General features: G+C 52.6%; 5 protein-coding genes and 1 pseudogene across 5 annotated transcripts; 3 read left to right on the top strand and 3 right to left on the bottom strand.

The window, feature by feature from the left end:
- Positions 1–182: 182 nt before the first annotated feature.
- LOC127594483 (uncharacterized) lies at positions 183–770 on the top strand (the record flags this gene model as incomplete). The annotated part of the gene is made up of 1 exon (XM_052056344.1): positions 183–770. A coding segment is annotated over one exon (588 nt), but the record flags the coding sequence as incomplete, so codon positions are not given.
- A 243-nt stretch (positions 771–1013) lies between these two features.
- On the top strand, positions 1014–7150 carry LOC127594482 (aspartate--tRNA ligase, cytoplasmic-like; annotated as a pseudogene).
- A 6012-nt stretch (positions 7151–13162) lies between these two features.
- Positions 13163–14398, bottom strand: LOC127594481 (uncharacterized). Its single transcript, XM_052056343.1, has one exon. The coding sequence runs from the start codon at positions 14396–14398 to the stop codon at positions 13163–13165; it is 1236 nt and encodes a 411-aa protein (XP_051912303.1).
- Positions 14399–21638: 7240 nt separating this feature from the next.
- On the bottom strand, positions 21639–22838 carry LOC127594480 (type-1 histone deacetylase 1-like). Its single transcript, XM_052056342.1, is given in 1 exon segment — positions 21639–22838. A coding segment is annotated over 1 exon segment (1200 nt).
- Positions 22839–38751: 15913 nt separating this feature from the next.
- LOC127594479 (dual specificity protein phosphatase CDC14A-like) lies at positions 38752–39961 on the bottom strand. The gene is given in 2 exon segments (XM_052056341.1): positions 38752–39363; positions 39365–39961. Coding segments are annotated over 2 exon segments (1209 nt in total).
- A 12247-nt stretch (positions 39962–52208) lies between these two features.
- LOC127594478 (putative pre-mRNA-splicing factor ATP-dependent RNA helicase DHX16) lies at positions 52209–54389 on the top strand. The gene is given in 10 exon segments (XM_052056340.1): positions 52209–52236; positions 53053–53202; positions 53205–53555; positions 53558–53922; positions 53925–53979; positions 53982–54034; positions 54036–54113; positions 54116–54179; positions 54182–54262; positions 54265–54389. Coding segments are annotated over 10 exon segments (1350 nt in total).
- Positions 54390–60266: the final 5877 nt, after the last annotated feature.

Here is a 60266-nt window from a genome sequence, read left to right as displayed (position 1 = left end):
CCCAACCCCAACCCCAACCCCAACCCCAACCCAACCCCAACCCCCAACCCCAACCCCAACCCCAACCCCAACCCCAACCCCAACCCCAACCCCCAACCCCAACCCCAACCCCGGCTATCAGCTGATAATCCGAATCCCAATTATAATAGTTATATAACGATCAATGGTGGAATGCTGACTAGCCAGTCAACCCGAAAGTCCTGGGCGTGGTTTCGAAGCAGCTTGCGGAGCTGGCTGGCAAGGCGCCGGATGGGGTCTGTCCGGTTGTCAACTTTGCAGATGTGCTGGACATTCAGGCCGACATACTGGGGCCTGTTGACACGCCCTACCACCGGGGAGTGTTTCGGGTCAAGCTCGTTCTGGAAGACGACTTCCCCTACACCGCCCCGAAGGGCTACTTCATGACCAAGATCTTCCACCCGAACGTCAGCGAGAAAGGCGAGATCTGTGTCAACTCCCTCAAGAAAGACTGGAACCCTGCCGCCTGGTCCCTCTACAACATCTTTGAAGTAGTGAAGTGTCTACTGATAGTTCCGTTCCCCGAGTCCGCGCTCAACGAAGAAGCCGGCAAACTGTTCATGGAAGATTACGAATCCTACTTTAAACACGCGCAGATCCTGACCTCCGTCCACGCCATGGAAAAAGACCGCAAAGCCCTGCTTTCGGGCAACGACAACAAAATGGACATCGAGCAGCCCGACCCCAGCAAAGAGTTCAAGCCGGCCCCCAAGAAGGAAAACGACAAGAAGAAATGGCTGAAAAGACTTTGATGATTGATTCGTAAAAGAAATGACGTCAGAAATGATATCCCGGCGATTATTAAGGGCTCGGGGGCTGTTGGCCTGTGCTAGATCTTATTTCAACTTTATGGAAAAGGACGGGAGAAGGTGCTCGAGGACAAGGGGGAGGTGGGTGCCCAGGACCAGCCTGAGAAGAAGGACAAGAAGGACAAGAAGGAAAAGAAGGACAAGAAAGAGCCCAAGAAGGAGGAGCCTGTTGCCGTCCCGATCGTGATGATCAAGGACCCCGCCACCCAACAATACGGTGACCTTGAGATAGTCCGCCTCCGCTTTCAGACCGACCGCGTCTGGAGCGGCTATCCGATATCAACTAAAGCCTGGTGGGCAAACAAATCCTCACACGTGTCAGGATCCACAACTCCAGGGTGAAGGGCAACTGCGCCTTCCTCAAACTCCGTGACAGCTTCACGACTGCCCAGGCAGCCGCCTCAAAGGCGAGGACACCCCTAAAGAAATGATCAAGTATATCGCTGGAGTGCCGAACGAAAGTATCGTTGACATCGAGGGGGAGGTGGTCAAGACCAAGGAGCCTGTGGAGTCCTGCACCGTGAGGGATTTCGAGCTGTTGGTCAAGAAGTTTGTGGTGATCAACCGTGCGATCCCGAAGCTGCCGCTGTTGATCGAAGATGCCTCCAGGAAGGTGACGGGCAAGGAGGAGGATGAGGAGGAGACTAAGGAGGAAGAGGCGAAGAAGGAGAGGTGATCGCGGTCAAGCTAAGACTCGCCTGGACAACCGCATCCTCGATTTGAGGACTACCGCCAAGCAAGGCATCTTTCGGCTGCAGGCTGCAGTCTGCAAGCATTTCCGTGATTTTCTTGGGCAGCCAGGGCTTCGTCTAAATCCACACACCAAAACTGATCGGCGGCACTTCCGAAGGCGGGGCGAATGTCTTCAAGCTGTCCTACTTCGACAAGCCTGCCTGCCTGGCACAGTCCCCGCAACTCTACAAGCAAATGTGCGTGATGAGTGATTTCGACAGGGTGTTCTAGATCGCGCCTGTCTTCCGTGCCGAAAACTCATTCTCCCACGCCATGCCACCGAGTTCGTCGGCCTCGATCTCGAGATGACCATCAAGGAGCACTACATGGAGGTGCTGGATATTGGTCGGTGAACTGTTCGCGTACATGTTCAAGGAGATCGAAAGCAAGCACCAGAAGGAGCTGGCTGCGATAGCCGAGCAGTACCCTTTTGCGCCTTTCAGGTATAGGTATCCGGTGGTCAAGCTGACCTTTTTGAGGGGGCCGCGATGCTGAAGGAGGCGGGGTTGGAGATTGACGTGCATGACGACCTTACGACTGAAGCCGAGAGGAAGCTGGGGCAGCTGGTCCGTGACAAGTACGACACCGACTTCTACATCTTGCACCAGTACCCGATCAAAGCCCGTCCTTTCTACACCATGCTCAGCCCCGAACAACCCGGCTACACCAACTCCTACGACATCTTCATGCGGGGAGAGGAAATCTCCTCAGGCGCGCAGCGGATCCACGACCAGAGATGCTGCGGACAAGGGCCGAGGAATGCGGGCTCGCAGTGTAGACGATAACCGACTACAATCGAATCCTTCAAGTACGGAGCCTTCCCGCACGGGGGTCAGGGTTCGGCTCGAGCGGATTGTGATGCTGTACTGCGGCCTCGGCAATATCCGCAATACAGCCCTGTTCCCAAGAGACCCTCGAGGATCAAGCCATGATTGCCCGGATTCATCAGGATCGTCTGTATACGTGGTTGGAGAGCCTTTTGGATGGCTGCTGTGTATGGGCTTCGTCTTTGGAGGACTGGTCGGGGTCGATCCTGGGACGGGTGCGTTAGAGGGGGGCTGGCTGTGCGAGGCATTCTGCGAGGCTGTGGTAGTTAGAGCTGAGATGCTGCAGCTGCGCGAGACAGGACTATTCTTCTTTCAGGAGGGCCTATCTTTGCTGGAGGTAGTCGTTGAAAGGATTTGTTTTTGTTAGGATTTAGTAGAAGGTTTAGGTTTTTATAAAGATGTTTATTTGGTCTGGCTTTTATTTTTGGGAGTGCAGGGAGTTTTTAAAGATGTTTTGGATTATTTTGGGGGTGGGTTGGAACGGCAGGATGGGTTGGGTGGGGCTTGGTGATGCTGCGGTCTTCAGAGCCCGCCTTCCCATCCCAGCCAGTCTGCACCCCCCGCCTCACACCTCTCATACCCCTCCAACACCCCCTCAATCTCCTCCCTAGACCTAGACTCCTCCCCCTCCCCGAACATCACCTCCGAGCAATACACAAGTTCGCATGTCTGACATCCCTGCTACATCCTCTAGCGGAGATGGGTGATACTGGTCGATAGCTATTTCGTGACAGTGAGATGTCGGATGCGGGGGGAGAGGGATAGTTGGAGGATGGACTGGTGGGTGTATGGAGTTAATGGATGGATTTGTTATCTGAGGAGGCAGGCCTGGCAGGGCGGCTTGGAAGGGGCTGCGAACTCGTCATTAATCGACAATAGTTTAACAAACTTTTTTCTCGCAAACGTGTAGTCTGACACCCCCCATTCCTCCTCGACTCCCCTCTCCCCCTCAAACTCACAGACATCACTACCTCCCTCTTCAACTCCTTCACTTATCTCCCACCTCCATCAGTCTGTGCCCACCCTTGTCTCACCCTCACACAGCACTATACAGCTTTGCTTGATACCTAACATCGGTCGGTTTGGACTGACTGGACTGAATGTTACAAGATTGTTTGGGTGGGGTTGGATTCTTGGGTGGGGTGGGCTGTCTGGACTGGGGTGTGGGTGGATGATGGGTTGGATTGGGTTGATGCGGGGGCTGTTGGTATAATGGCCATGATGGATTGGTCTTTTTTCGGGGTTGTCTCATGGTGATGCAAAAAACGCATTATAAGGACCCCACGAACCGGTCAGTCTGGCTCCAACTGCTGTTCTTCTCCAGTGTCCCATGAACCGCCAGCTGTATCAAATTGTGTATTTTTAGTGGCAAGAATTCTGGTTGGTAAATAAAGCTTACTTGCTAAGGGGAAAACGAAGTGCTTTTTTTGTGTGGTTGGATTTTTGGTCGGTTTGGTTAGAGAGCTGGTTGGTGAGATGAATTAGCTGGGATTTTAAGCTGGCTATTTCGTTGCTGGCTTATTGCTGGGGCTTGGAAGCAGCCTCTTCGATCGTTGGAAGGGAAGCCTGAGAGTTTATTAAGATTGGCCAGGCTTAGCCAGTCTGGCTGGCAATTGATAACCCTAAGTTTTAAGACGGTTACGAGTCCTTCCTGCAAACTGCATCCCAAAAATAATCTGCAATCAGTTCTTATAAAAGGCCGAAGCTTCAAAGCCTACTTATACAGGGCTTCGTCCTTCATGAGCTTTGCAGCCCGCTCGTTCGCGAAATTGCAGCCGCTCGCTCCCGATTCTACCATCTGTAGAGAACTTCAAGCAGCTCGACAAGGTTCAGAGAGCCGTTCCACGTGTCTTCGAGTATCCGAAGGCAGATCCTTCTGTCGGGGTAGATCCTGGCGTGGGGGTAGTCATCGAGTGAAAAGATAGAGGGAGCACTGGCCGGATAGTCCTCAGGATAGACCAGCTAAACGACAGGAAATGCTCCGCAAGAGGCGTGCTTTTAGCCCCATGAACTGTATAAGCAGGCTAAAAAGGTCATCCTCAAAAGACTCAATTTAAATTCCCGGCAGATAATGTTTCTTCTGGTAGATTGCGACGGCCTGCAGTTCTTTGCTGATCTTTTGAGGAGGAAAGGGTTGGCCGTTGACATCCAATAAAACGATATTAATTGGGGTCGATATCAGCAGCCCACCGCTGTGGCCGGGGCAGATTCCTACGGGGGCCGGTCGGGTAGTCGGGTGTGGGATTTCGGTGGGCCGTGTGGTTTGGATGATTGATTTATGGCTGGGTGATATGGATAGACTTAATTACGATTTCATGGGAGGGGAATAATCAAGCGTTGGCTCGCAAAACAGCATCCCGAAGGTGGCCTACATCTCGGGCAGTGACACTGGATAGAGGATGTCGAGACGGTAAAAGTTTCTTCCGAGATGAAGTAAAAAATGTTGTGGAAGTTGCGGCGCCGAAAACTACCAAGATATGATTTGCTTGAGAATCTCATCTTTTTGTTTGTAGAATGATTCTTCTCACATTTTAAAATATTTTTATGATGGCTTTGGATCATGCTGCGGTCTTGGTCATCTTTGAACAACATACATAAGCCACAAAATTTGATATGTCGGTCACAGCTACGTGATTTCTTACTGATTCTCATTTGCTCCTGATACAACATACCTTGTTAATTTCGTCTTTCGTTTGATGATCAATTTGCTGGAAATTACTCATATTGTAATTCAAGGCACGAACGGATAGTCGAGCAGCAGGGTCTGGCAAGTCCAATTTATAGAGGGCTGAATGTCTTTACAGACTGGGCGATCGATTCAAGCCCAATATTTCTCCTCGGCCTTCAAACGAGAATTCGGCTAGTTTTTCAAGCCTCGTGGGCTCAGGGATCGCAGTCTTGGTTTTAGGGTACTATTTTTATGTGTCAGACCACAAACCTACTAGGTGGACAGATTGGCCTTGCTGATTGAGAGCATACCACCTACTTGATCATAGGCACTGGGAAGAGCGTACAGGAACTGATCTGGCAGGAGTCTCAAAAGAGGCTGTGATAATATGTATGTGCGAAAATCGGCTTCTTGAACTTGAAAGATTGAGGAAAGACTCAAACAAGATCAACACACCACTGGCGGACTGGAATTGTAATGCTGCCATTCTCAGCAGAATCAACTTTGGAGCGAAGCCGCACTGGTTCTGAAGCTAAAAAAATGTTTTGTAAGGTGAATGGGCAATAGATTTCAAAGTCCTGTGCGAGCATGAAACAAACTTCTGCCCTAAGCCGATGATGACTTGGTCAGGTATTTTTAATGTTGTATTTTTTCAAGACGGGCAGGCTGCTCTTTTCAGGTCCCAGGTTTTCACCCCTTCCATAAACCTGCTTTTTCCCTCGGTCTCATCCAGATGGTAGAGCTTTATTTCGAGATCAATTTCGCTGCTGTGAACGGAAAGATGCACCTGTACGGTCGTTCGGCATCACCCACGTTGCATAGGATTTGACTTACAGTTCTTGACACCAGCCTGACATTTTCGCCCTATCACTGTAGGCAACTTACCAATTTCTGAGGCAGCCATAATAGAACACGGCTCCGGTCCACTCATCACCACATGACATCTACAAAACGCTTTCCAGCCGAAGACTGCGAGAATAGACAGTAATAGTCTCTTCAGCGAACACAAAGAGTTTTTTGCTAGACAATCAAACGAATTTAAGTTTGATCCGATTAATTATCTGATTTCTTACCAATTTTGACAAATTGCTGTTAATTATCTTTCTTAAATCGAGTCATATCGTAACGAAGACAAGAGCGAATAGATTTTATTACAAGGATAGTTTTGATCAGACTATAGGTTATACCCCATAATAAGCATCTAAAGCCATCGCCTTGGTTCAAAACAAATTGTTATGCTCGACAGCAAGTCACTGTGAATAGGCAATTCCATAATCTGTTTGCTTATTATTATATATGCGGGTGATCTATAATGGCCAGTATTCTTGCAGTAGTGATGGGAGGATAGAATGCCCTAAGATATAAGAGGAGTTGATATTGGCCTTGGTGAATTTATAGAAATTGGCTTATTTTTTAAGTCGAATAAAAGGCGGCAGAAGGGCAGGTTGTTGAATATTTTTAAAAATGAAATCAAGGACTCTCCCAGGGAAATCTCAAAATTAAATCAGGTCCAGGGTAAATTTAATTAAACGCCCTTCCCCATGAGCCCTAGAACCGCAGGGATGCAGTGCTGCCGCCTGCGGGGGCTCATGTCGTTCGAGATCTTCTCAGCGGAGATCTGCCAAAAACAACGGAGAGACAGCGGCACTGGTGCTGGAGCTGATCCGCACAGATAGGGGATGGATCCCTGCCGGTGTCAAGCCTGGTCCCGTTCTGCCCGAAAAATAAGACAAAACTTCGGACCCAAAAGTTGAAGCCCCTTTGGAACCTAAACCCAAAGTTAAATCGAGCACCCGGCATAGCCGGCACCCCGCCCGCAGCCAGTCCCGGCTACACCACCGGTTGAATAGCCAGTCTAAGACCCTTCCACGGCCCCAGTCTATGGAGTGGTCGAGCCTTAGTGGTTCGACATCACCCGAGTGCACGAAGACGAAGAACGTCACTTCCCGGAATTCTTCAAGGAGAACGGCAAGACCAAAGAGCTCTACCTAAACTATCGTAACTTCATGGTGAGCGCCTACCGTCGCAACCCCCAAGAATACCTCACGAAGATCGCCTGCAGAAAGGCGCTGGCTGGCGACGCCTGCTTGTTCTAAAAGTCCATGAGTTCCTGGAAAGACAGGGCGTCATCAATTTCTACTTCAGCCAGCATGGCGAACCTCACTTCGAGAACGCCGCCAAGCCAAAACAGTCAGCCTCAACCCAAACCTCCAGAAAGATTCCGAAAGCAGTTCAGAATCATATCTGTTGTTCAACTCGATCAAACTGCTGTCCAAGAACCTTCGTCCCTTTTGCTGCCTCTGCGGACTGGCCTGCCATCTGACTTGGTTCTGTAAGGATCAAGAAACGATCTGCTCTTACTGTCTCAAGAAAGTGCCTGACCGTACTGCGTATGCCAAGCATGACCTGCTCAACAAGTCGGGGATGGCAAGCCCCAGCGCAACCCAATGGATGAGTGAGGAGACCGTCCGCTTGCTTGAGCTGCTCTCTGTGGAGGATGTCACTTGGGAGACGATAAAAGAATCGCTCGGCAAAAACGCAGCACCGAAGAGATCATCCTACATTTCCTGCAGCTTCCTTGTGCCAATTTTAGGCCTTCATAGCAGCCTTAAGAAAAACTTGATTGGAAGGGCTTGACTGATGTCATCCACCGGCTCAAGGACGAATCGGAGATCGTGGACCTGCCGCAGCGAAGGAGAGGGATGAGGTGAGCACCCTTCTTGACCTGAAGATCGAACGAGTGAAGGCATGGTCGCAGGCGGTCACCGAACAGAGCAGAGCGTCAGCCTGGCAGCGAACGATGGCTCGGCTCAGCCAGCCTCGCAAAATCCGGCCCGCGTGATTATTCAACGTTATGCAGGAATCGATGACCGACCGCTTCGAGGGCTTGAAGAGCTGTTGACAGCCAAGGCTGCTGAGATGCAGGCACTGCAAGACATGCTCACCCGTGAAGTTGCTTATTTCGCGGGGTTGCGGGATCGCAATCGGAGGGTCAGGTCGGGCATGGAGCGAGTTGCGATGGTGGTAAGGGAGGTGGGTAGGGGGCTTGAGTAGCTGGTCCGAACTGTCAGGGAATTGCCTATGCTGGTCATGGAGATCTGTTCGAAAGGAATCCACGAGGTTTGCAAAAGATTGACGGTAACGTTACAAGATCAAATCAAGCGACCCCCCAGCCCCAGCCCCAAACCCCAGTTTCTTCCCGAATCCAAAGAGAACCACACCCCGTCCAAAACACCCGGCCACCCCCGCACGCCAAGCCAACTTTCCCAGAAAGCAGCAAAGCGGCAGGCGATCCTCAAGCGGCTGAACGAGTAGATCCAGAAGGACGTCTAGCGATACCGGCAAAAAGAGGATTCCAGAAAGTGAACCATACCGACGCGATGCGTGGATGATCGATAATTAATTCAACAAAGCAAATGATGAGGACTTCGTCCGTGTTTCTGAACGATGATCTCAGTGAAGCACTGAACTTGCTTTGGCTCATGGAATTAATCCTGCCGTATGAAGGATGCACTGCAGATGTCGTATTTTAATGCTGTCGCTTTAATTCCTGTCCCGCCTCAAACGCCGTCACCAGGCGCTTATGCCCGTGTACCGGCTGAAGGCCGCTGCAAGTGCTGGCGTTACCAGTGACTGCGATTCTGTCCTGCCAGTCCGTCGAATTTTCCCTTCATGACCTGACTCGCCTCAACTCCCTGCTTGAAAGGTTTGAGCGGAGAGTGGTCTCATTGATCGGGAGTGGACAGTTTTAAGAGCGCGTTGGGTTGAGAGTGCAGTTTAGGGAGTTGGTTAGGATTGCCAATCAGAGCAAACAGAGGCATCGCGGGGCTTGGGATCTTGAGCAATTCGCTGGGCTGTATTAGGGCATCGAGAAGTACTAGAATATTTTGGATCAGAAAGAAAACTCCGAGAAAAAGGGAAAATCAGAGTCCGTGCAAGTTCTACCTTCAATTTACTCTTGCCCCCGCAAACAAAGCAATACCTCAGTTTCAAAATCAAAAAGCCTGCACCACCTAAAAGCAGATCGCTCCTAAAGTACAGAAACCACTCAAAAAGACATGCCCTGGTAACTCCAACTCAAAAATCTTTAATCCCAATCAAAAAGCAGTTAACAAATCCTCCTGAAGATCCAACACGCTTAACAACAAAACCAACCGATCACCCAACTCCATAATCTTCTGCAAAGTACCGACCCAGAAACCATCTTCGATTAGAGCATTAGCGTAACTCTGAGTAACAGCGAGGCTACTTCCTATGAGAGGTTGAAGCAGCTGGTCAGCCTTTAGTTTGACTCGTTTGATAGTAAGATCAGGATGGGGGTGCGGAAGTAGGCGGAGGTGAAAGAAGAGATGCCTGGCGGCTAGAGGCTCCATGAAATATTGGTTGATCCTTATAGTCATGCGCCTGGTAAAATAAAGGGAAAGAAGAGGAAGTTGAAAAAGAAGACGGGATCGAAAATAACCCGGATTTCGTAGAAGAAAAAGTCTCGAGAAAATATTGAAGATTATAGTTTCCTGGGCCCCTAGTTTTTCAATCTTTCGGGTCATGCGCAAAGGTAGATACTGCTCCAACACCTTTCAGACAGTCGCTTCTCACGCCGACTGTCATCGATACTGCAATAGCTGTAATCCCACCATTCCAGGAACCAGGCCTTCCAACGTTCTCATCTGACCACCCCTCGGTTTTAAGATGAAAATTTGGTGGAATCTTTGAAATTCAGAAGAAATGTTTTTTCAATGGATTTTTCAGAGTTTGGATCGGCAGAAGGACAGGCGGAGCGGAAAGAAGCCAAAAGAGAGAACTGTAAGCTGGTACCAGGATGGGACTGGCTTGGATCAAAAAATAAATTATCTAACGCATCCGACATCATAAAAAGAAAGCAAATAAGATTCAAAGCAAGCGACTGCATATAACAGGTAACTCTCTACCGCCATCGCAAATGACTGACATCGTTTCATATACACAATAAAGAATGTTAGCTCAATAATCAATCATCTGACAGGTATCATCTCGGTCTGGTGCACATCCAAGTCAGAAAACTTTTTAGGGTGATATGCTCGAACACTTGCTTCAGGGTGACCACCCCCACGATCGCATCCTTCTGTCTGACAAACACCATCTTTGTCTTCTTCTTCTTGAAGATGTCCATGATCTCAAGGAGAGAGGTCTCCCCTTCTACGTTTACGGCTGGCCTGACTGTGCAAAACTGCTCGATGCGGGTCTCCCCCTCTTCTTTGAAATCGATCAACTCTTTTAGCACGATGTAGCCGCGCAGGTCGGCGGGGGAGTCCTTGTAGAGCGGGATCATGGAGTACGCGGTCTTGGCGATCGAGTAGACCACCTTCTTGGTCAGCAGGGTGCCCATGGCCGCACATACCATCTTTTCAAGAGGTATCATGGCAAGGAGGGCCGTCTTGTCCTTCAACTTGAGGGTGCTGACCATCATGTCGATCTCTTCTGAGTTGTAACCTAGCTCCTTCTTTTTGTGCAGCTTGAGGATTGAAACAAGGTCGTCTTGGTCATACCGCTTTTTTTAGTTGTGTTCGCCGAGCCACCGATCGAGGGCCCAGCCGATCGGCCGGACCAGAGGCGCCAGCATGCACATCATTGCTTTGACGATGGGGGCCATGGCATTCGCGATTTAGAGCTGCTTGTCGCCCGTGCAAAATGCTTGGGGAATGACCTCCCCAAAGATGAGCAGGCCTACAGTCGACAATAGAATAGCCGCGGTCTCACTCGCGACTTTGTTGACCGCCAGAGGCAGGGCCTCCATTGCAAAGGCATTGCTGATTAGCAGGGTTGAGAGCAGCACATGGTGTTGGTGGAGGATCGGCTCGATTGCGGCCACCATCCTCCGCTGGGATTCGCTGCCGTTCTTTTTGAGGAGTTAAAGCTCGATGCGGTCGAAAGAGGTGTAGCCGACGGTCAGCCCTGAACAGAGTGCTGCGAGGGCCAGCAGCAGTGCGATAGTGAGGTAGTATCCAGCCGCCTCAAGGGTGGTAACCTCTTCCGGCTCAGGAGGATGGTGCCCCTCTTCCGGGTCCAGCTCCGCAATGACCCTGGCAGTGCCAACGACCAGAAGAAGGCCCATGGCCAGGACATGCCTGCGGTCGATCATAGAATAGCGATGAGTGAGAGATAGAGATATCAAGGATACGAATCATAAATAAAAAGATGTATCACCCGGCCCACTCCCGCTACCAGCCCTTCTACACGGCCTACTACACCCAGATTCCCTATCTGGACTCGGAGATCCGGGGGATTGAGCACATGAGGATGCAGGAGTCTGGCTTGAGGCATAATCGGTTTGCCAGGACTGCCGAGGGGCTGGCTGCGACCGCGTATAAGGCCAATGTCCTGGACCACGAGCTGGCCAGGTCACGCCGGGATGATGTTGTGCAGGATGGGCAGCTTGCCCGTGGCCTGGCTTTCGGAACCCGCGCGGCTCAGGCTCGGGGGGTCGCACACTGGAATGACTTCAGTGCCAGGCGCAACTGGGAACGTGCCCAGGACCACAATGCGGTCAACCATTTGGCCTCCAGGCTTGCTGACAACCGCTCGCGGTCTCTTGAAAGGCTCGGACAAGTTCGCCGCTGGATTTGATTAAAACACATATGCACCATGACCTCTGGCGACTCGAACTCGCCCTCACCGCCTCCACCCCCATCCCTCCCACCTCCCTCGCCCCTCTCCTCACCGCCCTCCTCTATCAACCCCTCGGCTACCGCAAGCCCGACCTCACCTTTCTCACAGGTTGCTAGCTTACACCTCCTGACAGCGAGGACTCGCTAGTGTATTCTGATTACTGATTAGTGATGGATGAATTAGCAGGGCTGTATGGGAACCTTCTTGAAACGAGGAGGAAGGATTTGAAGGCGGTGAGGGGATGGATTGAGAAAAGGAGGAGGGAGTTGGAGGAAGTTGGGGGGAAGGTCGAGGGGTTGGAGGGGTAGTAAAGAGTTCTAAGGTAGCACCTTAAGACGGTTAATAACTAGATAGCCAAGAAAAAGCAGGTCCAACAAGAAACCTAAACCCTCACCTTCCAGCTTTCACAGCTGCAATCATAATCCCCTCCAACCCAGCCCCACCCCACCCAACCCCACCACACCCTCCACCAAAACCAGGCCTACTTACTCTAACTCAAGCAGCGATGCTAATCTCTCCAACAAGAATCCCGCTCCTACGATGACCACCTCTCCTAGCTATAGACAAGCCTGGCCTAACTCCAAGACGACATCCAGGCAGCCACCCTCCACAACCAGCAGCTCGAGCAGTCGATAGCCCGGGTCAGAAAGGCAATCGCCTTGAAAAGCTATGAGTGCTAGGGCTCGAGGGCTGCATACCTGTAGTGTGTTAAGAAGCTGAGGAGATGCTTGAGGAAGAGGTGAATTGTGATTTGGGGGTCAATAGCGGCTGGTTTTAGAGGGTTCGAGGCTTTTGTCGAAGAGGGATAATCTGCGGCAAGGGCGAAACGGTTCGGCCTTGGGTTCCATGCATTTTTTCTTTTTTGTTGGGCCGTCGAACATCATTCTTATCTGGTTATGACCGCACTCTCTCCGCTTCCATTCTTTCCTGTGTATCCACACTCCTTCGGCAGGCCATCCCCATCTTCTAGTTGACGGGTGGAGCTGGTCCAAACGCGGTCTTCCTCGAGTCCTTCATTTTCACCTGGACTGGTCAGTCAGGTACATGGCCGTCTCCCTTTTTCAAAGGTCTTATCAGGATGCATGACCCTGTCTCTAGTGAACTCGTCGAGATAGACGTAGGCGAGGTACTTCGGCTGGTACGGGCGCTGACTCCTGATGAAGGTGGAGCGGAGGAGGTCCTTGCGGGTGGTACTAAAGTCAGAGGCGGGCGGGGGGTCGGCTGATCTCCGAGGAAGAGGCAACCTGGCATTGATTTCACGGAGAATGTCAGTAAACCTGTAAGGTTTGAGCACATCCTCCATATTATTTATCTATTAACTATGCACGATTAAGTAATTATCCTGTGGAGATCATTTATACTATGGCTGTTCGGTATTGCTATTTTGCAATAACATTATTTGACAATAACCTAATTGCCAATTGCACAAGGTGAGTTTTATCAAACTGATAATGATCAAATAATCAGTCTATTTCATCGAGCCCTTTTTCAGTCCCTTCTTTGAGCTTTTCCACATCCGCGTAGATCTTCATCTCTCCTAGCAGCAGGCTGCCCAGCAGTAATGGGCTTAAGAAGGTCGCCATCATTAGCATCTTCAGCCCGGACCGTTCGTCGCTAAAAAATTGGATAGTCATCCCGTAGATGAACGGCGAGGGGAAGTATCCGATCAGGTTCTTCAGCAGCTCTGCCTTCGAGTTGCCGAAGGACCGCAGCTCAGCCGGCACTGACACCATGATCAGGCCAGTCAGACCTGGGATCATCGCGCCTCCCCAGAACAGCAGACTCCACAGCAGCAGTACCACCAAGGCAAAACTGTTCAGATACGGGATGAGCTGCGACGGTATCGCGCATAGCAAAACCAAGCCCAGCAGCAGCTTGACCGTCCTGGGATCAGAATACCCCCCCATGCGGTCGACAGCCCACCCCCCGAACACCGTGCCCAGGACAGGGGCAGTGATGCTGATAAACACGAACCCTACATTGACGATGGTCCTGTCCACCTTCAGCACGCGGATGAAGTAGTCGGTCATCCAGAATTGTATGCCGGTCACGACGAACAGCAGGTTTGAGAAGACCAGCACGCAGTTGCGGTAGAGCCTGGAGCCGAGCACCTGCTTGAGGCTGGTGAAGTAGTCCTGGATGTCAGACTGTGCGCCACGGATGTCGACCTGGTCGTCCGGGATGCGGAGGATGACCAGCACGGACCCAAGGATCAGGATGATCTGCACGATGAAGGCGTACCGCCAGGGGTAGAACGTCACCAGCACTGCCGTCAGGGCGTACCCCAAGAAGATGCCGACCGGAGTGCTCGCCTGGAAAATTGTGATCCAGCTGGTCCTGTTTTCCCCACCGTTCCGGTCGATCCACACTGGCAGGAAAATCACGTGGAACACCTGAAATGCGCCCGTTAGGAACCGCGCGAGCAGTGCAACGTAGTACCATCGGGCCAGGACTAGCAGCATCAGGCTTAGCTGCGAGCAGACCAGCCCTGCCACCATCACTTTCTTGGTGTCGAGGATCTGGTAGATCCGGCCCGCCACCACCCCGTTCGCCACAATCCCCAGGAACACCGCTGACCCCATCAACCCCAACCTCGACTCATCAATCTCAAAAGAGTCAGCGATGGCGAGGGTGGAAGCAGGCACGATGCCATGGTCCATGGAGATCAGTACCTGCAGCGAGCAGAACAGCGTGAACATGGTGCGCGTTGAAATTTGCATCTTCGAATGTATTATAAAACGTTCTATCTGACGGAATTTATAGTTAGGGTCATTGCAGGTCCAGCTCTGCCAGCATCTATAGGGAGTCTTCCTGAAAGGGGATTGAGCTTTCGTTGGGGTCGAAGGGGAACTCGGGTTATTTTTGGGCTTTTAGAAGGAGGGGTTCATGGGGGATGGGTTTGGCATGGCCCAGGACCCTCTCCACCTCCCTTTCAACCCTCCCCCCACCCCAAACCAGCACCTCCCCTCCCTCCACAAAAACCCTCCCAATCTCCTCCAATCTACCTCTCTGCCGCTAATTCATCTCATACCTCAAACGCTTGCTCTGCCCCATCACGAACATCAGGTGCTCCAGCTAGCCGAGGTAACCCTGCGACACTGATATTGTGTGGGGGGTGATGGAAAGGTTGGAGTAGCGGGAGGGGTTGGCGGTGGATAGGTGGAGGGCGAGTTTGTGGTAGGGTGGGGATTTTGGTAATGTGAGGGTCAGCTTTTTGGTGGTGTAGTTTTGGATTGATTGGTGGAGTTTGTCCTTGTATAAAATTGTAAGGTGGTGGTCAAGGTCGCCTACCACCCAGATCCTCACCTTCCCCTTCACAAACTTCTCCACTATTTTGCAGCCCTTCTCCTTTTCAAATTTAGCTCTGAAGCTTCGATATTCTTCCTCTCGAAAAAAAGGTTCGTTTTTAAGCTAGACCCATCCTTCCATTTCATCTGCCTTTCCCACCAGCATCCATTCTTCTTTGATTTCTACTTTCAGTCCAGCTCGTGCCAGGCGCTGGACTATCCCTTGTGTTCGGAAGATTCGTTGGTGGGGAATGACTGGAGGTGTGGTTGTATGCAGGGTTGCTTGCAGGGATAAAAAGTGAGGGAGGAGGGGGCTGCAACCCGTAAGTGTATAGCCTTGAGAGGCGACCTTGACCTCAATCCCCTCAAAATTGAGGAAAGGCAAGGACGCCTCCAGCGCCAGCACAGCCCCAACCGGCCCAACCCAAACCCTAGGCTCCATTCCAAACTCAATCTTTTGAGCATTTCCAGCCCACACTCACTTAAACTTTAATTTATTGAAAGGGCATATCCTATGAGAGGCCAAGACCGTAAATACACGCAGCCAGGTGCCTAGAAGGAGGACACCTAGAGATACGCGGCACGCAATAATACTATCGCTGGGCCTGATTCGGTGCCGTCTAGTCAGATGAGCTTTACTAAGGAGGAGGAGAGAAAGGAATCTGCTGATAGGAGGAAGGATTCGCCGAAGAGGGGCAGTCGAGACAGGTATCGGAATGAGGCCAGGCCGTCCTACCCTGTGTAGTCCTACCAACCCCGCCAGCCTGCTAATGACTCCTACCGCCCACACCCTCCCGCCGCAGTTCCACCCCAACATCAAGCCAACCTAAGCAAATCCAGACAGCTACTCCACAACCTGGAACGCAGCAAATCACGTCAGCGGATCGACCCCACCAAAAGCCATGGCTTTAATCCTGCAGCAGTTCCTCTCAACCCCACCCAATCTTACGACCAATCATATCGCGGTCCTTCTCCTCGCGCTTACACGGGGTATCCTGAGATGTCGAGTAGGCAGAGGTTTGACAGGTATGAGACCAGATATGACCCGTACGATCACCGGTATGACCAGTTTGACCGGCGTGACCGGTATGACCGGCGCGAGCGATATGAAGGGTATGACCGGTTCGGTGGACGGGGCTATGGAAGATAGGACCTCGGTAGGGGCTTGTACCATAAAAGGCATGCCGATTTCGGCATGCAAAGACCATCCAACCTCATCCACAACACCAGACCGCATTTCAACTTCATGGACACCCACTAGCAAATGCACAAAAGCAGAATGCTGTCCCCCCAACAAAGCAGGTTCTTCTCTCCCAGCCGCCTCAACCTCTCCCCCAGCCGCCTCAACCTCCGCATGGCAAGCCCTCCCCGAGCCCGCCGAGTATTCTCCACTGAACGTCCGTTCATGTGACAATCATGATAAATTATGGGGGTTTTCCTTGCAGGAAAGTAGCATGCCTTGGGATTCGAGATTGACCAGGTTGTGCTCGCAGAGGGGGTGACTGTTCCGATCCGAAGCCAGGAGATTTTCAGGCATGGGCTGGACGGGCTGAGATTGTGGGATGCTGGGATTGTGATGTCCCGGTATCTTTACTAGAGAGGGGTTCTCTAAGCCTCAGTTCTCTAGCTCGGCACCGGCGTAGGCATCGCCGGCATTGTAGCCCAGCTCCAAAACAAAGCCTCAAAAGTTATGCTAACTGATTACCAACCATAAGTGCTAGAGAACTGCCGGTATAACTGCAAAACCAATAAAGTGTCATGTCGGGTCGAGGTTCTGGACTGGACCAAGCCATGGTCTATTGGCAAGTATGAGCTGATTCTGGCAAGTGATGTGATTTATCACGGGTGTCCTGTAGACTCCCTCTTCGATGTGATTGACAGCTGTATGGACTCTTCAAGCAAGGCGATCATCCTCCTGCCTAAGCGCAAGGGCTATGAAAGTATCTGCGCGCACCGTCTTCCCAGCTACCACCTCGAAAGACAAGACCTCAGCCATCTGGTCTACCAAGGCATCCCAGAAGAGTCAAAGGTGCCAAGATACCCACTCCTCAAAAACAAGAATGTAGAGTTCGAAGTGCTGATTTTAAGGAAAAAATGAATTTTACATGAAAATGGTGGATCCTCTATAATGATAATTCTGGCAGCCCTCCTCCACAGCGCCTGTAGTGTGCCCGTCAATGACAATCCTGATCTGGTCACTGATATCACGATCGAGGGGTATGACAGACCCTGGTACTCAGGATACCTCAACCTCCCCGAAGGCAAGAACTTCCACTACACCTATTTTCCTTCGCTATCGGCCAAAAAGAGTGACCCTGTACTGGTCTGGTTCAACGGCGGGCCCGGATGCTCGAGCATGCTCGGGATGCTCTACGAGAACGGCCCCTTCGTGTATCACGATGGCTAGCTGGCCCTCAACAACCACTCCTGGAACAAAAACGCAAACCTCCTCTACCTGTAATCCCCAGCCGGCGTCGGCTTCAGCACCGGCCCCATCGAATCCTCCGACGCCTCGGTCTCCACAGACAACCTAGCAGCCCTCCACGCTTTCTACACCAAATACCCTGAAGTCGTCAAGAACGAACTCTACCTCTCCGGCGAAAGCTACGCAGGAGTGTACATCCCTACCCTGGCGGTCAAGATCGAAGAGAACAGCACCCTCCCTCTCAAAGGGTTCATAATAGGCAACCCTTGCACCACGGAGCATGACTGCTATGACAGGGATCAGCACCGTGAGCCTGGCCTCTCTTCGTTTTCGGCGGTGCAGGTTGAGTATTTGTATAGGCGGGGGTTCATTAGCGAGGAGAGGTGGGAAGGGTTCAGGGCGAAGTGTGTGCTGGGCTATGGGTCCGTGGACTGCAAGTCGGTCATCGTCAAGCTGCACCAAGATTTCATGTCCCTCAACGTGTCGATCAACAACCTCTACGCTCCATGCAGGGGCGACGACTAATGCTAAGATTTTTCAGGGGCGACAGAATTCCTGAACCGAGCCTCAGTCAAAGCCGCACTTCATGTCGACAGCTCGATCAAGTGGCAGGCCTGCAGCGATACCGTCGCCCAGCGGTATTCCAAGGACTAGAAGCAGGGGTACTGGGCCTACCCCAAGCTGGTCGGTAAATACCGTATCGTACAGTGTTTACCAGTGGATTTACAGTGGCGACATAGACGGCAATGTGCCAGTGCTGGGCACCAAGCGCTGGGTGGACGAGCTGAGGGTGGAACTGCAGATGCCACAGTTGCAGCCTTGGAGGGAGTGGTGGAAGAAAGGCCATCACGAGCATGAGGACCAGGTGGCAGGCGATGTGTGGCCAATGCTAGGCATGACAATGCTGACAGTGCGGGGCGCAGGCCACATGGTGCCCCAAGACAGGCCCATCGCCGCACAGACCATGGTCGATTGCTTCCTGAACGGACAGCTCCCACCCGCCAAGCACATCGGATGACCTCTATCATATCTGATCATAGATCGATGACCTCCTCATCACACTTGTCGCAGAAGTGCTGGGCGAGCTGGCTGATCTTGCAGAGGTAGGTCTGCTAGTTGGAGGAGGACTCGACTATGAATTCTTTCTAGCTGATGCCGTCCTAGGCATGCTACTACTAGTGGGTGGTGATCCTGCTCAGGTCATGCCCCAGCAACCCGGTCTGGTCTTTGAGCTGCTGGTTTTGCAATCTGACTGATTTGAGCTCATCTTTAAGCTGCCTGCTTTCATTCTCAAGAGACAGTCTGAGGGCCTGCTCGCGTTCCATTTCAGTCGTGCTTTTTTAAAGGATTTATTTGAGGTTGGCTCTTTGGACCTACAGCATTGCGAGTTGCTAGTTGAGATGGTTTTGGTGGTGGTTGTGGAGTTGCTCTTGCTGGGTGAGTTTTTGCTGCATTGTTGAGAGCAGGCTGGTGGTAACAATCTTATTGAAGCCTCCTCTACAGCCCTTTTCAAATACCCTTCTCAATCTTACCCCTAAGACCTATCCTTTGGTCCATTCCGCCCTCCTGCTCTTTTCCTCTCCAAGCTCCATTTTCACCTGTGCGAGTTGCACGCCGAGCTGCTAGTTGCTTGCTCGCACCTTCTTGATCTACGCCTATAGTTCGGCCTCCGCAGCCTGGCGCTGCAGCAGCGACCCTTCCATCTTTTGCAGCTGCGATTTGAGGTCCCTATTGGAATGCGATAGAGAAGAGCACTGGAGATTCGACTGGGTCAGTTTGCTGGAGAGTTCACCCGACTTCGCTTCGAGGCTGTCTATTTTCTTGGAGAGATCAAGAAGAAGAGCCTGCTTGGCAACCAACTTCGAGCCGACCTCTTCTTTCTCCTCGCTTAGAAGAGCCACTTTCGTGGTCAGAACGACCATCTGCCCCTGCGCAAGCCTAGTCTGCTCCAATGCCGCCTGCTCCTTCCCCGCCACCTCGACCAGCCTCCCCTCCAACTCCAGATTCTTCTCCTCCAAAGAAAACACCCTCGCAGCATAGTCCTCCTCCGCAGAGCGCAGGACACCCACCATTTCCTACAACTTCTGGTTTTAGAGGGTGAGGTCTGAGACCTCTTTGGCTTTGAGGGACATCTCGGTGCTGGCCTGGTGGAGCTGTTCGGCCTGTGCCTTTTATTTCGTTTTGTAGAGGTCCAGGGATTTTTCGAGTTAGGTTGCGATCTAGTCTTTGGACTGGAGGGACTGCTTTAGTTGGGATATCTAGGCGGCCTGGGCTGCAAGCTGCGTGGAGGAGCGGTCTGTCACCTCCCGCAGATTTTATTGAAGGGATCGGTACTCGCTGTTCATGCGGTTCAGCTCCTCTTCCTACTCAAGGGCGGTCTTCTGCCATTTCAGCATGCTGGCCTGCGCCTCTCGAAGAGTGATTTCAAGCCTGCCACTTTCAGCCTGCCAGCCCTCCCCCTCCTTCCTAACCGACTCCATCCTCTGCTCCCAGGCCAGCCTATCTTCCTCCCCCTTCGCCGCCCTTTCCTCAGCCAACTGCTCCGCCTTCCCAAGCCTGTCAGAAAGCAAGGTGACCTCCTCTTCCAACCCCACCAGCCTGCTTCTCTCCCCCTTTCTAACATTCTCAGAGTCCTAGAGCTGACTCTGAAGCTCGTGGTTATGGGATTGCAGCTGAGTGATCGTCAATAACGCAGAGTCCAGCTCTTTGCTCTAGATGCCGGCTGCGGATTGCCCCTCCTGGAATGTGAGCTAGGATATCCGCTAGAAAACAAGCTCTTTAGAAGGCTTGATGTCGACTAGTTGCTGCACCTCTTTTAAGGAGAGATGCTTTTTCACCTCCTCTAGGATATCCAGCTCAGGGGGGCTGGCCTCCAGCCTGGCCCGATCCTCCAGAAGGCCAGTTATCGTCTCTCTCGCAAGCTGCAGCTCATTGGCAAGCTGGACCTCTTTGTTGGTGGGGTCATCAGAGGCATTCATTATTTCACTTATTTTAGTCAGTCTGTCAGTCGGTCGGTAGCTCGTGTCTGCAGCAAGGGCAGGTGTTGTGCTGGTCCAGCCAGCGCTCCAAGCACCCTCTGTGAAACTCATGCCCGCAGGCAAGGGCCAGCCCCACCCCCTCCTCAAAACAGACCCCGCACTCCCCCACCTCCTTATCCGGCAGCCTGCCCAAATACTCCAGAGCAGACTTGGTGCCCTCCTCCTAGATCTCCAGGATTCGCGAGAATATCTCTTCGATCTCGCTGCCGATCGCCAGGATCGAGCTGAACAGTCTGAAGATCGGACGGCGGGAAGGAATCACATAGGGCGTGAAGGGGGGCCTGCCGTCCGCCTGCTCCAAGGCCTGGCACCGACACCACGGGCATTCCAGCCTCGGATCTGCCACGACCACCCGGCTGCACCCGTAGCACCAGCACGACCCCTCCGAATTCATAATTAACGACTAATCGGCATCAACACTTGGGGCAGTGGCTGTACACCTCGATCCTGTCAACCTCCCTGGCCTTGCCTACCTGCACCCGGACACTTCTGCTACTATCGAACAGTTGTTTGAGTTCGATCGAGCCGATCACTTGGATCGTGTCAGGCCTGGAAATTTATACTGCCCGGGCCACGGCCTTGCCCATGGGGTCAGACACGCACCGGCTTTCCGACAGGTCCTAGTCGGGCTGCATCCGGATCCTTCCCTGCCGAAAAGCCGTATAGAACGACTTGACCGTACTATAATTACATTTGGACAGGATGGCCGCCTTCTTAATCGTGGTCCTGCGCTGCAGCAGGCAGTGCAGCACGATGTTCTTTTGTTCGAGTGACATCCTCCTGTATTTCATTGTTTTTTTGATTTTTTTATATGGGGTTTGGTCCAGGTTTAAAATTATGTGGGGGGTCGGGCTGCAGCTCGTGGTTGGGGGGGCTGGGAGGGGGTGTGGAGGCTGGGGATGGGGTATGAGAGGCTGGGGTTGGGGGGGTTGGGATACTCTCGAAAATATGCAAAAAGACGGTTATTTCCAACATTTTATAACTAAAATCAACATTTGTTTCCACACCAAGTTTAAATCTCCCACAGAAGCAATGCACAAGCCACCTCCATCCTGCTTCCCGACCATTTCCAAACACCTTGTAGCAAAGCTGCATATCTTTTTTTCTTAGATTGTTCTAGATCTTCATATATCTGATGCTAATCATGGCGTCAGGATTTGCGGGCCAGTCTGCTTAGAATGTCGGCTTCTTAGCGACCTTCGATGCCCAGGTCGGCTGGGTTGCGGGCCTCTGCGGCGGGGCGGTTGATGCACCGGATTACTTCCAGCACCTCGGCCTGCAGATTTTCCAGGTCGGCTCTCGTGTTGTGGTTTTCTTCCTGCTCCACAGAAAAGTGCAAGCTAGCCCCCTCCTCGTACTGATCGATAAACTCATCGGAGGCCGGAATCTTCCCCTCACACTCCATCCCGACCACCCTGCTGGTCTCATACGCCCAGCACCGCGCCACATTCTCGATCGTGTACCCGCCTCCCCCCAGGAGGATCAGCGGCACCTGCTTCGACGCCATGTGCTAGACCAACCTGCTATGTCCCTTCACCGAGAGATTGAAATGCCCCAGCCTGTCCCGCGAAAGGGTGTCGGCCCCGCACTGCATCACCACCACGTCCGGCCGGTAGTGTGCGATCACCTCGTCGACCACTTTGCGGAACAGCTCGAAGTAGGATTCGTCGGTCATGCCTCTCTTCAGAGGCACGTTTATCGCGTAGTTTTAGCCAGCGCCCCTCCCCCGTGACGCCAGCGACCCTGACCCCGGAAAAAAGCCACCCCCGTACTCATGGAACGACACGGTCACCACGCGGTTGGTCGCATAGAAGGCCTCCTCCACGCCATCGCCATGATGCACGTCCACGTCGAGATACATCACCCGCGGGAAGAACTTCAGCAGCTCGAGGATGCAGATGACCACATCGTTGACATAGCAGAAACCTGACATCTCGCCTTTTTTGGCGTGGTGAAATCCGCCGGCCCAGTTGATCGCGATGTCCGCCTCGCCCGTGATGATGAGGTCCGCGCAGTCCAGGCTGGCGCCGATGGCCTGCTGGCAGAAATTGTACAGCCCCATGTAGACAGGGCAGTCATCAGTCTCCCCAAACCTCTGGTCATGAGTCCTCCTGGTCTTCCTCTCCCCGTCATAAGTGCGAACCAGCTCCTCGGCGTCCGGACTGACATAGTTCATGAGATAGCGGATATACTCCTTGGAGTGGAACATGGTCATCTCGTCGGCCGAGGCCACCTTGGACTTGTAGACGTCCATGCGGAGGTACATGCCGAAGGAGTTGATCAGGGAGTGGGCCATCTTGAACCTGCGGGGTTTCATGGGGTGGTCTGCGGGGAAGTAGCTGTTGTCCGCCATCTCCTTCGAGTAGATGTAGCCCACCCTTGGTTTCATTATTAATTGTCAAAAAAAGGGCATTTTTTCGATCTTCAGAGCATGCTGAGAAGCTTGGTCTTGCAGCTGAGGTAGTCCCGCTCCTTGTCGATCGTGTGCTCCAGTAGCTTGACCCGCTGCGTCGAGGAGTACAAAGCCGAATAGTTGGTGTACCGCAACATCTTAGAAAACACCACGACCGTCCCCTCCTCACGTTCCAGCTCCTCTGCCGAACCTTCGAGCATCTTGACCGACACCCTGCACTCGCTGTACTTGTTCTTATAGATCAGCACGCAGTACTGATCCTCCTGCTTCAAGAAGAACCCGCCGGCCAGGTCCTCCATCGCCTTCTCATCGAAGGTCAGGGGCACCCCCGCCGGTGCCACCACGGTCGTGTCGGTCAGCAGGTCGGCCCGGACGGTCAGCCAGTACGCCTTCAGCTGCTCGAACGATTCCATCTTTTTGGTGCCGCTGCCCGAGTACTTGATGATCTCGTCCTGGACGGTGTCCAGTTCCTTATCGAAAAAGCAGAAGAAATTAGGCCCGTGGTCTGGCGAGTCCCCTCGGTGGGTATGCGAAGGCTGTTGCACCACATGCGCGCGGGCCACAGGGTCAGTCATCAGCCCCAAAAAGGCCCTCGAGACAATAATGTACCGCGACTCGTTATGCATCCTGAACTTGGTGAGGTAGTCCAGCACGCAGCTCTTGTAGTCCAGGCCCAGCGCACTCTCGTAAATGCATTTCGGCCCCATGTCCGATTTCAGCGAGCTGACCTGCCAGTACCCGAGCACCATCCGCAGCCGGTGTGGCTGCAGCCGGTCACTGATCCGCAGCACTTCGCCCATGGTGTCGCAGACCTCCTGGAGGTTGTCCGCGCGGTCGAGGCCTCGGAGGATCTGCTGGCAGAGAACCTCGGAGAACATGGCGTTGTCGCGGGTGAAGGTCAGCAGCAAGGCCATGCCGCTGCGGTCATGCAGCAGTTTCTCAACGAAATCAGGGCATTCCACGAACTCCCTCAGCTGGGCAGGGTCGACCGCCTCGGGGTGCTAAGCCAGGGCCCAGCTGACCAGCTTGAACAGCGCCGTGAAGTTGGGGCTCTGGAACTTGCTTTCTGATAAGCACCTGACCGAAACTATGCTTTTTGCTGGAGTAGATCCGGAGGGGCGACTTCTTCTCCATGAAGTAGTCGAGCAGCTTGATTGGCATGCCCCGGTCCAGGAACAGTCTTCGCACCTGCTCGCTCTCTTGGACGAGGCCCAGCCAGAACCCGAAGAACGCGTTGAACTTGGTCCAGTTCTTTGCCACGAAGGTTGGCAGCAGCTCCAGCAGGCCCTCCAGGAAGGCGAGCGCTGGCCCGCCCTCCTGCTGCAGACTGGCCAGGATGGTCTTCGACAGCAGCAGCGAGGCAGAGCTGCGCAGCTGCTCCTCAGTAGAGGCCACCAGCATCTGCACGATCGGCTACTCCTCAAGCTTGGCACTCCCGAAATCCATGAACTCTCGGCTGCACTCGCACAGCTGCGGGCACCGCTCAAGCAGCCCGGAGATCAACCTGACCAGCTTGATAACCTCGAGGTCCTCTGCGTCAGGGCTCTTGACGAACAGTCGGAACACGTACCGGAGCAGGACCAGGAAGGCCTCCTTCTGCTGGGCGGGGTCGTCGGAGGGCTGCCAGCAGTCCCCGAAGAAGCTGACCAGAAAGCTGTTGAACGACCCGCTGAGCAGATACTTCTCAAGCTCGAAGCGCTTGTTGTCCTGCTCGACCAGCGCCTCGTAGGCAGGGTTGACCGTCTGCTCGAGCGAAAGGTAGTCCCTTTCCACGACCCTGCGCACCAGCTCTGGCTCCTTGCCGGATGTCGACTTCTTGAGCAGCAGCTCCTTCTCCTCCTCGGCGAGCCCCTCAGCAGGCACCTCCTCGACAATCCTGAGCCTCTTCTTCTGCGCCTTCTCGTAGAAGAGCATGTAGGCGGAATGCGTGATCTCCTCCTTCTTCCAGTCGTCGTCATCGATGACCCCGCCGAAGCAGTGCGTCTCGATGCTGTTCTTGGAGAACTGCCGGATCGTCGAGTCGTTGAACTCCAGCCAGCAGTCCGGCCGCACCTCGATGAAGCTGTAGTAGTGCCCGTACTCCGCCGTGCCGTTGTGGCAGACGATCCCGGTCAGCCGGTACTCGAAGTCCTGCTCGCCCTCCCGCGTGCTGTACGGGGCGAGGTCCACCTCCAGCGGGAATTCCAGCCGGCTGTTGATCTTCATGTTGATCAGCACATCGAAATTGAAGACGATCCGCTGCAGGTGGATGATCAGCACGTTCGGCCCCTCCTCCAGCAGGGTGCGCTTCCGGATGGTCACTTTCTTCTTGCACTCGTCGCACTGGAAATCGGAGATGCGCTACTCGCTGGTCAGCTTGGCCAGACTGTCGTACAGGTTCTTGCGCCCGCGCACCTCCACCGACAGGTTCAGGATGTTCTCGTAGTTGCGCCTGGTGAACCCGCAGTCCTCGCACACCGTGATGTTGCAGATCCTGCCGCCGAACACCGAGTCCAGCAGGTGCTCGTAGGGGGTCGGCTTCAGGCAGCGCTACAGCGTGTCCAGGATGCGGTTCAGGAATTCGTAGGCGTCCTGCTGCACGGTCACGTCGACGGGCTGGCCGTCCCAGTCCTTGAAGCTCAGACAGAAGTCAGTGATGTGCACGTCTTTGCGGGTGGTGCCCAGCAGCCTGGTGTAAATCAGCTGCAGCTGATGCAGCACGTTGTCATCGAAGCAGACCCCGCGGTGCTCAGACTGGGTGTCAGGCAGCCCGTCCTGTGCGGCCAGGATGCCGTGCCGGAAGGGCGGCACCATGAAGAACTGCTGCAGCATTGAGATCATGTAGCAGATCGCCCGAGGGTTATGGATTCCTGCGAAGCCGTAGGGCGAGCGTGGGTGATTCCACGAGGCGTGCAGTCTGTCCGGCAAGGCCGGGATGCGCTCACTGCCCGGCAGCACCTCCTCACGGTAGAGTTCTTCAGCCTCTTCCGGGAACTGCCGGCAGATGTTCAGCACCAGGTCGTAAGCCAGCTTCCGGGCCTCATTGCTGCGGCAGATGCTGTGCTAGCCGAACAGGCACTGCTGCCACATCCGCCTCGCCCCTTGGATGCCCCGCAGTTCCTTCAGCACCCGGAGCATGCCGTAAATCAGGTTCTAGTCAGTCTCCTGCTACAAATAGCCGAGCAGCAGTCTGCTGATGTCTGGCTTCTCCTCGCTTTTGCGGATGACTGTCGACAGCAGCGAGTAAAACCGCATCGAGCTGGGCTTTGGGACGAGCATCTCTACGAGGGCGGCGGTCAGCTTTCCGCTTGGGCATTCGTTGAGCATGGAGGCGATCAGCAGGATCAGGCAGAAGTAGTCCTCATGGGGGCCTTGCAGCACGGCCATCACTTGCGGCAGCTGCCGCTAGAGCAGGGCTTCGTCTAGTAGGAAGAAGCCGTTGACCAACCAACAGCACTGCTTCGCTATATCCTCCTCCAGCGGCGCGGCCAGCGCCTCCAGCAAGCGCGGCAAAAGCCCTGCCTCGCTGGCTGCCGCCAGGACCCCGCCACACAGATCATCCCGGAGGACCACCTTGTCGAACCTGAAATCTGCGTATTTCCGGAACTGTGCGATATAGCGCTTGACTTCCTTGGACTCCTCGCCCTCGCGGTGGGTCTCGTGCTGGGAGATACGCTCGCGGATGGACTCGCCTTCTTCCACGAAGCTGATGATCTCGTCGACCGAGAAGTCCCCGCGTAGCAGGGACTGTCCTCGTGCGATCTTGGGGCTTGAGCAGCATGCCAGGAACAGGTCTCGCACCATCTTGAGCAGCGACAGTCTCAACCCCCTATGGCAGCCTTCCCCGGCAAGCCTCACTCCTGCTAACACCAGCAAAAGCTGTCGGAACCCGCCCTCCGCCAGGAACTCCGTGATATAGGCGTCGTCGGCTAGTTTCACCTACACCAACAGCAGTGTGTACTCGAGCTTGTAAGGCGCCGCCAGGTCGAAAACTGGTGCCAAGGCGTCGCACTGGAATATCGAAGGGCTTTCGACCTGCCGCATGAGAGGAGCTGAGGGCGGCAGCCTCTGCAGCAGTCTCCAAGCCTCCCCCGCAGCTTCAGGCTTGTCAAGCAGCAAGAACAGCTGGTTGAACAGAGTTTCATTGGCAGCCAGCGATTCCCTGGGCAGCTGCGTGAACCCACAGGGCAGGACCGCCTCCTCCGGAAAAGTAAGGTCACTGGACACCCCCAAATTCCTAAGATTGTCCCACACGGTGGCCGCCTTCTCATGCGAGGCCTTCACATAAAAGTCCAAAAACTACTTCTTCTCGAGATGGCCGTCTTGGTTGCTGTCGTACTCCCGGTAGATGTTGTTGATGCGGTCATCGTGGTACGAGCTGAACCCGATGCATGCGCACGCGTAGTCCCGGAAGTGCTGTTTGCTCATGAGTCCGTCCGTCGAGTATTTGTTGAAGATCGCCTCGAAGATCCGGATGGCTTTGGGGTTGGGCTAGCGGCTGTCGAGGATCAGGGGCTAGCGGGCGGTGTACTCGTAGCCTCGCTTGGCGACGTGCATGGAGTCGCCCGGCCCCACTCCCAGCTCCCGGAGGGTCCAGCAATGGAACCGATCAGTCAGCTCGCGCTTGAAGCAAGGCTTGATCTCCTTAAACGTGAAGGACGACACCGCCGCGATCTTTTCCTTGAGCTGGTAGAGGGTCATATTCGAGCTCACTGTGATCTCGTACTTCTTGTTGTAGGTCGAGTAGTACTCCTCGCAGAACACGTTCAGCACGAACTGCTCGGCCTTTGCTAGCGATAGGAGGGAGTCCACTTTGTGGTTGCCGTCTTTTTAGGACTCGTCGATTAGTTAGTTGACCATGGCGATCAGTCTGGCTGCGGCTAGGTGTTGCCCGCCGAGGGCCGCTTGGCCCAGCTGGTTCAGGATGTCATCTAGTACCTCCGCGCCTTCCAGCCGCGCCCGCAACTCAAAGTACAAATCCATAGCCAGCCCAGCCACCTTGCCGTCAGGATGCTCCTTGATCAGCTGCTCAACCCTGTCATAACTATCCAGCTCACCAGGCGGCACCAGCAGGCTCACCTCGGGCAGGACCAGCTTGCCCCTGACATCATTGACCAACAAAAACAGCCTTCTGAAGCAGCTAAAAGCCTCCTCGTTGAACGAGGCGAGGGGCAGGGCCTGCATTCGCACGAACAAAGACTCCACATACTCAGGGCTAGTCTTGGCTTGGTTAAGATCCCTGAGCACCTTGCAGAACCACGCGAAGAAGACAGCCTGCTCCTTGGGCTCAGTGCTGCCCAGGAACTGGTCGACCAGCCGGGACAGCATCCCGAAGCACTCATCCAGGTAGTCCTTACACTCTTCGAACAGGAAGTAGATGAAATTTAGTCGCTCTCCGAACTCTGCCTGGAATTGGGAAGGCGCCCGGCCCCGCAGCTCGAGCAGCTTGTCGTAGCAGACCTGCATGCCCGCCACGGCCTCGGGCTGCAGGTCGGACTTTATGATCCTTTTCAGCACTTTGAGGGTCAGCAGGCTGTTGGTGCCTGAGGCGAGGTTCTCGAAGCATCGCCGGACGATCTGAGAGCGTTCGGACTGGTTGTTCATGCGGTTGATGAAGTCGCTCATCTTGAAGGACACCGCCTCGAGCACCTCCGGGGGGATGGTGCTGGAGGACAGGGCCTCCAGGTAGAACCTGATGATCTGTGCGAAATACCCCTCGATGTAGGTGGAGTAGATAGACGAGTCGATCAGCTCGGCCAGCAGCTCCAAATCGTCCTGGTCGATATCCGCAGGCCCTTTCTAGAACAGCCTCTGCAGCAGGAACTCGCACTGCTCGCGCTTGATGTTGAAGCTCAGGTCCAGCAGGATCTTGTAGATCAGCTTTTTGGTCTACAGGTCGGTCGAGCAGCACTGCCAGAGCAGCTCCATCTCTGCCGTGTGCAGGAGGTTCTCTGTCATCATGAACTTCAGGAATTCGTTTGACCGCTTTATCAGTTCGGAATGCGTGCCCGGCCCGAATATCTTCTGGAATACGCACGCCTCGGTCAGCTTCGACCCGAGGTCCTCTAGGGCCTGCGCCCTCGTCACCTGCGAAAGGATCTCTTTTAGTTCGTTGAGCGACTGGATGCGTCGCGTCAGCAGTTCCGAGCCGAAGCCTCGGATCGCAATCTCGAATTTTATACGGTGCTTGTATTCTCGGATCTCTTTTTCCCCGCGGTACCTCTTGAGCAGCGTGCCCAGGCCTCGGAACAGGCCTGCCAGCTTTTCGGTGGAACAGTGCTTTATGTGCGAGTCCAGGTTGTCAAGCAGGAAACGCTCAACTGCCGCCTACACCCGCCCACCAACAGCCAGCGCCAGCCGCCGATGCAGCAAAGGCGAGAAATTGCCGACCGTCGAGGCGAGTGCCACAAAGGTATCGAAGTGCAAGTTGGCAGGCTCCTCAAGCTTGCGGACAATCAGTTCCAGTAGCCCCAGGTCATAGGCCCTGCGTGCCAGCTCGATCAGCAGGGGGCTGTTCATCTTCTTGCGGGGGATGATCGCCAGCTTCAGGCCTTGGTACTCATCGAAGACCAAGTCGTTATGGTCCTCGAGGTAGTCGGTGGTCTGCTTGGGCTGGTGCTCCATATGCTTGGCCAGTGCCCCACGAGGGCGAAGGCGAGTCGACCCTGCCATCACAGTCTCATCGTAGTTACTGCTCCACCCCTCATGCTTGCGGATACCGCCTTTGGTCTCAGTGTCGACATAAACCCGGAAGCCGATCTTGTACTCGACCTGGAACTCAGGCTCCGGGCCCGAGCCTGGGCACTCCCTCCGCTCTGCTGAGACCACGGTCGAATTGTACCAGCAGAGGAAGGAATCGTAGCAGTCGATCACCTCCCCCTCTTTAAGCGAAAAGCGCCATTCGTCGCCCTGGGTGCGAGTGTTGTAAGGCTCGATCTCGGCAGTCGGCCTGCGCAGGGTGTAGTTGCTCTCGAACTTGTCACCGAGCGAGTGCAGATGGAAATACTGTGAGTTGATCTACACCACGCGGCTCTTGACCCAGCCGGCCACCCCCAGTCCGTGCTCGAACTTGACCGCGTCCACGAGGTCGCCTTCCTTCAGCCCGCGGATGAAATCGGTCTCGGTCGCCTGGAAGTATTACCAGGGCTTGCTGTTGAAATCGGTCTTGGCAGTCTCCCGGAAAAGCGGTCGGTCGGGCGCCAGCAGCTGGCCTAGTGCCCCTACCAGTCCAGGGCTTTCGAGGGCCTTCTCGAAGTTAAGCGTCAGGCAGTCCAGGCTCGACCGGAGGATCGACTTGAAGTGGCGTTCGGAGTCCAGGCTGTGGACGTTCCGACTGCCGGTGATCTCACTGACCGCAGCCGGCAGGGCTTTCAGCAGCACCGCATCATGGACGGGGTTGCCCCCCAGCCGATAGCAAGCGGCCTCCCCGAACACCCCTGCAAACACCTCCAGCGAGCCCTGGTGCTCAGGCTTGTCCGCATGCTGGGCCCACTCCTCAAAGCCGGCCGTCACCCCTGGCTCGTCAAGTTTGGGGATCGATCTTTACGACATCAACAATGATTTTAATTCTGACCAGGCCGGTCTTACATGATACAAGTTTACTTGAATCCGGCTCATGCCCAGGCCACGGCCAGCTGCTCGCCTTGCACCACGTCTTTGAAGCTCTCGAAAACCAGTCGCTCTCGGACCGTGCTGAGGGGCACGTCGACCCCTCGCACTTCGTAGAGCTAGTCAGCCCGCAGATCGATAAAGTTGTCGGTCAGGAGGATCTCGCCTTCCTTCAGGCTTATCTTCAGCTGAAGGATCAACCCGTCCGTGCTCAGCAGCAATGACTCGCCTTCCAGGCGGACGGTCAGCCGCCCTGCCAGCTTGCTGAGATTCAAGGCCGATCTGCGGTTTGAGATCGTGTTGCGGTACACGTTGCCAGTTTTCTCCTCCCTGAAATATGCAAATGCCACGAAATCGGGACCCTCGACCAGCCGACTATCCAGACTGATTTCCTCAACTTCAGCCACCTCGTTTTCCTTCACCACCAGACTCTTGTTCACACCCTGGTACAGCTCCTTGCCAGCCAGGTCCACCAAAAAGACAGAGGCAGTACCGGCCACCTCCTGGAAATAGTCATTAACCACCCTTACCTTGATCGAGGTTAGGACCTGCTTCTACCCGCGGGTTGGTGTGAAACCTACCATGATACCTTGGTAGAGGCTTTTTGCTCTGTACTGGAGGGCCTTCCAATTGCCGTAGTAATCAAGGCTGGACCATGAGATGGCGGGCCAGGCGTCATTGAACTGCCAGTAAAGCGTGCCCCACGAATGGTTGCGCTTCAGCCGCTGGGCCATGATGCCAAGACCCACTCCATAAGCCTGCGAGATCTGTGACAGGTATATAAGCCGTCTCAAGGATTCAGGCTTAACCAGGTCCTTAGCAGAGTCAGACTCAGTTTCTTGTGTGTATCGGATAAGGGTCTTCCCATTGCCATGTTTCTCATGGCTGTACAGCACCTTCGAGGACCACGCCCGATCACTCTCATTCGATATACTCCTCTCAAACAAGGAGTAGGCCGGCAGCCCCTGCGTGCCAAACTCACTGTTAAACTTGCCGACGTCCCTCTCGTACCCCTCGAAATCCTGGCCAGCAGCCCAGACCCACCAGTAGTGGATATCCCCGCTATTGACATTAAAGGGGCCAGGCAGCCCCGAGGTATGCGTGTAGCTGCGGTTGTCAAGGCCCGCCAAGGTCTGCGGTATCAGCTCATTGAATATCTTCTCGTACCTGCGGTTCGGGTTCTGAAAGCCCCAGGCTTTCATCCCCTCATAGACCTCATTATTACCACACCAGTGCACAACACTCGCATGCCCCCGCAGCCTCACCACCACCTGGCTGACCTCCTCCCTGACATTCTCCAGCATCTCCGGGTAGACCGGGTACATACTGTCACTGAACATGAAATCATGAAAGATCATGATCCCCCTCTCATCCATCAGCTCGTAGAACTAGTCTGTTTAGTAGTGCCCGCCGCCCCAGACCCGGATCATGTTGTAGTTTGAGAGGGTCATGGTGCGCAGCAGGGTGTGGTGGGTCTGGGTTGAGAGGGTTGGGAGGGTGAACTTGGGGTTGTAGAGGCGGGGCATCAGCATGTCTGGCGGGCAGTAGTTGGCCCCCTTCGCGTAAATGCGATGGCCGTTTAGGATGAAGCGGAAGTCTCCGTCCGTCTGGTCCAGCCTGACCGTTCTCACCCCATGCCGGACCGTTCTCCTATCCAACACCCATTCCTTATCATCAACCAACTGCACCCCAAACTCATAAAGAAACGGTTCTCCATGGGTATGCACCCACCACAGCCTCGGCTCCCTAATCTCGAGCACAAACGATAGATGGTCCTGCTGCCCCCCAAAGCTGAACTTCTGTTATTAGTCCTGGAAGAGCAGCTTGATGCGGCCGCCTTATCCTTCCTTTTTTATGGTGACGTTTATGAGGGCGCTTTGGTTGCTGATGCTGAGGGTATTGAAATGGACGTCGAGCAGTCTGCCCCGGAATTCCTGGATGGATGCGTTTTTCCATATGCCCATTGAAACCGCAGAAGGCGCCCAGTCCCAGCCATACTGGTAGGCCGCTTTCCTCGTATGCCCATAGACAAAGTCAACCCTCTCCTCAGCGTTCAAACGCTCACCGATCGGCCTGGCCGCAATAAACTTCACCTCGATCGAAAGGGGCGAGGTCAGGTTCGTGACGTCAAACTCATGGCGGGTGAACATATTGGCCCTGTGAGGCGGGTATTCCTGCCCGTTGATGCTCAGGTTGTAGTAGGTATCCAGGCCCTCGAACACCAGCAGCCTGCGGAAATCCTTGCGGATGGGTGGCAGCAGCACTGAAGTGTTGTAGGTGTAGTTGTTGCGCTCGAGGTGGGTGAGGTTTAGGTGGTTGCTGTCGGTGTAGAAGTCGGGGATGAGAGAGTGGTTCATGAGGTCGAGGAGGGTGTTGGAGGGGATGCTGGCCTCGTAGAACTTGTCTGAGGTGGGGTCGTGGAAGGACCAGTCCTTGAGCAGAAGCTTGGTCAGCTCGAGGCTGACCGGACTGCCAAGAGCAGTCAGCAAAAACAGCATTTGATGTATCATCAGTCACAGCCGCTTAATCGCAAGGAACCCTTCTCCCGCTGCTTCTCCTGTGAAAAGGGCGCTGACTCTGCATTTAGCAGGTAGCAATAGGAACTCCCGTAGGCAGTGTGCACTCCGCGGGTCTTTTCTGCGCTTGTCCTTTGCATCCTTTTCGGTGGACTGTGCCAGACAGTCTCCATTGACATGCAGGGCGAGCGTGCTCCGACGGGCACTGAAGATCGCCAGCTCGACCTCGTAGTAGCCTGGCGTTAGGGTCAGGATCGAAGAGCGATCCTTTTCCCATAGGAAATTGTCGGGCAGCAGGTTGCTAATTTGAGATTACCAAGGGATGATCCCACCTGCCTTCAGCTCCCCGGATCGCCACTGCCACCGCCCCAAAATACACTCCGCACACAGGTTGTCGTTGATAGTCGCCTGCTCGGCCATAAACGCCTGCCACTCCTCCTGACCCTCAGGCCTGCATAACTGCACTACCTCCTCGATCCTCCTCTCGACCATTTCCCCCAACTCATCACGGCAGGCCCTCGCCTCTACCTCCAGTCCCCGCAGAGAGTCCCGCATGCCTTTCAGCTCGTGAGCCAAGGCCTTTTTGCTGACCTTCTGCTCGGCCTCCTCAATCGCCCTTTCAAGGAGCTCCTTCAGCTCGTCCCAGTTGGCGGATGGCTTCAGCCTGGCCTGCAGGAGGTTTTCTGCGTTGGGGTGGGGCAGGCGCGCGGCCTGCTCGTCCTGCCTCCTCGCACATTTCTCTACCTTCTGGCCGAGCAAAGCAATTCGCTTTTCAGTCTGTCCTGCAAGCTGCTGCAGCAACGGGTCAAGATCATCCCTGCCGACTTTGTGGTCCAGGTGCTGAACTATCTTATGTTTCCAGTCCGCCCACTCCTTCCGGGCAACCACCCTGCCCTCGATAGTCTGCTTCAAACGGTCAAACTCCTCCTCAAGCTGTTCATTCACCTTCTGCACCTTCTCCAAGCCCTGCTCGCAGACCCTACTGATCTGCCCAATCTCGTACTCCAGCTAATCCCGCGATAGCTTCTGCTTGGCCAGCATCAGCTGCTCGCTTTCTAGTATCTGCTCCAGCCTTCCCTAGGCGGCTGATAGCCTTGACTACGCCTTTGTTAATCTCTGCGATAAGTCTTGGTATTCGGAAGTCTGTGATTACGAGTCCAGGTCGCAGCGGTCAGCCTTGCCCTCGAGGATTTGGGTGACCTTCTCGAGCGTGTGCAAGTCGACTTTGTGTTACAGCTGTTGGGCTTGCTAGTCGAGGGCTGAGCGCAAGCCTTCAAGTTGCTCCTCTACATCCGCCTTGCAAGCCTTCCTAAGCAGCATGGTGGTAACTGCCTGCTTCGAGAGTTTGCTGTCCATGGCAGCCGCGAAGTCTGACAAGTTGACTTTCCCCTGGAGGATGGTGTACACTTCTTGTAGTTAGGCCAGGGTGGCACAGTTAGCGACGGTCTTTGCCACCTCCTTCTGGAAGTTGTCCATCCGCTCGTCCTACTGGGCTTCGGCCAAGGTGCGCATCTACTCGAGTTCAGGCCTTCGTAGAGCTGCGACTGCCACCTTCAGCTCGTGACGAGTCACAAACTCACCAGTCAAGTGCTCAAAATCTTGTGCGCATAGGGTTCGCTGGGACTCCGCTTCAAGCCGACGCAGCCGCTCTGTAAGGGCTGCCTGCCCCTGCTTAAGTGACTGCACCTGGTCCTGCGATAGCTGAGACAAGCCATCGCAGGCGGCAGCCACCCCTCGAGCATGCGCGCGGAGGGTTTCAAGGATGGCCTTGAGAGTCAGCTGGAGGGAGTCGGGCAGGCCGGCCACCTCTGACGAGTTGACCAGTTCTTCCAGCAGGGAAGGCTGCAGTTCATGAGAAAATGGCATCACCGTTGGCTTTTAAATCAAGCTCAACATTTCGGCAGCAGCTCCGTCCAGATCCGACCGTCAAACTTCAGCGGCCTGCGGATACGATCCTCCCCCACATTCTGCAGGCTGTAGAGGCAGTTCCCATAGACCAACCCCTCGCTATCCCAAAATCCTTCCGGGCTCGGCACCGGCTTTACCCTGAAATTGCTGATCCCATATTCGCACTTCTCTCCCCTCTGCTACACAGCCAGCGTATAGCTCAGATCCCTCGCCTGCCCTCGCTCGTCATACCCCCCGAACACCAGTACCTCGAACGGACTGATCTGCGCACTGCAAGCGTACACCATCATGACCTCGCCCGGCAGCCCACCCGTGATGAGCGGGTTCAGAACCTGCCATGTGTCAGTCGCGATATCATACCTTTCGATGGCCTGGGTGATGCCGGTCTCGAATTTCCCCCCGATTTTGAATATCCATTTGCTGTCGAATGCGGCTAGAGTGCAGCCTGCTGCCGGGAAGTTCATGTGGGCGAGCTCTGACCCTTGTAATTACAGCATGTCGAAGCTTTCGCAGTGGGTGGTCACCTCGAGGCTTTTTGTGTAGCCGCCCATTAGGTACACTTTGTTGCCGACTTTGCAGGCGCCGAATGAGCTGCGGCCGAGTCGCAGCCCTGCGACCTAAGACGGCAGGACCCCGCGGCTCGTGAGTTCCGACATAAAAATCTTCCTGCTTTTAGGGCCACGCTCGCTTTCCTCCCCTCCAAAATAAAACACCTGGTTCTTGCTGCTGACAAAAGTCCGGCCAAACAAAGGCACCGGAACCCCAACCTCAAAATGCCTCAGCTCGCCCTCCCCCGGATAGAATGCCAAAACATCCCCCGTGGCGGGCACCGTATATGCCAAGCAATGACTTGTATCCTCATGGTCCATATACAACCGTGTCGTAGCCTTGGTCTCGTGCGGGTTGGCTATCAGCTTATAGACCGTTGAGGTAGTCTGCCGGTCAATCTATACCTTCTCGTAGGCTAGTGTGAAACTGTGCTAATTGCCTTTTTCGATGTGGCCTTGGTAGACGTGGGGTAGGAGGGGGTCGGGGATGTCGTTGATTGCGGCCAGCACTCCTTCCACGTCGAAGCTGAATACTGACCGGATTCCTTTGAGGATGTCGGATGTTAGAACCTTGCCGTTCAGGAGCTCATCTGAAAAGTATCGGCTGTCTTCGTAGACTTCGTAGTATTGTTTGAACCGGGGCTGTCCCTCCGCGTTGCGAGCCAGAAGGCTGTCAATCGCGCCCTGACAATTCATGTTGATCTCACGGACGAGCGTATCCCTGACCCTACGGAGCCTGCTGACCGAATCGTACACAAGAGCCGCCCCCTCAAACTTCTTCTGCTTGCTTCGCAGGCCAGAGTCTATCTTGCTTCGATACGCTTTGATCCTGCTTTCCATCTCGCGCTACATCTCCCGGAGGGTGATCTCGGTGTGCGGCTTGTTGGTGTCATTCAGGAAGGTGTTGAGGCCTATCATGCAGTACCGACAGAGGAGGTTGCCTTCGTGGAAATGTGTGACTTTTTGACCTTTGTGGAAGAGGCATCCGAAATCTTGGTACATTATTTAAATGCAGGCCAGGCAGTCCCTCTTTCCTCTTTCCCTGACCTCCCGGCAGACGCAGTCTATCCACTCCCCTGAGGACACTCCAATCAAAAAACTGAGTCAGCCTCGGCCAGTCCAGGCGCAATCCCAGACCCTCAAGGAAAACCAAGGGACTATCCGGAGGCAGGAGAAGGTCAGCCGTATCCCTTCTCAGCATAGTCTGCGGGTCTAGCACCTGTCCCTCAGCCAGCTGCGAGTGGAACTGACTCTCGCCAGGAAGGAGGGGCTTGACAAGGACAGCAAAATTCGAGCCTTGAAGGAAGAGGTCGCCTACTGGAAGGAAAAATGCAGGCATGAAGAGTTGAAGCATGGAAAAAGGCAGAATTCAACAACCCGGCACCGAATCGATTCAGCCCCGTGGCTTTCATAGCTCGAATCGCAGCGCACCAAGGTCGAATCTCTCCTCAAAAGTCTGAGACTTTGAAATTGAAGTCAGATTCTGCTGTCGAGATGTTTAAAAAGCTTGGCCTTCTCAGCCTTGAGCTGCTTGATTTGATCAGCTGCCTGGGCCAGCTTGCGCCTGAGCTGCTGGTTTTCGTGATCGATCTTTGCTAGTGCTTTTTGGTTCTGCTTCTACTTTTATCGGGTTAGTCTTCGGATGGTGCTCCGGCTTGTCTTGTCATGGGATTGTCGCTGGGGTTGGAGGTGGCTGCTGCGCTAGAGAATGCTGCTGCCCTTGGACCGCTTGGAAAGGCCGCCACGGCGAGTAGGTGCCCTGCGGCTATATCCCGTAGCGGACAGCCTCTTCGGGGATTCCACGACCGGCGAGTGTCGCAACAGAAACTGCTCGAAATAGTCGTCTTACATTAATTGAAGCTCACAAGGACTACGACTCCACAGAGCGACTAAGCCCCTCCTGCCCCTTCGAAAGCCGCTCCTCCTAGTAGCGTGTAGTAGCGGGGTAGAGGATATAATGCTGCACCATGAACAGCACGTCGAAGGACATGGCCAGCAGCCCTAGCATGATCTTGACCAGATTGACGGCCCCGGACCCGGCCAGCTGACTGAGCCCCAGCTGCAGCAAAGAAAAAAACCCCCCCGTGAAATCCATCAGGATGTTGAAAATGCTCCAGCCGGCAGTCGACTGCCTCTTGAAATTCCAGTAGGCCTGGGGCATGTACTTCACTGCTGTGATCAGTACCTTGAGGTAGCCCATCACTGCTATCGCGTCCCAGAGGGGGGGTGGCGATATCGCCTGGCTTAGGTACTACAGTGGGACCAGCACTGCCACGGCCAGCCACATGCTGCCGAAGAACAGCAGGCAGGGTGAGCTGACTCGGTTCTTGCCTCGCTGGTCAGGACAGCACCGGGTACACTGCCGCCTGCAGGCAGGTCAGGAACGTGATGACCCAGGCATGGTAGGCAAACATCAGATCGTTCAGCAGCACCTCGCCCGTGATCTCCTCCTCACCCCCGAAAAAGCCGAAGGTCGAGTAGATGGACAGAAACGAGAACCCCGTGAAGTTCAATATCAAGAAGTCAAGGTTCATGCCCTCCACATTCTTGAGCCGCCAGTTGAGATACAGCTGCCCGTAGAACGAGATCGACCAGGCCGCGAAGTAAATCCAGCCTGTCACATCCACCGCGATGTCCAGCCACATGTTAAATCACGTCATCGTCGGGTGAGCTGAGGGATCGGCCGTGATCTTAGCTGGGTGGCTGCTGAGGTGGGCTGTGGCCCTTTTGCGATCACGTAGAACTAGGGCGAGGCGGGTCTCGAGCTGCGGGGCTTGAAATTACAGGAGGATTCGAAAATGGCGTTGAGGACGGCCTGCAGGTTTTTGACGAAAGGGCCGTCATAGCACTTGAACACTAGAACGCCTTTGGCAGGCAGGTGCTCCAGCGCGATTAGGATGGCCTGCCGGTTAATTTATAGAATGGCTTGGTGGTTTTCCACCCGGTCTTATTCAAGCCCCGGGGCAGCGTCGCAGAGGATCAAGTCGTAGTGATGTTCGAAGTTGTGGGTGGTCATGTCCCCCTGGATTATATGGCAGCCTTTGACAGGCTCGACCTTTAGCAAGTCGATACCGTGGACCAGCGGTCTGTCGTGGGAGCAACCAGTTCTTTGAGCGGCTACCTGCAACCAGCTTCCAGGGGCGCAGCCCAGATCAAGCACCTTCGAACCCTGTTTCAGAAGGCGAAACTTATCATCGATTTCAATCAGTTTGAAGGCTGATCGGCAACGGTAGCCTGCCGCGACGGCCTGCTTTACGAAAGGGTCAGTGGAATGCCGGGCGAACCATCGACTGAAAAACGCGGATGAAAGACGCATATATTATTGAAGAGTCAAGGCTCATCTTTCTTCTGGTTCCTGAGCTTAGAGCCGACCAGCCGTGAGCCCTGTCCTTTATCGCCCTCCCGCTCGATCTTCCTGTCGTGGTCAAGCGCCTCTCGCTTGGAAATGCCGAGTCCCGCCATTTGCGAGGTCAGCTCAGCAAGCTCCTTCTCCATGCCTTTGTCCCGCAGTCCCTTGTAGATTGGCGAGTCTGTGCCGAGCTCGTACATGCGCTTGCTCATCTCGCTGAGGTAGTGCTGTTGCGGGCCGAGGATGGAGCCGGGCCTGCAGAGGCGGATCCAGCCGATGAGGAGGGCAGGGTCGAACCGATAGTGCTTCATAGCGTAGCAACCGATCAGAGTGCCAGTCCTGCCCAACCCCGCCTTGCAGTGCACCGCGACCGCGCCTGGCTCCGCCTCACAGATCTTAAGGAACTGGGTGACAATATCGAAGGAGGGGGTCGTGCCATCCTGGAAGAACAGGTCGTGGTGGGCGATCCCTGCGTCTTTGAAGTCTTTGGCGTTGTAGGTCTTGGTGTTCAGTCTGATGATGGTCCCCGCCCCGAGCTTCTTGAAGATGGGGATGTAGTCTCGTGGTGTGAAAAGCCGGTTCTGGTAAGGTCGGTACTCCTTCGGAGTCTTTTTCACGGTCCGCAGGCGAGCTGAATGCGATGAACTTCCGGGGGATGATCCAGTTCAGGTCTCCGTTCTCGACTCGCTCATAGAACTCGTATTCCTGCAAGTTGAAGCTGGCTATAGAAAACCATCCCAGGCGCATGGCGCACTCAAGGCCCTTAAGGCAGTGCTAGATCGTGCATTCGTACGAGCAGGGGCCCTGGAGGGCATCACGGAAGGGGACGAAGGCCGGCTCGATATTCCGGAAGCGAGCAAGGGCCTCGTCAGAACGGCGGCCCAGGTAGATGACCTGATAGGCGCAGCACAGGAGAGCAGCATTGGCCCGCTTGGCGGCGTTAAGGGAAGTGCAGTGGTAGATGATACTGGACTTGTAGTCCTCGCGGCTGAGCACCTTGTGCAGCTCGGTGACATACTTATATATTTTGGCGAGGTTCAACGGCCCGAAGTCTGCGAAGAAGGGCTCGTAGACCAGTTCGGAGTCGATGTTGAAGTAGAAACTGTTCTTGACGTTGCGGGGGTGACTCGCGTCGGACACCCAGTAGAACCGGTCCTTCACGATCTCAGCGCACTTGCTCCGCTCAAGCATAATTAAATCAATTCGCCCGCCCCTGCCAGTTACTTTATAATGCCCTGCCGTTAGCCCCGCACTGCCACCGCCAAACTCCTGGCCGCCAACGACCTGCAGATCGACCTCCTGCTCTCCGACCTGCGCAGGGTGCGGGCCTCGCGGGCCACGCCCTGCTCCTCCCTCTCCCGCAGGCTGTTCGAAGACGAGGGCATCTCCAAAAATAAAGAGAACAAAGACTTCAGTAACATCAGCCTCTCCTCAATCTCGAAACGAGCGGACGAGGGGCCCTCCATCATCGAGCCCCTGCTGGACCATTCCCAGGTATCGATCCGGGAGGAATAGCCTGGTGAGGTCAAAGGACCTGATCGGACGATCATTCTGATCAAGGACTACCTGCGATCGATGGATCAGTCCTTCGAACTGATCGCTGGACAGACCCCTGCTTGCTAACTGGCAGCGGCTTTTAGAAAGGCCCGGCAGCAAGAACTTTCAGACCTGCGAATGCTGCTGGACCGGCTTGCTTTCGAAATGAAGAAAGTTTAATTAGTCGAGCAGCAGCTCTAAAATAGCAGGCTCCATAGCAGAAGCATAACCCAGTAGCACTCCAAAATACAGAGCGGCCAGGCCGCACTCTTCGCTGGTTATTTCCAGTACCTGGGCAAGGCACTCGGGCTGCCTGAGCAGAGGGGTCCACCACAGGAGCAATTCGAGGCTATCGCCGCGGCCGTGCGGGCTCTGAAAAACTGATGCAAATCAAGTGAAAAACTTTGCCTTGAGGAGTGCTCGAGCACTGGGCCGTAGCTCAGGCCTTCGCTTGAAACAGCTTCTGAGCAGCTCCTGTAGATCTTCGGACAGATGTGAAGGGATCTATGGAGTGTCCTCGATTTGGGAGAGTTTCCAGATGGCCGCGATTTCACTGTCAAAGTGGAATTGAGCCCACGGCTTCTGGGCGGTCGCCATCTCGAGGATGGCACAGCCGAGACTCCAGATGTCAGATTTCCGTCCATAAGCAGTTTCGTGAAGCACTTCCGGGCTCATCCAGAGAACACTGCCTTTCAGATAGTTTGTCCCCTTTTCAGTAAAAGACTTGCTTTCATCGAGTTGCTTAGCACACCCGAAATCCGTCAGGCGAGGCTGTCCTTCTCGCGTGATCAGGATGTTCGAGCATTTGATATCTTTATGGATAATTTTGTTATTGTGCAGATAGTCCAGTGCGTCTGCCAGCTGCCATGCGTATTTCCGGATCACTGACTATTCTAGCGGGCCGAATCTCTTCATTAGTTCATCCAGGTTACCAGAGCATGCGCCTTCCATGTAGACCAGCAAGCTGTTGTCCAGAAGCTCGTGATTCAAGTACTTGACTACGTTGGGATGGCTGAGATCAGTCAGTCTAGTGAGCTCCTGCTGTCGCTAGTCCCAAGCGCTATCCCGGCTGCTTTCCATCTCCAGGTCGATCTGCTTGATAGCCAGGATACGTCCAGTTTCAACCTCCATCGCCCGAAAGACACTACCCTCGCTACCATGACCCAACGGCCGGCCTTTCACCCACCTAATCTTCCGACCCATCACAACCCTACGCTTTCCCTCCTCCTTGACAGGCCTGAACTCCTCCGAAGTGGCATACGACTTGATCTCAGTCTTGATAGTGCTTTCAGACTGCGAGAGGCAGCCTTCAGGGCCGACCTGGTCCAGCCTCCTGCGCAGGGATTATTACTCATTTTACATTGTGAATGCAGATTTAGTAGTTTTCTGATTGGGCTGCCTATTGGGTGCTGCTTACGACCTGTTACTATCTGTTCTTTGGGATTGGCAGTCTGTTCATCAGCCGGATTTTTCCGCCGCATCTGCCCTTGACGCTGGGGCATTTCTATCATGCCCAGGCCTATCATCTTCCATATCTCCTGCCGACCCTCCTCGCCTCGGCCAACCGATGGCTCGCCCTAGCCTTGCTCCCACCCGAACTCAACCTCAACACTCGCTCCCTCCAAACCCTACTAAACCTGATAATCCTGCAGCACGCCCTCCTAATGCTGCTATGCAACGACCACCTCCTCCTCTGGTAGGCCATCCTCGAAACAGCCATCGGACTGCTCGGGTCCAAGCTAGTGGCTTACTCTGGTCGCAGGACATAGGATTTCTAGGAATTAACTGAATTAAAGGGCAATGTATGATAGTGTTTATACATGAAAAAAGAGGTATCCCTGCACAATCTTATCAAGGCGGGGTCTATCGAAGAGGGGTTGCCTTCGGAAATGCCGGCTGGTAGGCTGCCTGCCTTGAACCTGCTGTCGGGCAGTTATGATGCCCAGGGTCTTATGCGGGCCAACCGCCATCGCCTTTATTTCGTCAGTCCTCGCCGTTTCTACAAGCTCGATCCCGGCGACGCTCCCGCCTACGAGGCTTTTCCTTAGAGGCCCAAGAAGAAGATGGTTATTTCAGACCGCGCGATCAACCCCAAATACGGGGCAGTCACTCCCTCATCAATCCCAGAATCCCGCCTGAGTGTAGACATGCCCCGAACGCACTTCAAGACGCTCGTCAAGGCACTCTTCGCAAAACGATTTGAATAGCTAGAAACCCTTATGAAGCATGACGAGGTGATACAGGTCATAAACAGCTTCAGCTTCAAAGGCGACCAATTCCTGGAAATTTTGATCAGACTTGTCTAACGCGATGACTAGTACAAGCCCTTCTTCAAGTGGGTTATCAGGCAGCCTGCGGTAGACATCCGCAGGTTCAACCAGCTAGGCTGGAGCTTCTTTAAAGAGGTCATCTCTACCAAGAATATATTCATGACAGTCAACCTCTTCAGCTAGCTCTACCAGAGGAAACGCACTGTTCTGGCACTCGGAGTGCGCGAAGTGCAGCGGCTTTTGGGACGGCTGCCGGATTTCCAGCTAGAACTACGCTGGCGGATCAGTTCCTTCATGCCCTTCATCGGCCTGCTCGCCCCTAACGACGTCATGACCATCTACAAGCAAGGCGACCGCATGCGCATCGACTTCACCCTCGTCGGCTACAAATCCCTCTCCTGCAAACGAAGACGCATGACCTTCCTACTCGGCCAGCAGCCCAACCTAAAATAAACCGTCATCGTCGTCAACCACGACAAAGAGCTCTTCTACAACCTACACGAATAGCTGACCCCCGCCTAGACCAAGCTCATCATCAGCGATATCCTTCATGGGAAGAGCCTCAAGATCGACAGTTTGGTCAGGAAAGTGGGCATTGAGGAATACCGTAGCTTCTTTGGGAATTTGGATGAGCTGAGGCTTGAGGGGCAGAGTGTTAGGGGGGTTAAGCATCTGGTCAAGGTGGACTATCTCACTCGAGAGTTTGTCTATGATGACGAGCTGAAGAAGAAGCATGATTTGAAGGCCGTCTCTTCTTTCGAGACGTTCTTTTCGCCCGACCGCCGTCCTTTCGAGCTGGAGTCGACCACCTAAGACGAAAAAACACTATAGCTCAATTTCTGGATCACCCCCGATATCCCACTCGCCCTGCAAGACGTCCTCTAGATCGTCCGTGTCTTTTCTAACGGCAACCAGATCTTCAAGCAAGTGGACGAATTCTTTCATCAGCCAGGCCTGGATCTCTCTCAGCTGCTGGACCGCTTTCCTTTGAAGATTGAAGTTCCAGTCAATTTCACATTGTACGCCGAACTCGAATTCCACAACTACTCGAGCGTCGTCAGCCAGCCATAAGACTTTTTCATCGTGCCTGTGAGTTACAGCAGGACCACTCGCGAGCAAGCGCAGAAGACCCTCGAAAGCCCCAAAAAGAGGGCAGTCATCATTAATTATTACACTAATTGATTTTCCCATAAACTTACTGTTAAATTTGGTAAGATCCTGAAATCTTCGCTGTATCATGGGAATGTTCGCTAATTATTAGAAATTATGGTTTTGCTGGGGCTGTGCAAATAACAGCCAAGGAATGTAGTTCTTTGGCTATCGAATATTGAAATTTAATGGTTTTGAGGGCTTATATGAGCATCGAATATTTCTAGTTTTAATAATTTTTTTAGCCTTGACAATGATAACTGTGCAAGGGTTGACTATCTACCCTTTCATCCACCCACTGTTATGCCACAAGCATATTTTTTTTAATTTTTAAAAGAAAAAAAGAATTCTGCCATGACTGGGTGCAATCTGTCAACATTTGGCCAAGACACTAAGAAGATCAAATTCAGTGAAAGGATGGGGGTTAAAAGATCAGATGTTGACCTATTACGATTACTAATCCTCGGTAGGATAGTATATTAGCACCCGATCCGGAATGACATGGCAGACGGCCCTCAACTGGCGATTAATAATAATAGTCTCAGAACTGCTTTCCCCTTCAGAAGGCTGGCTAGACGACTGGCTTCCAGCCTCTTCCATAAATTTATTTTGATAATTTATCATGCCGTGGCAGCCAACCCCCACCAACCTGATATGAAAATGCATTGTTTTGATCGGCATGACAATCAATCTGTTTTCAGCCCGTCCATGAGGTTGGGCTCGGAGTTCTGGCTTTCTTCTTGTTTGAGGTTGAGGATTAGCTTGAGAGAGCTTACTTTTTTCTAGGCGGGTTCTTATCGCCTTAGGATTTATTTTATCCTCTCGATCATCAGCCGGTAGTTGCTTTGGAAAAAGTCGTTGTTAACCGAATTTTTGCCGGCTGCGGTTCGCGGGGTCAAGGCACCTATCCGAGTAGGCGTGTGGCAAATGAGCCTGCCGGGCGTGGACTGCAGTCTAGGCCCCATCGATTCAATAGTCTTTTTCAACCAGGTCACAAACTCCCAATTGTTCTGGTACTTAAGCGAGGCAAGCTTTTCGATCTGGTAAGGCTGGCACTTCAAGGGGGTTTTCGATCCGATGCCTGAGCAGGGCTTGCTGTAAAAGCTTCAAATTGCTGATGAAATCGTATTCGGTCTTTCCTCTCGAAAGCCGGGTGAGGTTGATACTCCCCGGCATGTACTTTTCGAAGATCTCGCAGAAGGCGATTCCCGATCCCAGCTCCTCGACCTTTAGCACAGGGGTTCTGGCCCTGGCGTTGACCCAGCGTATCATCTCCGCTCTGGACATCGTTCCTTCTTTCATACAGTTTGAATTCAACCCCGTTAGCGCATGATCACTTCATAAATATCGGGTCATAGGTCGGGCAGCTCCGACAGCGGGGTCATCTCCCGGTATGGCTATTTGGGCTTCCTCCAGCTACGACTGTACACTTTGAAGCCGTGGGCCTAGCTGAGGTCTTGCGGGGTCTGGTTTTTGGTGACCACTTTGAAAAAAGCATTGACAAGGCCATACATGTTCTTCGAACGATGTCTTACGTCGAATCGTAGATCGACACACCCTGACAAAGTGATCATCAGTGCCATCAGGGGATGACCCCAAGGGTTGAACCCACCTCTCGACTGAAAATTACACTGATAATTCTGAAACCGTGCCCAGATATCCTGCGGGAAAGTGTGAATAGGATCGTATTTTACAGCTATCAGGTTCTTTTTCGCATTGATCAAACTGTTCGTCAGGGCTTTTTCGAAATTGTTGCCTTGTCCCCGGCCGTAGCTTACGACTCCATTACAGTTGCCCATGAAAACTAGGTACCGGAAATGTCGAATCCGATTGAGCGTAGTAATTTGGCAGGTAGAATCCCGGTCGAGGATGAGGGTAACGAAGTGGTCGTTGATACCAAAAGGGCCTTGAGAAAGCTTCACATGAGTTGCCTTCTGAAAGCGATAAGAATGTTGCTCCTATTATGTTTTTTTGAATTCGGAGTCTGGCCTAATATTCTTTAGTTAAGCCGCTTCCTCATTTCTCGTATAGTCGCGAGCCCTTTGCTCCATCCTTCGCTTCCTAAATTACTCGATTACTTACCTCTCCTCTTTGCTGAGATTCTTTAGGTTTCGGAAAGATTAGAAATCTTTGGCGTAATGACTCAGATCGAGGAAAGTTAGGTTTTGGTGAGATTCTTTGTAGCGGTCCAGAAATGATTTGAACTCGGGGTCGGCTCTGGTAAGGACAGGACTGAGCGGTCTTCTGGGCAAGCCTGGATGCCTCCTGCTTATTCTCAAGAATTTTCTGGAGCTAAAGCCTGTCTGAGACAGTCTCCTTGAATCGCAGCCTCTGGTTGATATTCTAGAGACGCTGGCTGGCTGCCCGACTTTCTTTCAGGATTTTGTTGCCTCTTTTCAACAACACAATCATTCAATTTATGTCACTATGGCATAAAGCTCATCCCCTCGAACTACTGCTCGTACTTCTTGAGGAGGATCAGGTCTGGCTTCTGGACGACCGAGTTAAGTGCCACTTCTTTTGTTATTTGGCTATCGAAGTTCTCGAGTTTTTCAAGCTCCTACTCGTCAAGTGGTTAGGGAATGTACTCGGGCTTGAGCTTTCTTTCCAGCAATCCTTGCCAATCCATATCCTTCAGCCAGGGATGCGCTTTAATTTCCTCAGCCCCTCCAAAACCCAGCCTTCTTTCCTGCTGCTTTACCAACAAACTGGCAATAAAATTCCTCCCCTACTTCGAAAGCTTGCTATTCTACGGATACACTACCTCAGCCTTACAGATATTCTAATAGATCCTTTTATCGTTCGAATGGAAAAATGGACTTCTTCCATGGCAGAGTTCATAGACCAGGATCCCGAGCGACCACCAATCAGAGGCGTGGCAGTGCCCGCTTCGGCTGATTATTTCAGGGGACATGTACTCCGCGGTACGACTGTTGTATAAGTCCTTTCACTCTCTTCAGAGGCTTCGCCAGACCAAAATCAGTCACGTAAATATAGCCATTCAGGTCCAGCAAGATGTTTTCGGGCTTTATGTCTCTGTAGACGTAACCCTCCTTATGAAGATATTAAAGTGCGAGGATCAGCTGGGCAGTATAGAACGGGCTTGGGCCTCACTAAACCTGATTTTCTTTTTAAGGTGGAAATACAATTCCCCGCCAGCTATAAATCGCATGATGAAGAAGATCTTCTCTTTGGTTTGGAATGCGTATTGCAAGGACATGATGAAAGGGTGGGTGACTGTTTCCAGTATGCGGCGCTCTGCCATCACTTGTCCACCGTTGCTGTGGTGATCAAATTTTCTTTGCGTATTGACTTGACTGCGTAGTACTCTTTGGTGTCGTCCTTTTAGCAAAGCATCACTTTTCCGAATGCTCCTCTTCCTAGCGTCTTCACCAGCCGAAATGATTCGAGACGGGTCTCAGTAAGCCCTTTTTGGAAAATACTAAGGTCGTGCTGGCCTTGACCTCGGCATTGGAAAGAACGTTTTCTGGGGTCAGCATGACAGGCTTTTCCTTTGGCATCCTAGACGTGCCCTTTCTTGCAATCCGCAACCGTGGTTGTAAATTCGATCAGCGCAAGGTCATCTTTGTAAAAGCACGGCATCTCGCCCTTTCGTTCTGCACATATCCTGGCAGATCAGCTTAACATACTCCAGTTTGTGGGACTTGGAGGAAAGCCGATAATCATGCTCTTTGCGGATGTGAATGACGAATTCTGATCCGTACCTGGACACCGTCATGCCTATGACGGACTGATAGGGTATTCTCCGGCGCAGTCGGCTTTTGAACATGAACAGAAAGCCTTTTGGAGCCATATTATAGATCGCCTTGTTGGTCAGCACGAGGATCCGGGACTGGCACTTATTTTTTGCTATTGTACTTGCTGATTTCAGCCGATAGCGTTATCTTTTCATCATCCTCTATCAACTTTCTTAGCTACTTATCTGATACAATTTTTGAGTAGTCCATACAATAATTTAGATCTGATTTCATCTTTATTTCGTTAATATCAAATTTATGACTTGAAAAGAGTTGGAGTAAATAAGATGAAATTGGGCCCAATGTTCACCCCTTCCATACGAGGAGCCTAATAACAAATGAAAATTCCTTTGAGGTCTTTGTTTAAAAAGCAGAACTAAGGTCACCGATTTACGTCTTTAAAACCTTTGAACAACATCCAACATCTACGGTATCTCCAAGTTGGCCTATCCAAAATTTTATTTGATTTTTATCTAGATTTTTGGTATTATAATCAAGTGTCATCATTATAATTGATCAATCAATGCTTAGGGCGAACTTCATAAAGACTCCAAAGTTCGCTTCAGTGGCCGACAGTGTAGAGGAATTGCTCATTGATCTGAAATTTATGTAGCAAGTAAAAAAGACTTTAAGTATAACTTACCAACTAAAAAACAATAAACCTGGCGCTGGCTTAAAAGAGAGTTAAGAGGTAAAAATATATCGCTATAAAAAGTTACTTAAAAATATTGTGGAAAATCTGAAAATAGTTAATAAAAATTATATCTTGTCATTCATCATCGCAATCATAGGAGGTCCTCGACAAGCTGATAGAGGCCTGCCAGCAATGCGGGACTCCCTGAGCGGCCTGACAGCCGGACCCAACCTTTTTATTGATTGTATATCTGCGCTTCCAGGATCACAGGCAGAGTCTGCCCTCGCACAGTTGTCTGCCCGCAGGCCCATATGCTGGTGAGGGCCTGCATGTTGGGGTGCGGGGTCACCTTCAGCCCGCACACCGAACTGAGCATGGCACCCGTTTTCTTCAGAAATTCAAGAGGTGGTACCTAGAATCGATGGAACCAATCAATTTTTATGGTAAGCTTTGTTATCGGTCGAGAACTCTTGGTAAAACTGTTCGTATTTCTCTCGGGAAAGCTACACTCACACTTAAAAATTTGTTTGTGAAGATGGGCAGGGCGACGGTCATCGATTTTCCACTTTCGCCACGAATGACTGCCTCTGGCGACGTCTAGAGGCTCACCTGAAAGCTGAGCCTTGACGATTAGCTGGGGATGGTCTCCATATCGAATCGGTGACACCACAACCTGCAGCCCTGCCGTCTGAGAGACCGTAAACTCTATCTTCTCGTTTAGAGCAGTCACCGTGATCATCATCTCAAGGACTCCTTTATTGACCTTCTGCTGAAAAGTGAAGCCGCTGCACTATCCCTAGGTTTTGGCCAGGTTGGCCCTCAGATCGTCTGAGAATTACAGTTTTCGGGGGGAGCGCATTGTGCCCGTATGGCAGAGGCGGTCCTTACAGTGGGGGTATAGAGGATGGCTGGCGAGAAAGTGGGTGCTAAGGGTGCTTGATTTAAGCTTGGCCTATTCTTATTTCGAGTCTGAAAGGGATTTGCCCTTGCTACCGGATAGTCTTTTGAGAAGAGGATTATATTGCTGCTGCTCTTAACTGAAGGGTGGGCTTTTTTATAGCACTTTTGCTGCGGCCTCAGGGTCTTCGCTTAGTAGAACGAAATATTCGACGGCTCGCTGTTGGACGTCGGGGTTGTGATCCTCAAAGGCCGATTGCAGTAGCAACTGGACTTTCGGTGAGGCCACAGGAGCACGGGCTGCGATCTTGGCAATCGCGTTAAGTATCATCTTCTTGGCGACATTCCCATGCGCCCCAAAATGTTTATAAAGGGTGTCGACCAACCTCTCCGTATTCTTGAGGCAGATCGGAGACTGGTCCATGAACTAGGCCAGCACGAAGCACCCTATCTTCAGGAGATTCTAGTTGACATGTGCCAGCATCATGGCTCCAAAGAGTTTGTGGGTGGCGTAGGCCTGTAACTCGAGGTTGTACTTGCCGAAGCCTGTGATCAGCTGCACGATGCGGAACCAGATATCGGTCCGTTACGTAGTCCCCGGCCGAGCCTAGCAGCCGGACGATCACGTCCACATACCACACCTGGTTTTTCGCGAACCTTTCGGCCAGGATCGCTACCTTTAAGACCAACTCGTCTTTGATCTTCGGGTCTGCGCAGTGACTCCAGGTAGCCCAGCAGTTCGTCCACGATCCGGCCTGCAGTGTCCTCCCCCTGCCATCAAAAAGAGAAGATCCAAGGATCGCTGCGGATCGAGATGTCGTTTTAGGTCAGCGAGCTTAAGATGCGAGACAGGTGGTCATCGAAGTTGCCTCCGATGTTGGCCAGATATTTCGCTGCACCGTCTAACGCCAGGTATTTAAGGTTAGCGTCTTTAGTGTTGATGAGCTTGCAAGAATCGAGGCCAGTTCGTTTTTGACTCGCACATCAGGGAAGGCCTTTCCGTAATGGATGACCAACCCAGCCGCCTCGAAAAATATGCTAAACTCGGAGTTGGCCCGATTGCTTGCGGTCTTTGAGATTTAGGTCTTTGAGATGATCCTGCTGAGGCATTCTGAGACGAGAGTAAGCATGGCCTGATCTGCGGGCAGGCCCCACATTTGTAGGGCTCGGAGCAGTTTGACCTGCAGCCAGGGTTGGCGCTTTGGTAATACAGGTATTCCTCGGAGCAGTCCTTGTGGAGCACCAACTTTTGCAAACATTTCACCACCTTCCCCTGACACTCCCACAAACTTATCCGCGCCTCCAATGCTTCCCAGCCCGATCAGCAGCGACACCAGCGCCGACATGTACCCCAGCGACACCAGCCTCGTCTCAAAGGCATTCGCCATGTGTGGGCCCAGGTGCTTGATATCTCCAAAAGAGGTCACTGTATTTTCGATAGACCCTCAGAAGCGCAAGCATTGCCTTCTTGCGCACGAACAGAGAGTGCGAGGCTGTGAGAGGTCAGGGGCCATGCGGAGCACGGGCTGGGCTAGAGCCTGGACCAAGGGCTCGGGGGCCAGAGTGCCGACCGCCACCAACCCCAGCGAGACATTAACCTCCACCCCCGAAGCCAAGTCACTGAGGATAAACGTTCCAATGCGCTTCCACACATCCGCCTGCCTCTCCGAGATCAGCAAGGAGGCGGCAATGTATCCTACGCATTTCTCGGAATACGTCGAAGACGAGATCAGCACCAGAGCCTCTTCATGCCGAAGTCCACTTCGTACCCGAGGATGTGGGATGTAGATGAGCTTGCAGGACGTACTTCTTGCGCTGATAGCCGTCCAGTCCCTTGCCCAGGAACTTGTCTCTGATCTTGGCGATCTCCTCATCCACCCTTTTATTCTCACTTTCCTTGTCCTTGCAGTTCCGGATATCCGTGATGAACTCGTTCAGGCCTCGCATCTGCCCGGTCGACAGCAGGCGACTTCACGAAGTCGAAATTGAAATTCAACATTTATTAATTGCTGATTTAAACAGATTTTTTCAATTGAGGGGTGAATTCGGGTTCTGATTTAATTTGAATGCCTTCTCGAACAGGCGGATATCCTTCTGGCCTTCGAAACTCAGGGGGTTTCCTCCTCGGACAGTCTGACCACCGGGCAGCTTAAGCAGGTGCTTAATCGATTGCTAGACAACCACTTTCCTGAAGATCTTTATGAAGATCTCATCGAGCAATGCCAGGCCACGTCTGCATCGCGAGTGAGTATCAAAGAGTTCAGCAGCATCGCAGCCTACGCGCACTACATTCTTCTGCAGAGGATCGACAGCGAATAGCATGCGAACTAGACCCTACTAAACCAGCGTAAAAGGCTCTAAAGGGCACTTTCCTAAAGCGGCAGTCAAAACGGACTTTAATTTGTGCAGCTATCAAACTAGTTGAACAATTTGCAAGAGCGGATCATAGAGTCAAAAGAGACGCTGCTCGACTATAAGATTGAAAAAGAAGTCCTTGAAAAGGCGTTTAAAAGGGGGAAATAAAATCAATAGAAGGATGATCACCAGTAGCTGCAGGACTGGTAACCATGGAAATACTACACACTGCTAGCAATCTCATATCTCCTACTATTGCTATAAATACTACAGAGCTTCGGCAAGCCTCTCTTCCAGAACTTACTATTCGCAGTATGTCTGGCAAGTATCTTTGTATTCGAGTGGGTCTCGGACAGTAATCTATGTGGGGTAGCATTTTTACTGGATGTTGTTGTGATTGTTTCGGACCTGTGCTGGCTGTTTTTTAAATGACTAGGTGGTGGAACCCTCCTGCCTCGGGCGAGCTTAGTATCAACCTTGAAATCGGTTACAACCTGGCCATCCTCACCACCATCCTTCTTCTTCCTTGCAAACTAATAGCCCTCTACCTGCTCCACGACCGAGAAAAGCACTCTAAGGAGTCGGCTCTGAAACTTCATGTATTTCCATATGCGCGAAACGCGCACTCTCCTGATTGTGTATTGAAATATGAGTTTGGAATGGTTAAGCAGCCAGCTGTCACTTAGGAGGGTAAGGCTCAGCCCGATCGAGGTATAATTCGTGCAGGAACTGGCGAAAAAGGCGGGATCTCTTAGCACGCTCAAGCAGCAGCTTGGGGAGGTTGACCCTGTGCTTGGAAATGATTGATCTTGCTGAATAGCTGTATTTCAGGCTAGGCAATGCTACAGATGATTCCCGTCCTCGCGTGTAAGGAAAGATTACCAACTTCTGTAGGCCCCCAGAAAGGTCTTCATAGATGAGGAGGTAAAGCCGATTCGGCAGTAGCAGAACTTAATTGACAAAAAGTAGGCTGGGAAGTAACAGCAATCCAGCCGTGAGGAGATCATCCGGCAGGCCGCTGAACGAGCGAAGGCCAGGAAAGGAGACTTGCAGAGGCAGACGTTGGTCAGCAGCAAGGATGAAAAGAAAGCCTTGCTACCAGGATTGATTGAATAAAGCCGGCAACAATACTTGAGCAAACGGAAAATCCAACAAACCTAGCTTCTCAGGAGACAAATTAATGAAGACAAGCTGATGTACCCGGACCAGGTTCTGTCCAAGCAAGAGGCATAACTCAGAAAGCTGAATGAAAAAGTTCTGAGAGTGGCCGAGCAAGACCTGTCTCTCACGGATGAGATGGTTTACGTTCCGCCGGAAGTGCTCGCTCTATCCCAGAAAGAAAGGGAATAACAGAAGTTGAAAGGGTCTCGACCTGAAAGGCTTGAAGGCAAGGATTGGTAGGAGAACTTGGTGGGGCGTGCTAAGATGAGGTATAAGACGATTGATGATATCGAGCAGGAAGGTCGTAAGCATTATGATCTTCTATAGGTCTAAAAAAATAATTCGTGAAGGCAGATGTTCTAAAGGCTATTTAAAGGAGATAGCTGTTGCTGAAGGAAGAGGAGGCCAGGCTATTGAAAGCCGCAAGGCATCATCACAAAAAACAGCAGTTGGCCCAAGGCCAGGTTCCTTCAAGTCCCTTGACATAAAGCGAGCCCTAATAAGAGCCCGCAACTGTCAAAGCCCGAAAAGCATTGCCAATCTGGGCCTACCGATAGCATATCCTCTCTCTCATCCGGGACAACCCCGTGACAATTCTAGTCGGATAGACCGGCAGTGGAAAGACCACGCAGCTGCCACAGTTCGCATTCTAGGCAGGATACGCAACGACGGGGTGATCGCCTGCACCCAGCCGAGGAGGGTGGCCGCTATCAGTGTGGCTACTCGAGTGGCACAGTAGATGGGCTGTTAGCTCGGGCAGGAGGTCGGGTACTCTATCCGGTTTGAAGACAAGACAAGCGAGTCCACGGTCATAAAGTATATGACAGACGGGATGCTTATAAAAGAACTGTCCCGCAACCCGATGCTCTCGAACTTCTCACTGCTTATAGTGGATGAGGCCCATGAAAGGTCACTGCATACTGACATCCTCCTCACTTTGCTCAAAGATCTGCTCAAAGCCAACCACAATTTAAAACTTGTTATTTCAAGCGCGACTTTGCAGGCTGATAAATTTTCTGCTTTTTCTAAGGCGCGCCTTTGATTAACGTGCCAGGACGGAGGTTCGAAGTAGACATATATTACGCTCCTTGCTCCGGAGCGGACTACCTCGAGGCAGCGATCATCACAATCATGCAAATCCATGTGACTCAGTAGCCCCGGCGACATCCTCTGTTCTTGACAGGCCAGGAGGAAATCTAAACTTGTCTAGAGACGCTTACAGCAAGAGTCAAGAGTCTCGGAACAGGCGTGCTGGGAATGCTGGTCCTGCCGATCTACTCTGCCCTGCCTGTCGAACTACGAAAAAAGATATTCCAGCCGACCCCCCGCAACGCCAGGAAGGTCGTGCTTGCCACCAACATCGCTGAGACAAGTATAACAATCGATGGTATAGAGTGTTCGTAGTGGACTGCGGGTTGGTCAAGCAAAACACATATAACCCAAAGACCGCACAGAATCTCTCGTGGCCACCCCAATCTCCAAAGCCTCTGCTAACCAGAGAGCATGGCCGGGCTGGCCGTGTCAGTGCTGGGAAATGCTTCCGGCTGTACACCACATTTCACATACCAGCATGAGCTCTAGGTAAAGCACTGTTCCCGAAATTAAAAGGACCAACCTGTCCAGCGTGGTACTGCTTTTAAAAAGTTTGGGGTGGACAACCTCGTAGAATTTGATTCATGGACCCTTCCCAACCACCAGCTGCTGGTCAAGGCACTTGAACAGCTTTATCAACTCGCGCGCTTAATGAAAAAGGGGAACTGACTGCCCTCGGGCGCAATATGAGCGAATTTCCAGTCGACCCCCTCCTGGCGAAGTTATTCTGTCGGGATAACAGCATCGATGTGTGCAACAGGCGCTAGCAATTGCTGCGATGATGACCGTCGCAGGGTCAGTCTTTTTCAGGCCTAGAGAACATAAGCTGGCTGCAGACAAAGCCAAAAAGACATTCTATCGGCCTGGGGGCGACCATCTCTCGCTCCTTAATGTCTTTGAGCAATGGTCCGCAAATTAATGTAGTCCCAATGGGCCCTCGAAAACTACTTACAGCAGAAATCTCTGGCAAGGGCTAGAGAGGCCAAGGCCAGTTCTAACGAATCTAGAAAGGCAGGGGGTTGACGTTGAGGATCCTGCACTAAGCAATAAAACGACGACAATATTATAAAATGTGTTCTTTCAGGGTACTTCATGAACATAGCGCAGAAAGCCAGACGGAGTTACCGAACTGTCCGGCTACAAAATCTGTGGATATCCATCCAGTTCATCGCTATTCAACTAGCAGCCTCCCCTCCTCGTCTACTCCTAGATGGTCCTTACTTCACACGATTACATCCGGACCGTCTCAAGAATCGAACCTGAGTGGCTGCCGAAGTAGCCCCCATTAAAAGATCCGCAGCTGTATCTCGGGATAAAGCAATGACCCCCTTATCAGTTATAACGGATATTTTCATGATAAGAGGAGGAAGGTACTACGAGCCTTGCCAGTCCGTGGTCAGGATGAGTCTGCGATCAGGTTTTACCCTGCTCTCGACTCAGTGTCATCTGTCAGCAGTAGGCTTTAAACTGGTAGCGTGGCTGAGTTCAGGTACCGTGAAGGTACGCTGACGAGCCTATTCATCCTCTAGAAGAAATATCGCCAAAGTCATCTTGGCAAGAAATCAAGTCTTTCTGTGGCTGCGGCGAATACGGCATTGCTTTCTTCTGAAAATTCATAAAAAAATACTTTCATAACAAATGCTTCGAGTTGGCTTTACGCTTGCGTCTTTGCTTTTGTCGGCTTGTGCTTTTTTTCTTGGGCGGGTGGGATTAAGGGTTATCGTCAGATACGAGGACAGTGTTTTTCTTCACTGACCACTTATAATTTCGTTTTGTACCTCGAGAAATAGTGGTTGACTAAACTCTTCCTATAGGAACAATCGATATCAAAAAACCGAAAGGCGAAGTCCAAAGCCACCAGCAAATTGTAATGAGATTCTTAAACTTTATCCTTGAGTTTGTAAATTTAATTAGAAATAGTAAAATAGCAGGCAGATAGATGAAAATCCGTTCAGGAAACTGTGGTGGTCAGCAGATGAAGCATATCGACTCTGCTACGCTCTAAAGGTATTTCTTCTAGAGGAGCCAATACTATCATCGAACCGATGCTGAAATCTTAGCTTAGCACAGGCTTTTTCTTTACAAAAACGGTTGGAACAAGCTGCCGGTTCGGAAATATCTTTCTGATTTCTTTCTCGTTATCCTTAGCTTAATGCTTCCAGGAACAACAAACTTAGCTTTCTTTAGTAGATTGGCTTTGGAGTGGTCAAGATGTCCTTCAGTTATGCTGATATTCGGTTAGCCACCTTCCCATGACCCCTCCAAAACAGATCTAGTCAGCATCTCCAAAGCCTTCCTGCTCAAGCTCCTTCCCTACATGTTCGTAGAGCCTGATGAGTTCGTAATCGAGGCTAGAGTCCGAACTGGCTGATTTGGTGGCTTCTTCGTGTTCGCCCAGCTGTGACTGGATTGCAGCTCGCTGCAGCTGTAACATGAATCTGCTCGCAGGATATCCATCCTGGCAGTATAGAGACTCTTTCTCTTTCAGCTGGCTGAGCAAGAGCTCGTTGCATTCTTTGAGCACCTCTGACGCGCGCTCAAGGCACCATAGCCTGATCAGCAATCGGCCTTAGGAAGCAGCATGCCTCGTTTCGTTTTAAAAGGTAAAAAGCCAGCCCCTCGGGTTTTTTCTGAGTTCTGCCTTATGATCGCCAGCGCATGCTCAGGTTTCTCGTGCTAAAAAGCATCCATATTTCTTTCATTAAAAATGCCAGTGGAAAAGAAGAATCAGTGCGCAGAACTGTACGAAATCCCGACGATCAAGAGACTGAAGGCTCCTGCCCGGCGGATCAAGGTGAAACAAATAGTATGGGAACCTGCCTATAAGACCAGGCCGCTCTATATCATAAATCAAAAAAGAAAAAGAAGGCTAGTATCGAGTCCCTTCAGGACAAGAATCAAAAGCATACCAATTTCCCTGCTGATGCCGAACACCTCCCAGCCCCGTCATCGTCAAGACAGACCGGTATCTGTAGCCGGTCAGCCGGCGACGCTCCACCTCCCTCATCTTCCATTTTCGGTGACTCTAGATCTAATAATCACTCGTTTCCTTGCAAGGATGGCGTCTTTCCAGGCCTGCAGCTTTGTTTTGGGCAGGTCGGCCTGCAGTTTCATGGAGGTTTGCAGCCTGGGCCAGCAAGGGAAGTGCCTCGGGATGGTTAGGTAAGGCGTAAGGTAGCCAAAACCCTTGGATCTGCTGCTTCTTGAAAATCAGGTTGTAAGGAGTCAATTTTCGTTAATGTCTGTCCGGAAAGATAGCCGTAACTTAGCATGATTGATCCAACGCCTAATTTGCTAAGTATTTCAGAAGATTCCCGCCCACTGCATCCAAAAAAAAGCCAGCGCCCTTACATCTCCCTCTACACAGCTTCATCCCGTGCCCCACCTCACAACCGCTAAAACTACCCCGCAAACTGCTGAAACAGCCTAGAAACCGCCGCCCCCGGAGCATTATAAACAACATCCTGATATTGAGGGTCCTAGCCACTTCCGAAAACAAATCGCAGTGAGAGGGTTGATCATCAACCCGCAGGCTTAGGTATAAGATATCCCCTAGTCGATTTTAAAGCAGCTGGCATTCTGGGACGATTGCGTGGGTGCTGTAGGAAAAGGAGTGTTAGGGACTGGTCTGACGATGTACGCGATTCTGATCATGTTTGTACCTGCGCCTTTCAGCTTTCCGTTCAGGCGACCCGCTTCCTTCTGAACCCCATGCCGCAAGGATACCGGTTCACCCCATACCTCCCCATAAAGTGAAGCCTGTCAGAAGGGTTAACAACCGCAGCCCTAACCTCCACCATAACCCTGCCCTACCCACCTCCGGCATCTCAACCTCCCTAAGCCCAGCAACCCCCACCCTCTTCAAAACAAGCTGTGTCGCCCTTCACCATATAATAACGAAATCATCAGGTGACTGCTCCTGCTAGACCAGCGATCGTCGGTGCAAGGCGCGCTGAGTTGCTATTTGAACTCGAGTTGCTGGAGCTTGCGGCTTTGTGGATGGCGATTAGTTATTGTTTAGGGTGTGGTTGGAGGTGGAGAAGTGGTCTCGGATTGAGAGGAGGCAGCTCATTTAGGTGTCTGCCTCGGCCTGGCTGTACAGCAGTTTGGTCTCAAGGCTGTCTTTCTGAGCAGCTGGTATTAATAGGCCAGATTTGCCTGCTCAGCCATTCGCAAGGGTCCACCTCTTTCGTCAAGCTTGGCAAAGACCGCCTCTTTTATATCAATACTCCCTATCTTTTCAAAGACTCTGCCTGAAGCCAAGGACGAACCCAGCCCTTCATTAGATAATGCTCTTCCTTTCGGAAGAGACCGAGCCCAGTTCTGCATCGATAGCACGCCTCGCGTCCTCTAACTCCTAGGGAGTGGCCTGATCGGCGTAAGGCAGGTGGTCGATCATTCAATGCCCTACATCCTATACGCCAGCGCTACAGTAGCCTCCCTTTTCGAAAGTGACATTAATAATAGTCAATAAGAAAGCCTAGATTTCAGCTTGGCAGCAGCTGTCCCATTTCATTGTCAGTGGCTCTTAAGGAATCCCGAAGGCACTGGTCTTGAGGGTCTATCTGCAGCTGGACTTGGCTTTGAGGCATGTCGACGTGGTGTCTTTTGATCGGCTGGGTGATTTTATTTTTGGGGTGAAGTCGAGACCTCCACTTTTATAGTTTTTGTCTTGTCATGACTTTTCGAATATGCGAAAAAGGGTTTCTGCCAGTCCAGAAACGCAAGCGAGATGTCAATCTCAAGCAATCACCGTTTATGCGTAGTTCCAGGATACCCCTCTTAACTTCCTATTCAGAAGGATAGCAGATAACAAGACTGCTCTGCTGTCACAACGAGCACGCCCTAGAATATCGCAATCCCGTAGCGATATGATCTGGCTTGTCTCCCCGACCTTGACAGTAAGGGATGAACAGTTGTTAAAACCAGTACTTTGACAAGATGTAAAGATATCCGTTTCTGGTGTTTCAGCAGCTATGACTTTGAATATGAGACGGTTTCAGCTGGGGCGGGGCTGTACTGGAATAAGGACCGGGCTGGATCTACGGCAACACCTCTTCGTCAACTTGGCAGGGGCTGAGTCCGCTTCTACAGTATCCCTAAAATATAGTCGAGAGTCGCACACCCCGAGAACAAAATATTAGCGATTTCGTCAGAACCCCCAATACTCGATTAGTTGTACTGGAAGTTCGTTGATCAAAGCCAGCTCCTCCGCGATGGCCTGACAGACTCCCAATTTCATCAGGGACTTTTCATCCCAGCCTTTTCTGCAGTATGCCAGGGCCTGCTCATCCAATGTGCTTTTGCTTGTAGGCGGGAGGGCTGATAACTGCTCGTGTAAGACTCCTAGTGCCCAGATATCGTCCTGCAGCTAGAAGCCGTCGGGCCGGTCGCACCTGCAGTAGAACAGTTGGAAGAACAGTCGCGGGGAGAGGTAGTCAAAGGCTCGGTGAGATTGCTTCTGCGATCTGAGATCAGTTAAGTGAGAGGCCGGGGCTATAACAACGGATCGAGAAAAGGATGGTTCTTTTAGTCCAGCCATACAGTCTATCCACATATCTAGCCATGCACCACCCCCTGCTTATGCAGACTATCAACCGCCCTCACCACCCTTTCAAACACTGTTAGCGCAATTCCCCTCTTTTCTGATGCCATCGATCCTGTCCTTTAGTCTGGCCTTCCCACCATTCTCGCATACCAAAAACGCATCCTCCTCAAAGTCGGACTGCAGGATCTTGCTCGGGAGCAGGTGTTTGCAGGTAGTCAGTGTGGCAAGTATGGGGGAGTGAGTTATGACCTTTTGAGGAGGCGGATCTCGAGCGGGTGAGGGGGTGGCAGGGTGCGAGGCCAGCAGCTTGTTGGGGGTGAGGGCTGGTCAGTGGGGGCACACTCGAGGATTGAGTATTCTGTGAGCTGTTACATCGAGTATTATATTGTGCCAAAAATCAGACCGCCCGCCAAGCTGGCTCCTTGCCGAGCCGCTTCAGCACCCGCAGGCTGGCAGACTGCCCTTCGTCTTTTTCGGTCCGCATGCGAGGAACAATGTTGCGGGAGCTGCCCTTTAGGCAGATATCGAGCTTGCTCACTTCTTTGATTCTTGGAAGTTTGTGATCCTCAAGGTTCAAAGGCTGCAGTCTGGTCTTTTGAGGGATTTCTAGGAATGTCCTTTTATTCGTAGTCTTTCTCTTGAGGTGATCTGATGTCTCTGTCTTAAGCTTTAAGGTTCTGCTGCTTTTCTAGTGGGCTCGCAGGTCAAGGCTCATGACTTTGGGCCTCGGAGACTGTTGACCTCCCGAACTCCTTGCTGTACTGCTCGTGAAGCTCATGGTTTTGGGAGTAGAGATTGTAGAACGGGCCTTGACGAGTTTGATTTCTTTTATTTCAATAGTTTCCTCTTCTTCCTCGCAAGCACGAGCAGAGGAAAGTGATACACAAAATTCCGAGAATTGTTGGCGTACTTCTGCTCGATTTAGCGCTGGTGTCCTGCTTGATCCTCTGGATGAGCTAAACGTCCTCAGGAGTCCTCCTAAACCCCCTGATTATTGACCAGGCAGGGCGTTAAACCTCTCGAGCCTCTCCTCCCTGGATTCCCTGCTCTCCATCTATTATAGATTAACTTTATTCCGTTTCAAACAACCGCGTTA

The sequence above is a fragment of the Hippocampus zosterae genome, unplaced genomic scaffold (assembly GCF_025434085.1).
Source record: "Hippocampus zosterae strain Florida unplaced genomic scaffold, ASM2543408v3 HiC_scaffold_162, whole genome shotgun sequence".
NCBI lineage: Eukaryota > Metazoa > Chordata > Actinopteri > Syngnathiformes > Syngnathidae > Hippocampus > Hippocampus zosterae.
This window is presented reverse-complemented; position numbering and strand designations above follow the sequence as displayed.

What these genes read in the sequence shown, in the direction of transcription:
- LOC127594481 (XM_052056343.1), bottom strand. Translation starts at nt 14,398, where the DNA reads ATGTTCACGCTGTTCTGCTCGCTGCAGGTACTGATCTCCATGGACCAT.